Here is a 68,904-nt window from a genome sequence, read left to right on the forward strand (position 1 = left end):
TCCCCACAGCCGGGTCGGCCCAGCCCGGCCGCTCTCTGCCCGGCCCCAAGGCAGGTGACTGACCAATGGACGGCGTTGGGTGCGCCGGTCCCTGCGGCTCTGGGACTTGCTGGGCAGAGCTCACAGGGAGCCACAGGCCCGGGGGCCGGTCTCAGGAGGCGGGGGGGCTGTGTGGCTCACCCTGGAGGAAGAGTGGGACCCACAGATGGGGCCTCCCAGAGACCGTTCCAGAGCTGGGGGTGCAGCCCTGATCCTGTGGGTCGGTGACACTCAGCGACCCTTTTCCCCACGCAGCCGCCGGCAGGCAGGAGCTGCCAGTCGGGTCAGTCGATCAGCCGGCCCCTGGGGCCCGGATCTGTCATGTCCCTGTGCCAGACGGGCTGGCTACAGCGCTGGCATCCGAGCCAGGCCCAGGCCAGCTGGGTTCATGACGCTGCCAGGTCTGGCTGGGACACACAGCGCCTCCCCGTGGCCGAACCGAGAAATGCAGTTTAGCATCCCTGTCCACTCCTGCCCGTTCCCAGACGTACAGGATCTCGCTGGCCGGGAAGCTCAGGGCGGATCGGCCGTTTCGTACCTGAACCGAACCCGTAAGAAGCTGGGCCTCCGGCCGCGCTTGGTTACGAATCCTCGACGCCGTCTTCTGCCGCAACCACCATGTGTCGTTTGCTCCGGGATGGAACAAGCGGCCTGGGGATGGTTTCTCCCTCCCCACTGACGGGCCGGCCCGCGGGTGGCACTTGGTCCATCCGTGGCGTCCTTTGGGGACGAGCTTTAGGATTTCTCCTCCCGTTTGGTTTGGAATTACAATGCAATTGTGAGTCCGTTTCACTCGCTTACTTGTCCACGCGCTGCACAGTTCTCTCCGGGTGCTTCCTTCCTGGCGTCTAGCTATTTGGGCCAGCCGCCCTAGTGAACGGAGAACCTCCGGACGTCACCTGGCTGTCCAGCCGGCCTGGCCTCTTTTCCGGCACTGGGCGGGCTGGCCGCAGCCCCCACGTCCACTCACGGGGATGGGAGGGCGACGCTGGGCTCGGGACACTTTCTGCTACTCCCAGATTTTTCCCAGGAACATATTTAGCAATTGAGTTAAATCGCATTGACCTGAGCAATGGACGTGGGCACTGGAGGGTGACGAGGGAAGAGACGGGGAAGTTCTCACGTGCCCACACGTTTGCCAGGCCCCTCTTGGCATCTGCTTCTGTGAGTGCGAGAGAAAAAGGCACCTGCCCCCCCCACACACACACACGTTGCTGCAACAACACCCCTCCCACGCCCAGCGCCGGGGCCTCGGCACACCCAAGCAGGGAGGATTTGATGTTTTCTAGCAGGACATTAATAAAAATGTAAAAACAGCGCAGGGCCCAGACCCACTCCCCGCAGGCCCCCACCGCTCAGTGAGATCTATCAGTTAGCCAGTTTTTATATCGGCCACGGTCATTTGATATCTTTTTAGGTTTTTTTAATCACAGTGGCATGTGGCAGCAAGTCAAATGCCTGACAGAAATCTAAGTACATTACATCACCAGAACCGTCATCTCATCCAGAGAAGATCTCCAGATAGCCCTGCCAGCAGTTAGTTTCCATACACCCAGGCTGACTTGCGTTAGAGCAATATAAGTCTCAGGGGGTAGCCAGGTTAGTCTGGATCTACAAAAACAACAAGGAGTCTGGTGGCACCTTAAAGACTAACAGATTTATTTGGGCATAAGCTTTCGTGAATAAAAACCTCACTTCTTCGGATGCAGAGTGAAAGTTACAGATGCAGGCATTATATACTGACACATGGAGAGCAGGGAGTTACTTCACAAGTGGAGAACCAGTGTTGACAGGCCCAATTCGATCAGGGTGGATGTAGTCCACTCCCAGTAATAGATGAGGAGGTGTCAATTCCAGGAGAGGAAAAGCTGCTTCTGTAATGAGCCAGCCACTCCCAGTCCCTATTCAAGCCCAGATTAATGGTGTTGAATTTGCAAATGAATTTTAGTTCTGCTGTTTCTCTTTGAAGTCTGTTTCTGAAGTTTTTTTGTTCAATGATAGTGACTTTTAAATCTGTAATAGAATGACCAGGGAGATTGAAGTGTTCACTTACTGGCTTTTGTATGTTACCATTCCTGATATCCGATTTGTGTCCATTTATTCTTTTGCGGAGGGACTGTCCGGTTTGGCCAATGTACATGGCAGAGGGGCATTGCTGGCACGTGATGGCATATATGACATTAGTGGATGTGCAGGTGAATGAGCCCTTGATGGTGTGGCTGATGTGGTTGGGTCCTCTGATGCTGTTGCCAGAGTAGATATGGGGACAGAGTAGGCAACGATGTTTGCTACAGGGATTGGTTCCTGAGTTGGTGTTTCTGTGGTGTGGTGTGTAGTTGCTGGTGAGTATTTGCTTCAGGTTGGGGGGTTGTCTGTAAGCGAGGACTGGCCTGCCTCCCAAGGTCTGTGAGAGTGAGGGATCATTTTCCAGGATAGGTTGTAGATCGTGGATAATGCGCTGGAGAGGTTTTAGCTGGGGGCTGTATGTGATGGCCAGTGGTGTTCTGTTATTGTCCTTGTTGGGCCTGTCCTGTCGTAGGTGATTTCTGGGTACCCATCTTGCTCTGTCAATCTGTTTCCTCACTTCCCCAGGTGGGTATTGTAGTTTTACGAATGCTTGATAAAGACCTTGTAGGTGTTTGTTTCTGTCTGAGGGGTTGGAGCAAATTCGGTTGTATCTTAGGGCTTGGCTGTAGACAATGGATCGTGTGATGTGTCTTGGATGGAAGCCGGAGGCATGTAGGTATGTATAGCGGTCAGTAGGTTTCCGGTATAGGGCGGTGTTTATGTGACCATCACTTATTTGCACTGCAGTGTCCAGGAAGTGGATCTCTTGTGTGGACTGGTCCAGGCTGAGGTTGATGGTGGGGTGGAAATTGTTGAAGTCCAGGTGGAATTCTTCAAGGGCCTCCTTTCCGTGGGTCCATATGATGAAGATGTCGTCAATGTAGCGCAAGTAGAGGAGGGGCACTAGGGGACAAGAGCTGAGGAAGCGTTGTTCTAAGTCAGCCATAAAAATGTTGGCATACTGTGGGGCCATGCGAGTACCCATAGCAGTGCCACTGACTTGAAGGTATAAGTTGTCCCCAAATCTGAAGTGGTTGTGGGAGAGGACAAAGTCACAAAGCTCAGCCACCAGGCGTGCTGTGGCCTCATCAGGGATACTGTTCCTGACAGCTTGTAGTCCATCCTCATGTGGAATATTGGTATAAAGTGCTTCTACATCCATGGTGGCCAGGATGGTGTTTTCAGGAAGAACACCAATGCATTGTAGTTTCCTCAGGAAGTCGGTGGTGTCTCGAAGATAGCTGGGAGTGCTGGTAGCATAGGGCCTGAGGAGAAAGTCCAAATAGCCAGATAATCCTGCTGTAAGAGTGCCAGTGCCTGAGATGATGGGGCGTCCAGGGTTTCCGGGTTTATGGATCTTGGGTAACAGATAGAATACCCCTGGTCGGGGTTCTGGGGGTGTGTCCATGTAGATTTGTTCCCGTACTGTAGCTGGGAATCTCTTGAGCAGATGGTGTAGTTTCTTTTGGTATTCCTCAGTGGGATCAGAGGATAGTGGCCTGTAGAATGTGGTCTTGGAGAGTTGCCTGGCAGCCTCCTGTTCATAATCTGACCTGTTCATTATGACTACAGCACCTCCTTTGTCAGCCCCTTTGATGGTAATGTCAGAGTTGTTTCTGAGGCTGTGGATGGCATTGCGTTCTGTACGGCTGAGGTTATGGGACAAGTGATGTTGTTTGTTCACAATTTCAGCCTGTGCACGTCTGCGGAAGCACTCTATGTAGAGGTCCAGTCTGTCATTTCGACCGTCAGGAGGAGTCCACGCAGAGTTCTTCTTCTTGTAGTGTTGGTAGGAGGGTTCCTGTGGGTCAGTGCACTGTTCAGTGGTGCGTTGAAAATATTCCTTGAGTCGGAGACGACGAAAGTAGGCTTCCAGCTCACCGCAGAACTGTATCATGTTCGTGGGGACGGTGGGACAGAAAGAGAGTCCCCGAGATAGGACAGACTCTTCTGCTGGGCTAAGCGTGTGGTTGGAAAGATTGACAATGTTGTTAGATGAGTTGAGGGTACCACTGTTGTAGCCCCCTGTGGCAGGCAGGAGTTTAGATAGCTTACTGTCCTTTTTCCTCTGTAGAGAAGTGAAGTGTGCGTTTGTGACGTTATTGACATAAACTGGGACCATGTAGATCATTGTTGCAACCAAGGTCCTGTAGTGGCACCCAAATCTTGTATAAAGGGGTCAAATGGGGTGCCTAAGACAAGGTTATGGTTTACTGGTTATGATTATGCTGTCTATATGTTTCAGAGTAGCAGCCGTGTTAGTCTGTATCCGCAAAAAGAACAGGAGAACTTGTGGCACCTTAGAGACTAACAAATTTATTAGAGCATAAGCTTTCGTGGACGATGCATCTGAAGAAGTGGGCTGTAGTCCACGAAAGCTTATGCTCTAATAAATTTGTTAGTCTCTAAGGTGCCACAAGTACTCCTGTTCTTTTTGCTGTCTATATGTGTGTATCAGTTTTGTAGTTGAAGTTATGAATATTGGCTCTATACTGTCTGTATGGCAAATTTATGCTATGCTGCTGGGTGACATCCCAGACAAACTGGTGTTAGCTCTGCCTAGCCTGCTTGATGGCCCATTAAGGACCATCAGCTATACAATGGACCCATCGAGAGAAGGCAGATACGCCTTGTACCTCAGCAAAGTATGCAGGGACTGGCCCATGTGACTCCAGACTCCATTTTGCTGTAATTTTCCACAGTAAGAACAAAGAGGTGTTCGTACACCTGGAAAAGACTATATAAGGCTAATGCCTCATCTCCATCTTGTCTTCAATCCTGCTTCTTACCTCTGGAGGAACTTTGCTACAACTGAAGCTCTGAACAAAGGACTGAATGACCCATCCCAGCTGGGGATGTTCCAGAGACTTAATTTGAACCTGCAGTTTATTCTATCGCGGCTACAAGCCTGAACCAAGAACTTTGCCATTACTGTATGTAATTGATTCCATTTAACCAATTCTAAATCTCATCTCGATCTTTTTCCTTTTATGAATAAACCTTTAGATTTTAGATTCTAAAGGATTGGCAGCAGCGTGATTTGTGGGTAAGGTCTGACTTGTACATTGACCTGGGTCTGGGGCTTGGTCCTTTGGGATCGAGAGAACCTTTTTTCTGTTACTGGGGTATTGGTTTTCATAACCATTTGTCCCCATAACGAGTGGCGCTAGTGGTGATACTGGGAAACTGGAGTGTCTAAGGAAATGGCTTGTGAGACTTGCGGTTAGCCAGGGGGTGAGACCGAAGTCCTCTTAGTCTGGCTGGTTTGGTTTGCCTTAGAGGTGGAGAAACCCCAGCCTTGGGCTGTAACTGCCCTGTTTGAGCAATTTGTCCTGAGTTGGCACTCTCAGTTGGGTCCCGCCAGAGCCGCATCGTCACAGCGTTGTAAATGGCTTGTCTCGTTTTTGTAAAGTCTAGCCACGTGGAAGTTTGTGTGGAAGGTTGGTTTTGTATGAGAGTCTCCAGTTCTGAGAGCTCATTCTTGATCTTCTCCTGTCTGCTGTACAGGATGCTGATCAGGTGGTTCCTCAGTTTCGTTGAGAGTGTGTGGCACAGTCTCTCCCCATAGTCAGTGTAGTATGTTGATTGCAATGGATTTTTTACCTTCAGTCCATTTGGTATGATGTCCATCTGTTTGCATTTGGAGAGGAAGATGATGTCTGTCTGTATCTGTGCAAGTTTTTATTGAGGTTGATGGATTTCCACTTCATACGGCTAAATTTAGTGCCTTGCATGGTGTCAAGTATCAGGGGGTAGCCGTGTTAGTCTGTATCCACAAAAACAACAAGGAGTCCGGTGGCACCTTAAAGACTAACAGATTTATTTGGGCCTAAGCTTTCGTGAATAAAAACCTCACTTCTTCGGATGCAGAGTGAAAGTTACAGATGCAGGCGTTATATACTGACACATGGAGAGCAGGGAGTTACTTCGCAAGTGGAGAACCAGTGTTGACAGGGCCAATTCAATCAGGGTGGACAACCAGGAACCTACTGACCGCTATACGTACCTACATGCCTCCAGCTTCCATCCAAGACACATCACACGATCCATTGTCTACAGCCAAGCCCTAAGATACAACCGAATTTGCTCCAACCCCTCAGACAGAGACAAACACCTACAAGATCTTTATCAAGCATTCGTAAAACTACAATACCCACCTGGGGAAGTGAGGAAACAGATTGACAGAGCAAGACAGGTACCCAGAAATCACCTACTACAGGACAGGCCCAACAAGGACAATAACAGAACATCACTGGCCATCACATACAGCCCCCAGCTAAAACCTCTCCAGCGCATTATCCACGATCTACAACCTATCCTGGAAAATGATCCCTCACTCTCACAGACCTTGGGAGGCAGGCCAGTCCTCGCTTACAGACAACCCCCCAACCTGAAGCAAATACTCACCAGCAACTACACACCACACCACAGAAACACCAACTCAGGAACCAATCCCTGTAGCAAACATCGTTGCCTACTCTGTCCCCATATCTACTCTGGCGACACCATCAGAGGACCCAACCACATCAGCCACACCATCAAGGGCTCATTCACCTGCACATCCACTATATGCCATCATGTGCCAGCAATGCCCCTCTGCCATGTACATTGGCCAAACCGGACAGTCCCTCCGCAAAAGAATAAATGGACACAAATCGGACATCAGGAATGGTAACATACATAAGCCAGTAAGTGAACACTTCAATCTCCCTGGTCATTCTATTACAGATTTAAAAGTCACTATCATTGAACAAAAAAACTTCAGAAACAGACTTCAAAGAGAAACAGCAGAACTAAAATTCATTTGCAAATTCAACACCATTAATCTGGGTTTGAATAGGGGCTGGGAGTGGCTGGCTCATTACAGAAGCAGCTTTTCCTCTCCTGGAATTGACACCTCCTCATCTATTATTGGGAGTGGACTACATCCACCCTGATTGAATTGGCCCTGTCAACACTGGTTCTCCACCTGCGAAGTAACTCCCTGCTCTCCATGGGTCAGTATATAATGCCTGCATCTGTAACTTTCACTCTATGCATCCGAAGAAGTGAGGGTTTTACTCACGAAAGCTTATGCCCAAATAAATCTGTTAGGGCAATACAAGACATTCCCAGGATGTTTCCGTCCTGGGAGCCGAGATCACGCAGCTGGCAGGCTCCGGGATCACAGACTTTTCCTGCAGCTTGTAGGTAGGTGCATGGGGTGGCCCATCCTGGTCCGACTGGGACTGGAGGGTCTGTGGCAGTTGACAAGGTAGGACCTGTCGACTATCTGCTCTGACAACCAGGAAGCAAGAAGGAACAACAGATTTATCAGGTTTCAGAGTAACAGCCGTGTTAGTCTGTATCCGCAAAAAGAAGAACAGGAGTACTTGTGGCACCTTAGAGACTAACAAATTTATTAGAGCATAAGCTTTCGTGCATATATGCATCCGAAGAAGTGGGCTGTAGTCCACGAAAGCTTATGCTCTAATAAATTTGTTAGTCTCTAAGGTGCCACAAGTACTCCTGTTCTTCTTTTTGCAGATTTATCAGGCCAATTTGCTGAAGTCTGGAAAGGCCTTTTCATGCCCCCCTTGCCCCGAGGGCCTGAGCTTGGGCCCCAAATGGGACCCATAAGCTAAGTTGCAGAGAGTCACACCCTCACACCCTTCTGGCAGCATCTGTCTGGCTAGAAACCGTGTCTCTGCCGTATGAGTGTGAAATCTCCGCTTCTCTGTTACACTCCCCACCTCCCTACGGCGTCTGTACGGGCCTGGCGCATTCTGTCACATCATTCCCGTCACAAGCTTTGAATGGCGGAGGGGAGGGGTCTGACGGCTCGGGAACGGGCTGGGAATATTCACATCAATAGGCAGGACTCGAGTTTCGCTATAAAACGGGGCTCCGGGGAGAAATGCGAGTGGAGCTCCCTCAGTGCCAGGACACAGCTCGGCTGAGTCGCGAAGCCGCCAGAATTCCCTGCACGTCGGTGCCGAGCAGCAACCCACGTGCCGGGTGCCCTGACCCTGGCCGCCTACGTACGCGGGGGCAGCGTGTACCTGTCTGGTCCCTGGCAGTAAATCCAGGGGACGGATATCACTGTGTGAGGCTCCTTCTGCGGGAAAAGGCCCCGCAGCCACCCGGGGCCCACAGGGGAGGGGCATTGACCCGGGGCCCACGGGGGAGGGGACGTTGGCCCGGGCCCACGGGGAGGGGCGATAGCCTGGGGCCCACGGGGGAGGGGACATTGGCCCGGAGCCCACGGGGAAGGGGCGATGGCCAAGAGCCCACGGGGGAGGGGCGTTGGCCCAGGGCCCACGGGGGAGGGGACGTTGGCCCGGAGCCCACGGGGAAGGGGCGTTGGCCCAGGGCCCACGGAGGAGGGGCGATAGCCCGGGGCCCATGGGGAGGGGCAATAGCTTGGGGCCACGGGGGAGGGGCGTTGGCCCAGGGCCCACGGGGGAGGGGACGTTGGCCCGGAGCCCACGGGGAAGGGGCGTTGGCCCAGGGCCCACGGAGGAGGGGCGATAGCCCGGGGCCCATGGGGAGGGGCAATAGCTTGGGCCCACGGGGGAGGGGCGTTGGCCCGGGGCCCAGGGGGGAGGGGCATTAGCTCAGGACCCACGGGGAGGGGCATTGGCCCGGGGCCCACGGGGGAGGGGCGTTGGCCCGGGGCCCACGGGGGAGGGGCGATACAGGCAGAGAAACAGGGACTCACGCTCAGCACGCTGAGAGAGGCCGGGCTAGTGGCCAACCACAGCCCCGGGGTCCCCGGCAGAGGCCGGGCTAGTGGCCAGTGCCAGCCAGAGGCCTGGCACTGGAGACAGCTTCGGCCCCCAGGGACAAGGGTCCCCCCAGGGGCTGCCCAGCTCCGTGGCGCAGAGCAGCTGGGCCACCTGCCCCACGACAGGCACACGGGCCCCAGGGCGCGGGAGCCTCCCGAGAGGCCCTGGAGCCCAGTACTGGGACAGGCAGGGGCAGCTCCGCCCGAGCCGCAGGGACCCCCGCCCAAACCTCGCCGTGGCTCCGGGGCCCACGCCTGGCGGGCGAACATCCCACAGGGTTCCCAGGTGGCACTGGGCCCTTCGGCCACGTCCCAGGCAGACGAGAGCGGGGAGCCGGACCACACTGGGGTGCCATTGGGCTCCGCTTTGTTCCCGGGCTCCTATTTTGGAGATTACCCATGTGGGCAAAGCTGGAGTGTGGGGCCCCACGGCCAGCGGGAGAGGCGGAGGCGGCGCTTGGGGCGGGGACACGCACAGAGCCCACGTGGCCGCCCCTGCATCTGGGAGCCAGAGGGACATGTCACAACTGCGGGAGCTGCGGGGAGCCGGGCCAGCCAGGGAGCTGGCCTCACCCGCAGGCCGCCAACCGGACTCCGACCAGCCCAGTCAGCGGGACTGACCAGAGAACCAGGGCCCCTTCGGACCGGGCGCCTGCAACCCTCGGTGCCCCTGTGAGACTCCAGCCCCCACAATGCCCTGTGGTGCCCCCGTGAGACCCCCACAACGCCCTGCAGTGCCCCCCCGTAACACCATAGCTCCCACAATGCCCTGCGGTGCCCCCCCCGTGACACCACAGCCCCCACAACGCCCTGTGGTGCCCCCCCGTAACACCATAGCTCCCACAATGCCCCGGGGCGCCCCCCGTGACACCACAGCTCCCACAATGCCCTGCAGTGCCCCCCCGTAACACCACAGCCCCCACAATGGCCTGCACTGCCCCCCCCCAATAACACCACAGCCCCCACAACGCCCTGCGGTGCCCCCATGAGACCCCCCACAGTGCCTTGGGGTGCCCCCCCATGACACCATAGCTCCCACAATGCCCTGCGCTGCCCCCCCCCAGTAACATCACAGCCCCCACAACGCACTGCAGTGCCCCTGTGAGACCCCCACAATGTAGGGTTACCATATTTTGTGCCTCCTAATGGAGGACACTCCCGGGGGCCCCGGCCCCGCCCCCAGCCCCGCCCACGCCCCCCCGCCCCAACTCCGCCCCCTCCCAAAGTCTCCGCCCCCTCCCCTGCTTCCCGCGAACATTTAATTCGCGGGAAGCCTGAAGCAGGTAAGGGGGGGGTGTGGGGGGGAGGAGGCGCGGCCCAGGCTGGCCCCCCCGGCGGCTCCAGCCTGGGTTGGCTCGGGCCCTGGGGTGCCGGCCCCGGCTGACCACCCCCGGCGGCCCGGCGCGGCTCCCGGCTCCCAGCCCCGCGGGCCGGGCCCGGCTCCCCGACCCCGGCCCGGCTCCCAGCCCCGCGGGCCCGGCCCGGCTCCCCGACCCCGGCCCGGCTCCCCGGCCCCACGGGCCTGGCCCGGCTCCCCGACCCGGCTCCCTGGCCCCGCGGGCCCGGCCCCGCGGGCCCGGCCCGGCTCCCCGGCCCTGCGGGCCCGGCCCGGCCCCGCGCCCCCGACCTCGCGGGACCGGCCCGGCACTGCGACCCTGGCCCGGCATGGCCCCCGGCCCGGCACCGCGCGCCCGGCCCGGCTCCCGGCGCGGCACCATGCCCCCGGCACCGCGACCCCGGCCCCGCACAAAGAGGCCCCGGCCGAGCCTCCCGATTTTCCCGGACATGCCCAGCTTTTGGGGATTTCCCCCCGGACGGGGATTTGAGCCCCCAAAAGCCGGACATGTCCGGGAAAATCCGGACGTATGGTAACCCTACCACAATGCCCTGCAGTGCCCCCCCCCCCCCCGTGACACCATAGCTCCCACAATGCCCTGCAGTGCCCCCCCCGTGACACCATAGCTCCCACAATGCCCTGCACCGTAGGGTGACCAGATGTCCCGATTTTATAGGGACAGTCCCGATTTTTGGGTCTTTTTCTTATATAGGCTCCTATTACCGCCCCCCCATCCCGATTTTTCACATTTGCCGTCTGGTCACACTATGCAGTGCCCCCCCCCCGACACCACAGCCCCCACAATGCCCTGCGCTGCCCCCCGTGACACCATAGCTCCCACAATGCCCTGCAGGGGTGGAGGGTGCTGGGTGCGGGGCGGGGGGGAGGTGGTGGGAGGTGCGGGGGGGGGGTCAGGGAGCTGTGGGGGCGGGGCGGGGGGAGGTGGTGGGAGGTGCCGCGGGCTGGGGGGGGTCAGGGAGCTGTGGGGGCGGGGCGGGGGAGCTGTGGGGGCGGGGCGGGAGGCGCCGCGGGGGGGCGGGGAGCTGTGGGGGCGGGAGGTGCTGTGGGGGCGGGGGGGAGGTGCCGCGGGGTGGGGGGAGCTGTGGGGGCGGGGCGGGAGGTGCTGCGGGGGGGTCAGGGAGCTGTGGGGGCGGGGCGGGGAGCTGTGGAGGCGGGGCGGGAGGCGCCGCGGGGTGGGGGGGCGGGGCGGGAGGTGCCGCGGGGGGGCGGGGAGCTGTGGGGGCGGGAGGTGCTGTGGGGGCGGGGGGGAGGTGCTGCGGGGGGGTCAGGGAACTGTGGGGGCGGGGCGGGAGGTGCCGCGGGGGGGCAGGGAGCTGTGGGGGCGGGGCGGGGGGGAGGTGCCGCGGGGGGGCGGGGAGCTGTGGGGGCGGGGCGGGGGGAGGTGCCGCGGGGGGGCGGGGAGCTGTGGGGGCGGGGCGGGAGGTGCCGGGGGGGGCGGGGAGCTGGGGGGGCGGGGCGGGAGGTGCCGCGGGGGGGCGGGGAGCTGTGGGGGCGGGGCGGGGGGGAGGTGCCGCGGGGGGGTCAGGGAGCTGTGGGGGCGGGGGGGGAGGTGCCGCGGGGGGGGCGGGGAGCTGTGGGGGCGGGGGGGGAGGTGCCGCGGGGGGGCGAGGCGCTCCTGGGGGCGGGGGCCGGGCCGGGCGCTTCCTGGGCGGGCGCTACGGGCTCCTGCCGGACTCGCCATGGCCGGGGCCCGGCTGCTGCTGGCGCTGGCCTTGGCCTGGCTGGTGCCGCTGGCCCGGCTCGGCTCGGCCCGGCTCGGCGCGGGGGGCTCGGTCCCGGGCCCGGCCCCGCTGGGGGAGCAGCTGGCGGCCGCGGGGGCGCGGTTCGGCTGGAGGAACCTGAGCTGCTCCGCCTGCCGCGTCCTCTTCTCCGCCATCGACCTGGGCGTGCAGGTAGCGCCCCGGCCCCTCACCGCCGCCTCGGGCCTGGCAGCGTCTTCCCCGCCCCGCCCCCGCCGGACGCCTGGGTTCCTCTTTGCTCTGGGAAGGGAGGGGGGCTGGGGGGGTTAGAGCAGGGGGGCTGGAGCCAGGACGCCTGGGTTCTCTCCCCGGCTCGCGTGACCCGGGGCTGGGAGCCAGGACGCCTGGGTTCTCTCCCCGGCTCGCGTGACCTGGGGCTGGGAGCCAGGACGCCTGGGTTCTCTCCCCGGCTCTGGCGCTAGCGTCCTGCGCGGTGTGAGGTGCCCGTCTCCGCTGGGGCACGAGATACTCACAATCGCCCCCCAGGCTTGGCAGCCTGCTGCATTTGGGCCCTGGGATCAGGACCCCCTGCCCGCCTCACTGGCCCCCGCCGGCCCCCCAGTGTCTGCTGGGAACGGGCTGCTGCACGGGACAGGGCCGGGCACCTCAGGGCCTGTGGGTCTGTGGCCGAGCCATGAACTGAACCCAGCGGTCCCCCCCCCCCCCCCAGCTGCCCCCCTGGAGCTGAGGCTGGCAGGCTGGTGGGAGAGCAGGGCAGAGTTAAGGGTGTCTACCTGCCTGGTCCCCCACAGCAGGGTTGTATCCCAGCACACCGGCCCTGGCACAGGGTGGGCAGCATGGCCCTCACGGGTCCTGGGTCCTGCCCCAGCAGCAGAGAAATTCTGGGCCCAGCTGCCAGGACAGTTGCCCAGAGCCCTTCGTGCCCTGAGTGTATCGACCCCCATCCTGCAGCTGCCAGACCCCCGAGCCCCTCGGGGGGTCCCCTGCCCCCCCTAGCTGGTCCAGCCCCAGTGCGGTGTCTGCAGGATGGGGCAGGACCCTTGGCTCGGCCTCCTCGCTTGTCATGATGGTGCGCCCCCCCCGCGCCTGCGGGTGGCTGGCCCCATTGGTGCTGGGCTGACCTCTGTGGTCCTTGTCAAGGGCAGAGATACTCACAATCGTCTGATACTCACTGACCCGCTCAGCCCCACCCACTCCTGTGCCCCCCGCTCTCAGCACGGCCCCAGGGCTGATGTCTGGGGTGCCTTGAGCAGAGATGCCAGGGCTGCGGGCACGTCCGGCGAGGAGCCAGCCCTGGGTCGGTGTGTGGGGGCGGGACTGGGTCACAGCGCCTGGGCTGCGGGCAGAGTCCAAGTGCAGAGGGAGCCTAGTGGGGGTTAAAGGAGGCTTGGCATGACCCCCCCCCCGGCTTGGCACATGCGCCCCCCAGCCTGGCGCTGCCCCGCCCCCCCCCCCCCCCCGGTGCTGCCCCTGACGCCGTGGCATGTTGCAGATGCAGACGAACGAGGCGCGCATCGAGCGCCTGGCGGTGAGTGTGTGCACGGAGCTGAGGCTGGCGCGGCGGGAGATCTGCCAGGACGCCGTCCGGCTCTTCGAGAAGGACGTGGTGTCGGCCTGGGTGCGCTCGGTGCTGCGCCCGGCCGAGATCTGCGGGCTGCTGGTGGGCGCCCGCTGTGGGCACTGGGACATCCTCTCCGACTGGAACGTGACGCTGCCCAGCACGCCCAAGCCGCCGGTCGTGCCGCCCGCGCCCCCCCCACCCGGCGCCCCCACCGCCCGCCTGCTCTTCCTCACCGACCTGCACTGGGACCAGGCCTACACGCCGGGCAGCGACCCGGCCTGCAAGGACCCGCTGTGCTGCCGGGGGGGGCGGGCGCAGGGCCCCTCCCACGCGGGCGCCGGCTACTGGGGCGAGTACAGCAAGTGCGACCTACCACTGCACACCATTGAGAACCTGCTGCAGCACCTGGCGCGCGGCCCCCCCTTCCAGCTGGCCTACTGGACGGGCGACCTGCCCGCCCACGACGTCTGGCAACAGAGCCGCGCCGACCAGCTCCGGACCCTGCGCACCCTCAGCACCCTGCTGCGGAAGTACCTGGCGCCCCTGCCCGTCTACCCCGCCGTGGGCAACCACGAGGCCTCGCCGGTCAACGGCTTCCCCCCGCCCTACGTCCACGGCAACCAGTCCTCGGCCTGGCTCTACGGCGCCATGGCCGAGGCTTGGGAGGGCTGGCTGCCCCCCGAGGCGCTGGAGACCCTCAGGTGGGGTTGGGGCACGGGGTGGGTGAGCCGGGGTGTGGGGCAATGGAGGGCATGGAGAGGCAGGGACCTGGCTAGGGTAGGGGAGGTGGGGGGCTGACAGCACTGGTCTGGGGGGCTTGGTGAGGCGGGTGGGGGGGCTGGTGAGGGAAGGGGGCCAGGCAGGCAGGGCCCCGGGGGCTGGAGGAGGTGGGGGGGGCTATTCCCAGAGGTGGGGGACTGGGGAAGGCTGGTACCCAGGTGGGCAGGGCCCCGGGGGCTGGGGGAGGCGGTGGGGGGCTGGCACCCAGGCGGGCAGGGCCCTGGAGATGGGGAGGGGCTGTTCCCAGAGGTGGGGGACTGGGGGAGGCTGGCCCCCAGGTGGGCAGGGCCCCGGAGGCTGGGGGGGCTGGCGAGGGAAGGGGGTAGGCGGGCAGGAGGAGGCTGTGGGGGGCTGCTGAGGGAAGGGGCGGGAGGAGGCTGTGGGGGTCTAACTGGCGAGGGAAGGGGGCAGGAGGAGGCTGTGAGGGGCTGCCGACCGAAGGCGGGGGAGGAGGCGGGGGCTGGCGAGGGAAGGGGCAGGAGGCTGTGAGGGACTGGCTGGCGAGGGAAGGGGGCAGGAGGAGGCTGTGGGGGGCTGGCTGGCGGGGGAAGGGGGGCAGGAGGAGGTGGGGCTGGCGAGGGAGGGGAGGGGGCAGGAGGCTGTGGGGGACTGGCTGGTGAGGGAAGGGGGCAGGAGGAGGCTGTGGGGGGCTGGCTGGCGGGGGAAGGGGGCAGGAGGAGGTGGGGGCTGGCTGGCGGGGGAAGGGGGCTGGCGGGGGAAGGGGGCAGGAGGCTGTGGGGGGCTGGCGAGGGAGGGAAGGGGGCAGGAGGAGTTGGGGGGCAGGCCCCCCGCCCAGGGTCTCATGGCTCCCCCCCCCCAGGCTCGGCGGGTTCTACACCCTGCGGCTCCGGCCCGGCCTGCGGCTCGTCTCCCTCAACATGAACTTCTGCTCCGAGGCCAATTTCTGGCTCCTGATCAACGCCACCGACCCGGCCGGGCAGCTGCAGTGGCTGGTGGGCGTCCTGCAGGCGGCCGAGGGGCAGCAGGAGAAGGTGAGGGGCTGGGCCCGGGGCTGCCCCCTTTCTGCCCCACGGCTGGGGCAGGCGATGGGGGGCCACTCTCCCTCCCCCCCCCCCCAGTGCTGCCAGAGTCACTGCCGGGCCCCCCTCCCTCAGCCCACACACCCCCCCTCCCGGAGGGGCCAACCGGGGCTGGGGTCTGGCAGGGCCCTTTGCTGTTCGGCACCAGCCGCCTCCCCCCCCCATGGGGTGGGGGTCACTGTTCCCCGGGGGTGGGGGGGCACTGTGGAGGGGTCCCTGTCTGTGCTCCCGGGACTGGGGGGTTTCTGGGGGGGTCCCTGTTCCAAGGGGGGCACTGTTGGAGGGTCCCTGGGGTTTCTGGGGGGGGTCCCTGTTCCAAGGGGGGCACTGTTGGGGGGTTTCTGGGGGGGTCCCTGTTCCAAGGGGGGCACTGTTGGGGGGGGTCCCTGTTCCAGGGGGGCGCTGTGGGGGGGTCCCTGTCTGTGCTCCCGGGGGTGGAGGGGGGGTTCCTGTTCCAGGGGGCACTGTGGGGGGGTCCCTGTCTGTGCTCCCGGGAGTGGAGGGGGGTTCCTGTTCCAGGGGGCACTGTGGGGGGCCCTGTCTGCTCCCGAGGGTGGAGGGGGGTCCCTGTCTGCGCCGTTCCCGCTCACGCTTGTTGCCGCCCCAGGTGCACATCATTGGGCACATCCCCCCCGCCCACTGCCTGAGGAGCTGGAGCTGGAACTATTACCGCATTGTCAACAGGTGAGCCCCGCCTGGACGCCTGGGTTCATGCATGCCCCCTCCAGGGCTCAGAACCTCCTGACCAGCCCCTCCCAGAGCCACCAGACCAGCCCCGTGTCCCATGGCATGGGCCAGACCTGGGGTCCCGTCTCCTGGGCCGGCCATGCGGCCTCTGGCCCCAGCTGCCTGGGTCCCCCCCGAGCTCTGCCCAGCGCGTCCAGCTGAGAGACCCTGGGGAGCCGTGGGGACCCCCAACAGCGGGTTTACCAGTCGCCTGGCCCCCAGCCACGCTGCCTCGGCTCCGTCTCTGCCCGCGTGCCCCAGGGCGACGTCGCTCGTAACCCTCCCAATCCAACCCCAACCCCGCCGGGGCCTTCGCTCTGCTCCCTGGGGGTGTCTCCAGACCCTTCCCCCGCCCGGGGGGCCTGGCCGCCCCCACAGGGACTGTGGCTCCGAGGGCAGGGGTGGGTGCCCGCAGCTCCAGTGCCAGCCAAGGGTGCTGGGCTCGGGCCTAGGCGCTGGGAGGTGCTGGCGGCCCAGGGTTGGGGTGCACAGAGCTCCTGGAGCCGCTGGACACAGCAGGGCTGGGCTCAGCCCCCCACGGGCACGGCGGCGCCAGTTCCTGCCCGTGCCAGCTGCGGGGCCCCGCGGTGAGCCGCCCGGCCCCCTGACGCCCGTCTCCGCCCATGGCAGGTTCGAGGGCACCATTGCTGCGCAGTTCTTCGGGCACACGCACGTGGACGAGTTCGAGATGTTCTACGACGAGGAGACGCTCTCGCGCCCCGTCTCCGTGGCTTTCGTGGCCCCCCAGCGTCACCACCTACATCAACCTCAACCCCGGTGAGTCCAGCCCCGGCGTTGCGGCCGGCCCCAGCCAGGCCCCCGCTGTGCCGCAGGGGGTGACGCTCTGCCCTCCCCCCCCCCCCCAGGCTATCGCGTCTACCAGCTGGACGGCGACTACCCCGGCAGCTCCCACATGGTCCTGGATCACGAGACCTTCATCCTGAACCTGACGGAGGCCAACGCGCTGGGGGGCCGAGCCGCGCTGGCAGCGCCTGTACCGGGGCCCGCCAGGCGTACGGGCTGCCCAGCGTCTTCCCGGCCGACTGGGACGGGCTCCTGCGGCGCTTCCAGGCTGACGAGCGGCTCTTCCAGCACTTCTGGTTCCTCTTCCACAAGGGCCACCCGCCCCGGGAGCCCTGCCGCGAGGCCTGCAAGGCGGCTCTGCTCTGCGCCCTGCGCTCCGGCCGCTCCGCCGACCCCAGCCTCTGCCGTGCTCTGCGCCCCCGACTGCCCTTCGCCCACATCCAGGCCCTATGGCGCCAGCGGCGGCTGTGCTGAGCCGGGACTCGGGCAGGCGGGGGCTGAGCCAGGCTGTGGGGGGGGGCTGAGCCGGGACTCGGGCAGGCGGGGGCTGAGCTGGGCTGTGGGGGGGCTGGGCCGGGACTCAGGGAATGGGGCTGGGCAGGGGCTGGGACTTGGCCGGGTGGGGGCTAAGCCAGGCTGGGGGGGGTGGTGAGCTGGGCGGGGCTGGGGCTGGGCTGGGATTCGGGGAGGGGCTGTGCCGAGCCAGGACTCGGGCAGGCGGGGGCTGCAGAGGCTTCGCCGCCTGGATGGGGTGGGGCTGGTGCCTCCAGCCCCTCAATAAAAGGAGACGAAGAAGGATGTGTTGTTGGTGCTGGGGGGTGGTGAGCTGGGCTGGGACTCGGCGAGGTGTTGTGTCGAGCCGGGACTCGGGTGGTTGGGGGCTGAGCCAGGATGGGGGGGGTGACCTGGGGGTGCGGGGGGTTGGGCTGGACTCGGGGAGGGGGGCTGGGCTGGGACTCGGGGAGGGGGGCTGGGCAGGGGCTGGGACGGGGACGGGGGACTGGGCTGGGACTCGGCGAGGTGCTGTGTCGAGCGGGACTCGGGCGGGGCGGGGGCTAAGCCAGGCTGGGGGGGGGGGTGAGCTGGCTGGGGCTGGGCTGGGACTCGGGGTGGGGCTGTGCCGAGCCGGGACTCGGGCGGGCGGGGGCTAAGCCAGGCTTGGGGGGGGGGGTGAGCTGGGCGGGGCTGGGGCTGGGCTGGGACTCGGGGTGGGGCTGTGCCGAGCCGGGACTCGGGCGGGCGGGGGCTAAGCCAGGCTGGGGGGGGGGGTGAGCTGGCTGGGGCTGGGGCTGGGCTGGGACTCGGGGAGGGGCTGTGCCGAGCCGGGACTCAGGACAGGGGGGCTGCAGAGGCTTCGCGGCCTGGGCAGGGTGGGGCTGGTGGCTCCGGCCCCTCAATAAAAGGAGACGAAGACGGACGTGGTGTTGGTGCTGGGGGGGCAGAGCCGGGGCTGCTGCTGCCCAGACTTCCTGGCGTTCTCGGCCACGGCGTCCGTCCAGCTGGGCACAGCCTGGCCCCAGGGCGCCCCGTCCCCTGGGCCCCTCTGCAGGATCGGGCCCCTCCCCTGCCCAGCCAGTGATGGGGGCGGGCAGTGGGGGCCATGTCTGGCCAGATTCAGCCCAGGAGTTGCTGCACACCCCCCCCCCCCCCGGGCGGCGCACAGAGCGAGCTGGGGCGGGCGGGCAGGACGGTTTATTAACGAGTTTGTACAACACCCACCTCGTGACAGCGGCTCCCCGGGCCACGCCCCTGGCCCCCAGCACTAACCAGCGGGTCCCAGGCCGGGGGAGGGGCTGAGCCAGGGTCCCCACCAGGGCCCAGCCCAGGCGCCGTGGGCAGAGGCCGGGGCACCGCGTGCAGGGGGGGTCTCACGGCGTCTGCGCCCCGAGGCGTTGGGGGTTTCAGGCTGCCTAGCAGGGTGCGGACACCCCTGCGGACGGTGGAGCCCACGCGCTGGGCCATGGAGTCTGCGGGCGGCGCCGGCAGGCAGGAGCTGGGGGCCTGGGGCCGGGCGTCGAGGCACTTCTGATACCGCAGCTGTGGGGAGACGGGGTTACCAGCGGGGGAGAGTGGGGAGCAGCCCCCCCAGAAACACCCCACCCACAGCCCTCCCCCTGCCACCCAGAGGGAGGGGGGCATGACCCCTGCAGCCCGTGGGTCCCAGGGTGAGAAGGGCAGGGATGGGGCAGACCCCACGTGCACGGTCCTGGGGGGGGGGGAGGGCAGGGCCCAGGTACAGTGCCCCATGAGTCGGGGGCAGGGCCAGGGTGATGGGGAGCAGGACCTCGTGGGTGGGGGGCAGGGATGGGTTAATTGGGGGCAGAGGGAGGGGGGGCAGGGCCCCAGGGGGCAGGGACAGGAGGGCCGGACCCCAGGGGTTCGGGGGCTCACCATGCAGGCGGCCTGCAGGGCCTCGCTGAGCCCGGCAGCGTTGGGCTGGCACCAGAGCATGTGGCAGTGGAAGGCGCCCGGGGGGCAGGGACAGGGCCCTGGGGGGCAGGGATGGGACAATGGTGGGCAGGGGGTCGGGGGGCTCACCATGCAGGCGGCCTGCAGGGCCTCGCTGAGCCCAGCGGCGTTGGGCTGGCACCAGAGCATGTGGCAGCGGAAGGCGCCCGGGGCGCTGGCCGTGATGAAGGCGAAGGAGCGAACGTCCCGGCCCACGCCCATGAAGGAGAGAAACCGCACCCGGCACTCGCACAGCACAGCCTCCGTCTGGGGGGAGAGCGGGGATCAGGAGCCGGAACCCCCCACGGCTCCAGGAACACCCCCCCCCCCCCACGGCAGGGCTCCCGGAAACCGCCTCCCCCCAGGACTCCTGGGACCCCCCCACACACACGGCTCCCAGGAAACCCCCCCCCGTGGCATCTGTCTCATAACCCCCCCCCCACGGCATGGCTCCTGGAAACCCCCCCCGGCTCCTGGAAACCCCTCCCACCTGCACGGCACATGTCCTGGAACCTGCCCCCCCCACACGGCTCCCAGGAAACCCCCCCCCCATGGCATCTGTCTCATAACCCCCCCCCAACGGCACGGCTCCCGGGAAACCCCCCCCCCCATGGCATCTGACTCATAAACCACCCCACCCCACGGCACGGCTCCTGGAAACCCCCCCGGCTCCTGGAAACCCCTCCCACCCGCACGGCACATGTCCCGGAACCTGCCCCCCCCCCCCACAGCTCCCAGGAAACCCCCCCCCATGGCATCTGTCTCATAAACCCCCCCCCAACGGCACGGCTCCTGGAAACCCCCCCGGCTCCTGGAAACCCCTCCCAACCGCACGGCGCATGTCCTGGAACCTGCCCCCCGCCCACGGCTCCCAGAGGCCCCCCCCCCCGGCACGTGTCCGGGGGAACCCTTCCCCCATGGCCTGGCTCCTGGGAGGGGAGCAGGGGGTGGGAAACCCCCCACGGCACGGCTCCTGGGGCCAGCAGTGGCACAGCACCAGGGGGTGAGCCGGGAGGCCTGTGCCTGTGAGCCTGGAGCTGGGGCATCTGCACCAGGAGACGGACCCTGCCCCAAACAAGGGGGCCCTGACCCCAGGTTGTGGGGGGTAGGAGTGGCTGAGCGAGACTTCAGGCCCGAGGGAGCAAATGGGTCTGGCATTTGCAAGGGGAGATAAGGGCTGCATGTGCCATGGTGCCCACCCCGCGGTGGGGGGCCTGAGGAGATGGACTCTGGTGGGAACAGTATGTGCCTCAGTTTCCCCACGTGTTAGTCAAGTACTGAGGCGGTGGGACCAGGGGGTGTGATTGTCGCAGAGACCCTAGAGGGCAGGTGGGACTGCTGACGGGCTGCAGAGAACGGCCGACACTCGTAGCCTGGCAGCTGCTGGCTGGGCCCCCCCTCTGCAAGGAGCAGGGGGCGGGTTGGTGCAGCCCAGGAGACCGGCTGGACCCGGAAAGGGACAAAGGACGAGGAGGGCAACGGGCGTGATGGAGGCCGGGCAGCTGGAAGTGAGTCAGTCCCCTGGTTGGGGACTCAGGTGGAGGGCCCAGGGCCCTGCCCCCCCCCCCCCCCCCGCCCCCGATGGACTTTGCCGAAGGTCCCTGATCTCGGTGTTACCAAGCTCTGTTCTACACTGGGTAAAGAGCTTGCACCGTACAGTCCCCTGGGACTCATGGCTCACACCCCGTAGGGGGCAAGGCTGGGGGGCTGGGACACTGGCTGGGGCCTCTGTTGTTGGTCGATGTGGCTCCGGTAAAGCACTCAGGTGGATGTGTGGCGCCACCTGCTGTTGTGTTGGGCGATAACAGGGCCCAGAGGGGCTCGCTGTGGGTCACCAGCAGAGCTGGGGGAGGGGGCAACCCAGCTGAACGGTTTGGGGGCACAGCGGTTCCAAGGGGTCTCACCAGCATGTGGATGATGCTGAGCGGGGGAGGGGTGGGAGGTCTCACCTGCGCGTGGGTCACGCTGAGCGTGGCAGGGGCCACGTGGACGTGGCTTGGGGTCCAGTGGTCCCGGCTGGGGGCTGCCAGCGCCGAGTCCAGGGCCGCGTTGATCACGTCCATGCCTGGGAACAGGCCAAGCACAGCGGCCGTCAGGCCCTGCCCTGACTCCCAGGAGCCATGGGGTGACCCCTGCCCCACTCCCCCACCCGGGCCAGCCCCCAGCCATTAACCCTTGTGGATAGGAGCCCCCCAGTCTCCCGCGGGCCGTACCCACAGGCCGGGCAACAGGCGCGCTGCCCAGGTAGGACACCTGGAACTTCTGCACCAGCTCCGTCTTGGGGGCCGGGAACTCCACTGCAAAGAGAGACGGGGGTCAGTCTGGGCTGGCAAAGCCGCATGGCCCCCCCCCCAGCCCCCCTAGCACCCCAGCCCCCTACCCAGCCTGGCCCCACCCTGCCCCCTACTGCCCTGCCCCCTCGCCCAGCCTGGCCCCACCCTGTCCAGCGCAGTTCTTGTCCGCCTGTCCAGTGTCCCCCCCCACAGCCCAACGGGCAGGTTTTTTGCCTTCACTCCAGAGAGAGATGCCCCCCCTTTAACCCCTCCCCCCTGTGCCCCATGACCCTGCCCCGAACCCCACCCTATGACCCCCCAGTTCCCCATGACCCCGCCTGGCCCAGCACCTGTGTCCCCACCCAGCCGTGAGGCCCCCAGTGCCCCCCGCTACCTTGGAAGGGAATTTCCACCATCTTGGCGGGCTCCAGCGCCAGGCCGGTCACCAGGGCCCGGGTGTTCTGCCGCTGCACCAGCATCTAGGGGAGCCGGGGGTCACAGCATGGCCGGCTGTAGGGGCCCGCCTCCGACCCCCCCCCCGGGCACCGTGTCCGCCCCCCCCCAGCACCGCGACCCCCCTGGCACCGTGTCCGGCCCCCCCCCAGCACCGTGACCCCCCCCGGCACCGTGTCCAGCCCCCGCGGCAGCACGACCCCCCTGGCACCGTGTCCGCCCCCCCCAAACACCGCGACCCCCCTGGCACTGTGTCCGGCCCCCCCCCAGCACCGTGACCCCCCTGGCACCGTGTCCGCCCCCCCAACACCGCGACCCCCCCGGCACCGTGTCCGCCCCCCCCAGCACCGTGACCCCCCGGCACCGTGTCCAGCCCCCCCGGCAGCACGACCCCCCTGGCACCGTGTCCGCCCCCCCCAACACCGCGACCCCCCTGGCACTGTGTCCACCCCCCCCCAGCACCGTGACCCCCCTGGCACCGTGTCCGCCCCCCCCAACACCGCGACCCCCCTGGCACTGTGTCCGGCCCCTCCCCAGCACCGTGACCCCCCTGGCAACGTGTCCGGCCCCCCCCGGCAGCGCGACCCCTCCGGCACCATGTCCGGCCCCCCCCAACACCGCGACCCCCCCGGCACCGTGTCCGCCCCCCCCCCCAACACCGCAACCCCCCCGGCACTGTGTCCAGCCCCCCTGGCACCGCGACCTCCCCCCGGCACCGTGTCCGGCCCTCCAAGCACCATGTCCACACCCCCCCTAGCACTACACCGCGCCTGGCCCCTCCGCCCCGGCTGGGCGATGGGGGGGAGGTTCAGGGGAGGTTCGGGGGGGCCCGGGGGGGGTATCACCTGGGAGCAGACGGCCTGCAGGCTGGTGGCAATGGGGGGCAGGTTCCGGGGGGTTTCAGGGGGCCCGGAGAGGTCGGGGGGGTCTCACCTGGGAGCAGACTGCCTGCAGGCTGGTGGCAATGGGGGGCAGGTTCCGGGGGGTTTCAGGGGGCCCGGGGAGGTCGGGGGGGTCTCACCTGGGAGCAGACGGCCTGCAGGCTGGTGGTGATGGGGTGGAGGTTCACGGGAGGTTCAGGGGAGCCCGGGGGGGTCTCACTTGGGAGCAGACGGCCTGCAGGCTGGTGGCGATGGGGGGAGGTTCGGGGGGTCTCACCTGGGAGTAGACGGCCTGCAGGCTGGTAGCGATGGGGGGGAAGTTCAGGGGAGGTTCGGCGGAGCACGGGGAGGTCTCACCTGGGAGCAGACGGCCTGCAGGCTGGTGGCAATGGGGGGGAGGTTCGGGGGGGTCTCACCTGGAAACAGATGGCCTGCAGGCTGGTGGCAATGGTGGGGAGGTTCGGGAGGGCCCGGGGGGGTCTCACCTGGGAGCAAATGGCCTGCAGGCTGGTGGCGATGGGGGGGAGGTTAAGGGGAGGTTCGGGGAGGTCCGGGGGGGGTTCTCACCTGGGAGAAGACGGCCTGCAGGCTGGTGGCGATGGGGGGAGGTTCAGGGGAGGTTCGGGGGGGCCCGGGGGGATCTCACCTGGGAGCAGACGGCCTGCAGGCTGGTGGCGATGCCCTTGGCTGGCGTCTCGCACCGGAACACGTGGCATTTCAGCATCTGCGTCAGCGGGTCCCGGGCAACGTAGGCAAAGTCCCTGTGGGTGAGACCCCAAGGGTCAGAGCCCCCTGCTGAGCCCTCAGTCTGAGCAGGGGGTCACGTTCTGGAGGTCATGATCTCTGACCCTGCCTGCCAAACTGAGCCCTGCAGCATCTTCCTACCAACCCATCCAGGGAGGCGGGGGGGGGATCCAGGGACCCCCCAGCCCTGGGCTCCACGCCGGCCAGATCCCATCCACCCAGGGGCCAGATGAGACAGAGGTGTTGGCTGAGATGTGCAATGAGTCTGGAGCCAGTTTTCCCTGACCAAAGGGGGCCCCCCATGGGGATGTCAGTGGGGTGCAGAGCCCAGCGTCCCCTGGCAGTGGGGTTGACATAGTGGGGATTTTCCCTTGTTATGTTGTATGTGAGTGTGATGCTCTGTACCTCGGGGGAACCCTCTGCACTCCCATGTTCATCCTTGTAAAATGACTGTGTGGTGTCCAATGCAAAGTTTGTCATGTCGGGTGTCTGTGGAAGGCTCATGATGTACTGAGCATTGTTGTTATAGTGATGTTATAGGTTATAATTTCATGTCTATAGTTATGAGGTTGAAAATGTGTCCTCGTGGCTTAAAACAAGCCAGGCAAAACTCTCCAAGAGCAGAGGGGCAGTTCACACCTCATCAGGGCATGTATGGGACAAACCCAGCCCAGCCTCACAGGAACAAAGGACAGTGGCCTAGGCAGCAACAAAGGGTCTATTGGACTCTCCAGGGAGTCACCCCCTTCTCTTGGTCAGTTCTGTTGTCCTTCCCTTACCACCTCCATCTACCAACACCAAGTGACTGAAGCGCTGATCAAAGGGGAGAGCCTGGATGAAGGGCAACCAGCCAGCCTGTGGTGAGAAGCATCGACGTTTGTGAAGGCACTGAAAGTGTTAAGATCAGTTTAGAATGTGTTTTGCTTTTATTTCATTTGACCAAATCTGACTTGTTGCGCTTTGACTTATAATCACTTAAAATCTGTCTTTGTAGTTAATAAATGTGTTTGTTTGTTCTACCTGAAGCAGTGCGTTTGGTTTGAAGCATCTCAGAGACTCCCCTTGGGAGAACAAGCCTGGTACATATCAATTTCTTTGTTAAATTGACAAACTCCTATAAGCTTGTAGTGTCCAGGGGGCATAATTGGACACTACAAGATGGAGGTTACTAGGGCTGTGTCTGGGACCGGAGATACTGGCTAGTGTCGTTCGGTTGCACAATTCAGGCAGTAGCTTACACGCCAGAGGCTGTGCGTGAACAGCCCAGGAGTGGGGGTTCTCACAGCAGAGCAGGGTCAGGCTGGCTCCCAGAGCCGAGGACTGGAGTGACCTAGTGTGACAAACTGGGGATTTTCTCTGTTATGATGTATATGAGCCTATGGGAGTCTTACTGTTTTGCATGAATGCTGTGTGTGCCTCAGTTTCCCTGTGTGCTGCACCAATGTCTAGGTGGTGGGAATAAGCAGGTGTGACTTTTGTGGGGGTCGCTCCAGTGGCCTGCACGGATGCTATGGCCACCCCTTCATAACCTGAGACCCCGGAGGCGGATGCGACCAGGTGACTCTTGGCCCGGAAGCGAGACAAAGGCCGGAGGAGCAACGGGCAGGGCAGCCAGGCAGCTGGAAGCGAGTCAGTCTCGGCTGGCTTGGGGCGCAGGGGGAGGCAGAGCCCTGGCTCTGGGCTCCCCTCCGCACAAGCTGGACTTGGCTGAAAGTCACTGATTTCTGTACCTACAAGCTCTGCCCTACGCTACGTTCCCGTCAACGAATAAACCTTCTGTTTTCCCGGCTGGCCGAGAGTCATGTCTGACTGTGGAGCTGGGGTGCAGGGTCCTCTGGCTCCCCCAGGACCCCACCTGTGAGGACTCGCTGTGGGAAGCGCACGGAGGGGCAGGGGAGGCTGAATGCTCCGGGGTCAGACCCAGGGAGGTCAAAGCTGTGGAAGCTTCTTGCCCTGGCGACAGTCTGCTCCCAGAGAGGAGGCTCCCCCAGAGTCCTGCCTGGCTTCGTAGGGAGCAGTTCCAGAGCATCGCCCGGGGACCCCGTGACAGGGAGGGTGGCATGCGCTGAGCGAGGGAGGGTAGGGCGTGCGGCACAGCAAGTAAACTGCAACTTGAGCATGAACAGAGACTGGCAGAAATTCTATGGCAGGAACTAGACGCTGAGGCAGAAGTGGAAAGACTTCAGCTCCAACTCAAGAGAATAGAGGAACTGGAGGAACTGTATCATCCTGGAAAGCCAGAGCCTCTCAACAGCAAAGATAGGCACAGAATCTGCCCAGTTTGTAACAATGTTGGTATGTTGTGTAACTCTGAGCAGTTGTCTGGGTGTAACCAAATGTACCCCAACACTGCCACCTTTTATGTTACTGTGAGTTCAGTAGAGGGTGACCCCATAACTTGTTCCAGTGCTATGTATGGGAGTGGTAATGGAAAATTCACAGAGAGTGTAAAAGTCAATGGTAAAAGCTGTTTAGGGCAAATGATGGCTTCTAACATCGCTCTTGTTAAAGCAGATCTTGTCAAAGAGGAAGATTATTTACCAAATCAGAGTGTGAATGTTGTAGTCCTCTGTGAGTTTACTGTCCGTGTGCCTTTAGCCAGAATCCACCTTGAATGGAATGGGGCTCCGCATGAAGTTATAGCTGGGGTAAGCGTAAGCAGAGTCGGGATAAGCTCTACCCTGACATCTGGTGGTGAATTGTGGCGAGTGTGGAAAAGAACTCCAGAGGCTGATCTTGTTTGCATAGACACACCCACCCGCCTGGCATGAGCCCATGGCAGCCCAAAATGGTCACTTTGGCTGCTGTGGGATCCCCAGTTTCTCTGTTATTGGGGCAGGAAGAATAAAGTGTTGTTACCCTGATTCTGTGAATCAAGGCCAGTGGAACTGTTTTATGACAGAGGGTCTCACCATCAACTAAGTAGCACTCACTAGACAAAGGACATGGGTTACAAAACCCAGTGAATTGAGAGAGGTTGGGTATAGATAGTTGTATGGGCTTATTGGGTGGGAGGCCTGGAGCACCAATTGCTCCTTTTTTCCTCCACTGTTGAATGTCAGAGCTAATTTTGATTCTATTAGGAGTCTAGTTTTTAGTTACAGGCTGTTGAGCTGAATTCACTTTGGGCCAATGGTGCACTGGGGCTCCCCTACTACAAGCTGAAATCACTGAGTGCTGTGTTAACTAGTTGGGGAGCCTGAAGATTTGTTGCTAAGTGGCTGGGAGAATGGAGCAGTTTGGAGGATGGTTAGTGTGGCCCACGGGATGAGGAGTGGAGGGGCTAGTGTTGAAGGCTGCAGCAGAACCCCATGGAGAGGTGAGGCAGTTGGCCTCGGACCATGTAAGGTGCCCCTTAATACCCTGTGTGCCCCTTTCTTCTCCCCCCCATTTCCACCCAGGCTGGGGTGGGGGGGTAAGACTCTGTAGATAAACTTTTGAACTCTGGGGCTGCACTGATCAGAGACAGAGACTTTTGGGTGATTCTTGGGTTGCTGGACTCAAGAGACTTTTGGGGTGTTGGACTTTTGGGACTTTGGGGGTGGGTCTTTTGCTCATGGTTTGTGTTATGAATCCTGTTTGGTGGTTTCCCAATTTAATGCTGATGTCGTTTACCTCATGTTATTAAACATTTTCTGCTACACTCAGACTCCATGCTTGCGAGAGGGGAAGTATTGCCTCCTAGAGGCGCCCGGGGGGGGGGGAGGGGTATGAAATTGTCCCAGGTGACTGGGTGGGGGCTCGAGCCGGTTTTGCATTGCGTTATGGAAATGGAACCCCTAGATACTGAACCCGGCCCTTGTTGCTGCCAACTCAGATGGGCAGAAAGGTTACACAAGGAAGTTATTGCCTAAAGAACTTTTGATTGGGGAAGACGTTAAAGCTTTGTTCAGTCCAGGTAGCCAGAGCCAGTCACAGGACAGGAATGATCTTGAACCTGTGTCTGTTATGGGCAATGATTTGCCTGGGGAGGGTTGGTCTGTGAATGAAGTGTCTGAATGTCGGTCTAACGTCTCAGAAGTGAATCTGGAGTTAGATCAAGAGCAGAAAGGTCTCATTGGTCAGGACAATGTTTCTCGGGAGCAGATTAAAGTGGATGGTCAGGTTGAAGCCCTAGCTGAGGAAGGAAAGGGGAGATGTTTGATGGGTGATGGATTGTTGGCTAGTACAGTTCGTAAAATTGAACCTGAAAAGGGTAACTGTGATTTGCTGGCAGTAGCTCAGTGTCGTGAGAAGAGCAGCAGTGTATTTGTTGGGAGTGGCAATGGGCCTGGTAAGGAAAGGTTGGATAAGCCGAGGCAGCCTTGTGAGCTGATGGCTTTATCTAGTCAGCAGTTTGGGAAGGCCAGGAGAGGGGAAGATGGGTGTCCCTATACCTTATCTGTTACCTGTGTGGAGAATTGTGACAGTGAAGGAAATGTGCCTGTATCTGTCAGGGGTATTGACTTGCCTATGGAGGAAGCTACCTCGGTCTCCAAGCAGTTGTCTGTGAACAGCCCTGTGTGCTGGGACAAGGGAAATGAAATCCCAAGCTGTGTTTCTGGTAAAGGAGAATGTGTCTCCAGTTCTTTGTCTGTGGAGCAGACAGAAGGTGCCTTTCGGCCTGTGATGGTTGAGAGTAATTCAGTTGTCTCAGAGTTGGTTCTGGATTCAACTAAAGCCCAGGAAGGAAATGGTCCTAAGTTTGCATCTGCTGGGGAGAATGGCACTGTAACTAGGTTGCATCCAGTTAGTGTCTTAGCAAAATCCCAGAGATGAGACAATTCTGGTGCTTGTATTTTGTCTGTTGCTAATGTGTGGTTGGAAAAGGGTGTAGCAACTCTGTCTGATCTGGGTGATACCCTAGCCAGGGCACAGGGAGAGCAGAAAGGTGATTTAATTGTGTTACCTATTGACAGTTTCACAACTTGTAGCAAGAAGGAAAAAATTTCTGGAACTTGTGTGTGGCAAAGGAAAGGAGAATGCTTCTGACCTTTCATCTAGTGAGTCTATGCGTTTGCCTGAAAGGAGATTGTGTAGAAATCTGCCTGATGGGCCAAAGGTGATCCTGGATGTAAGTAAGACCCAGAAAAAGTCTGTTGTTGCTCAGGAAAGTGTTCCTTTAGAGCAAGCCCTGGGTGAAGAGGGTAAGGGCAGAATTTCTGTGAGGGGTGATTTGTTGCTTAGAATCCTCATGGTAATCCGTGCAAGCCGTTTACTGCAACTAAAGGGTGTAAAAGTGATTTAATCAGGGAAGTTTCAGTTCCTAACAGCCAGAAATGTTCTGTTGTGAATGGATCCACTGACTTTCCTTTTGAAAGATCCAGTGTGGGTAGCTTTGAGAAGGTCTCAGATGGAGTAAAAGCTGTTAAGGAATTTAAACAGCCCTATAACCAAGTGGCTGTGCTTGACCAGCTTGTTGGGAAGACAATGGTGTTGGGACAGGACTGTCTCCATGCTAATTCTTTAAGTGAGCAGTCTGTGCTTCAGGGTCTGAGGACAGATTTGGTTACTGGTGTGTCAGAGCAGAGCAGTTTTATGGCTGAATGCTTGAGGATGCAGGGGAGAGCAAGCAAACTCTCCCTCTAAGGCCTTGGCTACACTTGGCAATTCGGTGTAGTGTGAGTGTAGTCGCGCCGCCAGCGTTCTCTCGCAGCGCTGTGAGAGCTCCACCGCTCTGAGGGGAGTAGCTTGCAGCGCTGCAGACGCTGATTACACTGGCGCTGTACAGCGCTGCGCTCGGGGGGGGGGCGTTTTCACACCCCTGAGCGCAGCAAGTTGCAGCGTTGTACAGAGCCAGTGTAGCCAAGACTCTCTGGATTTGTGTGGTATCTCTGTAAGACAGAGTCCAGCCTTGGAATTGGTAGCAGCTGAGAATTTAAAAGCTAGTGTTTGTGTTGATGCAAATTACCTGACTGACTGGGGAAAGAAAGACTTGCTAATAGCTGTTAGCACAGAGAACCCACCCCATCAGCCAGAGAAATCAGGGTTTGATCCTTCAGGACAAGGAGGGAAGAGAGAACGTAATTTTGCAAAGGGAAGCACAGGGTGACCCTAAAAGGCCCAAACCCCAATGGTATTGAGCCAAAGGTGTGGCATGACAACCATGATTGTAAATGGACACTTGCAATGAATTTGTTGTTATTGCTAATGGTGATTTTTGTAACAAATGTGTTGCTATTGCCACAAACTGTAAAAATGTACAATGTGCCTGATCTTTTGGAGAATCCCTTGAACATGTTAAAGGGAATACATGAGAACACACGTTATGTTAAAGGGCCTTGTTATACTGATGTTTCACAGTTAGTGCCTGTAAATAGTATTGGACCTTTTCACAGGGGAAAAGACATTCCAGACCTAATGTGCTGTATGAAAAGGGAAACTGAGGCACACTACCATATTGCTTTCATGGCTAAATGCCAAGATTCCTGTACTATGAACAACACTAATATCTACGTTAACTTAATGTTAATTGGGTTCCAAACATTTGCCAGAGCTTGTGTGGATAAAGTAGCTGTTTTCTTTAGCTCTTGGCAAGATCACATGAGACATAAGAGCAGATCCAATCCACTATTGTTCTAATTAAGTTTTACCTTGAGTTTGGAAAGAGGTTCAATCATGTTATTGAACATGACTTTGACAAACAATTTCTGTTATACACTGGTACGGCTTCTAACCCAACACTAGCTGTAGTGAGACAGAACCCAGGATGGGGAGCTCTTGGGATGCAGTCAGTGATGTTTGTGTCATCCCTTCCTGCATCAATTTTGCGTTGGGGGTGTGACGTTACTGACATGAACTGGGACCATACAGATTATTGTTGCAACCACTGTTGTATATTTGCAGCAAATATTGTACAAATGTTGTTGTGTAAGGTGTCTATGGAAAGGTTATGATTATGCTGTGAGCGTGTATCATGTTTGTAGTTGAAGTTATGAATATTGGCTCTGTACTTGTATCTCAATGTGTTTGATTCTAAGTAGCCTCAAGGAAGCATTTGGTCAGCTTCTGGAGAAGGAGTACTTGTGGCACCTTAGAGACTAACAAATTTATTAGAGCATAAGCTTTCGTGGGCTACAGCCCACTTCTTCGGATGCATAGCCTTCTTGAGAAGGGGCTATTCTCAGTAAGTGCCCAGTCAAGAAACACTGAACTGACAATGGACTTTGGGAGACTCCAATCCACATCTGAGCTTTCCTGGGAACCTTCAAACTAACATGTGAACAATGGCGTCGGCCTGTAAAGAACTGAGTCATGCCTGGACATGTGACTTGCCCATGTGACGCCAGACTCCATCTTGCTGCTGTGATTTTCTGCAGTAAGAACAAAGGGTCCTTCCATGGGCAGAGACTATAAAAAGGCAGCTGCCTCATCTCCATCTTCTCTTCAATCCTGCTTCTGACCTCTGGAGGGACTTTGCTACAAACTGAAGCTCTGAACAAAGGACTGAGGACCCATCCCAGCTGGGGATGTTCCAGAGACTTGATTTGAACCTGCAGTTTATTCCATCGCTGCTGCAAGCCTGAACCAAGAACTTTGCCATTCCTGTATGTCATTGATTCCATTTAACCAATTCTAACTCTCATCTCGATCTTTTTCCTTTTATGAATAAACCTTTAGATTTTAGATTCTAAGGGATTGGCAACAGCGTGATTTGTGGGTAAGATCTGACTTGTATATTGACCTGGGTCTGGGGCTTGGTCCTTTGGGATCGGGAGGACCCTTTACTTTTACTGGGGTATTGGTTTTCATAACCATTTGTCCCCATAACGAGTGGCGCTGGTGGTAATACTGGAGTGTCTGAGGGAATTGCTTGTGTGACGTGTGGTTCGCCAGTGGGGTGAGACCGAAGTCCTCTTAGTCTGGCTGGTTTGGTGCCTGGGTGTGCAAAGGAACCCCAGCCTGGGGTTGTGAGTGCCCTGCTCTGAGCGATTGGTCCTGCATTGGCACTCTCAGAAGTGTCCCACCAAAGGCAGCGTTGTTGCACACGAGGGGTGACAGGGGCCAGGGCACACGGGGGATGGTACCGTACAACTCCGTGTCCCGGAGCGTTAGGGCGGCCGGGCAAGGGGGCCCCCAAGCTGGACCCTGCCCTGCCTGCAGCCCCAGGGCCCCCCAGCACTCCCTTGTGGTGGTCCCTGCACTGCGCCCTGTGGGGCTCATCCAGCTCCCCAGAGCCCCCTACCTGCCGTCGTCCCGGCCGACACCCCACACACGGATGCTGGCCACGGGCTGGGCGTGCAGCAGCGTCCGCTCGATCGGCTCCACCAGCCGCAGCGTCTCGCGGTCCAGGAGCAGCAGCATGGCCCGGCCCTGGGGGGAGAGCGGGGTCAGCGGGGGGCAGGGTGGGGGAGGGGCTCAGAGCGTGGTGTGAGAGGTCAGGCCTGGGGCAGGGCAGCAGTGGGGGATTGTGAGGGGGGGCTGGCTGGGGATTAGTTCTGTGGGGACCCCGTTCCCTGCAGCTCACAGCCCAGCCCGCAGCCCCAGGGACCGGCCCAGCCCCACCCCCACCCCACCCCCGGCTGCCCCGCTCACCTGGCCTCAGCCCCCCGGCTGCCCCGCCCCTCCCCCCGGCTGCCCCGCCCCTCCCCCCAGCTGCCCCGCTCACCTGGCCCCAGCCCCCGGCTGCCCCGCCCCTCCCCCCGGCTGCCCCGCTCACCTGGCCTCAGCCCCCCGGCTGCCCCGCCCCTCCCCCCAGCTGCCCCGCTCACTTGGCCTCAGTCCCCCAGCTGCCCCGTCCCCCCCCACCGGCTGCCCCGCTCACCTGGCCCCAGCCCCCGGCTGCCCCGCCCCTCCCCCCGGCTACCCCGCTCACCTGGCCCCAGCCCCCGGCTGCCCCGCCCCCCCCCCCGCCGGCTGCCCCGCTTACCTGGCCCCAGCCCCCGGCTGCCCCGTCCCTCCCCCCGCCGGCTACCCCGCTCACCTGGCCCCAGCCCCCGGCTGCCCCGTCCCTCCCCCCGCCGGCTACCCCGCTCACCTGGCCCCAGCCCCCGGCTGCCCCGCCCCTCCCCCCGGCTGCCCCGCTCACCTGGCCCCAGCCCCCGGCTGCCCCGCCCCTCCCCCCGGCTGCCCCGCTCACCTGGCCTCAGCCCCCCGGCTGCCCCGCCCCTCCCCCCAGCTGCCCCGCTCACTTGGCCTCAGTCCCCCAGCTGCCCCGTCCCTCCCCCTGGCTGCCCCGCTCACCTGGCCCCAGCCCCCGGCTGCCCCATCCCCCACCAACGGCTGCCCCGCTCACCTGGCCCCAGCCCCCGGCTGCCCCGCCCCTCCCCCCGGCTGCCCCGCTCACCTGGCCCCAGCCCCCCGGTGGGGGGGCCCCGCGGCCGGCCAGCTGGCGGATGCAGGAGTTCACGGCCGCGCTGCTCTTGCCTGGCGCCAGCTCCTCCTCACTCATCTCCACCCAGCCCAGCGACTGCCCCGGGAAGCTCTGGGGAAGGGGGCACACCATGGGGCTGCTGCCAGCTCCCCCCGAAAAGCCCCTCCAGGCACAGCCCCCCCCAGTCCCCCTGCCAGCCCCACTGCCTGGCACAGCTCCCCCCTCCCGCCTGGCACAATCCCCCCCAGGCACAGCCCCCCCACCAGTCCCCCCACCAGCCCCACTGCCTGGCACAGCCCCCCCCCTGCCTGACACAATCCCCCCCAGGCACAGCCCCCCCACCATCACCCCGCTAGCCCCACCTCTTGGCAGAGCCCCACCACCTGTCCATCCCCATCTCCCCCCCTCTCCCCCCAGCAGAGTCACCACTGCCAGCCACTGCAGGGCCCAGGGTCTGACCGGGGGTGAATGATACCCGCCTAAATGGGCGCACTTGCTGTACTTAGCTGGCAGCTCTTCCCAGCGCCATGACGACAGTGACCCGGCAGCCCCCGCTGCCCCGGCGCCGTGACGACAGTGACCCGGCAGGCCCCGCTGCCCCGGCGCCGTGACGACAGTGACCCGACAGCCCCCGCTGCCCCGGCGCCGTGACGACAGTGACCCGGCAGGCCCCGCTGCCCCGGCGCCGTGACGACAGTGACCCGGCAGGCCCTGCTGTCCCGGCGCCATGACGACAGTGACCCTGCTGTCCCGGCGCCATGACAACAGTGACCCGGCAGCCCCCGCTGCCCCGGCGCCATGACGACAGTGACCCGGCAGCCCCTGCTGCCCCGGCGCCATGACGACAGTAACCCGGCAGCCCCCGCAGCCCTAGCGCCATGACGACATTGACCCGGCAGCCCCTGCTGCCCCGGCGCCATGACAACAGTGACCCGGCAGGCCCTGCTGCCCCGGCGCCATGACGACAGTGACCCTGCTGTCCCGGCGCCATGACAACAGTGACCCAGCAGGCCCTGCTGCCCCGTCGCCATGACGACAGTGACCCTGCTGTCCCGGCGCCATGACGACAGTGACCCGGCAGCTCCTGCTGCCCCGGCGCCATGACGACAGTAACCCTGCTGTCCCAGCGCCATGACGACAGTAACCCTGCTGTCCCGGCGCCATGACGACAGTAACCCGGCAGCCGTACCTTGGAGCCCAGGGGCGAGCCCAGATGCAGCATCTGTTCCTCGGCTTTCGGCGCACTGAGGAAGAGCAAGAGAGGCTGGTGACGCCCTGGGCACTGCCTGGCGCCTGGCCCCCCACACCCTATGGGAAGGGCCCCTGGGCTGATCCCTGTCACCCCCCGCCCGGGGTCCTGCCCCACTGTCACAGGGCAAAGCCTCACAAAGGGGATCCTGTAGGGCTGCCCCACGTGGAGTCCTGGCTGCCAGCCCCACTGGCTCCGTGCCCAGCATGGCAGGTTGGGCCCCGGCCCCACGCCCGAGCCTGGCCCCGGCAGCCCTGCCCTACTCACCTGAGGTTCAGCAATCCCAGGGGGAGGGTGGGCTGGTCCAAGTCCTGCTGCCCCGGCTCCGGGGTCCCCTCCTCCGACGGGACGTCCTGGGCGAGGGACAGAGAGTCACAGCATGGCGGGCTGGTGTGACGTTATTGACACAAACTGGGACCGTATAGATCACTGTTGCAACCAAGGTCCTGTAGTGGCCCCAAATCTTGTCCAAAGGAGATCAAGTAAGGTGCCTATGAGGAGGTTCTGGTTTGCTGGTTATGATTATGTGATCTGTGGGCGTGTATCATTTTTGTATTCAAAGTTATAAGTATTGGCTCTAGACTGTCTGTAGTTCAAACTTGTGCTGTGCTTCTGGGAGACACCCCAGACAAGTTGGTGTCAGCTCTGCCTAGTCTGCTGGATGGCCCATTAAGGACCTCAGCTATTGTGAGGTAGGGAGTGGGGAGTGTTGGCCTGGGGATGTTGGTGGGAGTTGCACTAGTTTACTGTCTGCATTAATACTGATGGGGATGGGATATCAGGGGTGACCTCGCATGTAACCTGAGCCCAGGAGGGGTTTGGGGCCAGGTGACACCTTCTGCCCAGGAAACTGGACAAAAGCTGGAGAAGGAGTGGGGGGGGGTGGCTGGGGGAGATGGCTGGAGGGAGTTTCAGTTTGGAGCTGGCTGGGGAGACAGGGGAAGGCCCAGCACTGGGGTCTGGGCTCCCTGCCCCCCAAGATGGACCTGACTAAGGGGTCCTGTTCTCTATACCTACAAGCTCTGTCTTGGACTGTGTTCCTGTCATCTAAATAAACCTTCTGTGTTACTGGCTAGCTGAGAGTCCCGGTGAATCGCAGGAAGAGGGGTGCAGGGCCTGACTCCCCCACACTCCGTGACAGGGGGTGACTCCTGTACTGGGCCGGGCCCCCGGGCCCTGCAGCTCACAGGGGAAGCCCACAGCCTCCGAGGCTGGGCCTTTGGCACCAGCGACCCATCTCTGTCCAGGGCTCCCTGCCGCAAATCCGGCCTGGCCAGGCCCCGGCATGGGGCTGGTCCGTCCCCGTCAGGGCGCGATGCTCCCCGGGGCGCTAGCAGGTCCCCACTGAGCAGTCACCTGGCTACTGGCGGCCAGGCCATGGCTGGCTGGGGGGGGCAGGGCTAAGCCATGAGACGTCAGACCAAGCCAGCAACAGGAGCTGGCCCAAGCTCTGCTCTCCTTTCCCCTCGCTCCCCGGCCCCACTTCCCGCCCTGCCAGGGCACCCTGCTGTTACGGGGATTGTTCGGGGCTTTGTCTTTCTGATCCTCTGCCAATCTGAACTGGTTTTGCTCTTGTTCTTCCACCCAGACGGGGGACCCCCCCCATGCCGCTCACTGGGTGCCGGGAAACAAGCCATTTACAACACACACTTTGCTTCTCTACAGAGGAAAAAGGACAGTAAACTAACTAAACTCCTACATACCACAGGGGCCACAACAGCGGTTCCCTTAACCCACCCAACAACACCAAATTCTACAGGCCGCTACCCTCCGATCCCACTGAGGAATACCAAAAGAAACTGCACCATCTGCTCAAGAAACTCCCGGCTACAGCACGGGAACAAATCTACACGGACACCCCGCCAAAGCCCTGACCAGGGGTATTCTATCTGCTACCCAAGATCCATAAACCGGGAAACCCTGGATGCCCCATCATCTCAGGCATTGGCACCCTGACAACAGGATTGTCTAGCTATGTGGACTCTCTCCTCAGGCCCTACGCTACCAGCACTCCCAGCTATCTTCGAGACACCACTGACTTCCTGAGGAAACTACAATCCATCGGTGATCTTCCAGAAAACACCATCCTGGGCACTATGGCCGTAGAAGCCCTCTACACCAATATTCCACACAAAGATGGACTACAAGCCGTCAGGAATAGTATCCCCGATACCATCATGGCAAATCTGGTGGCTGAACTTTGTGACTTTGTTCTCACCCACAACTATTTCATATTTGGGGATAATTTATACCTTCAAGTCAGCAGGACTGCTATGGGTACCTGCATGGTTCCACGGTATGCCAACATTTTTATGGCTGACTTAGAACAACGCTTCCTTAGCTCTCGTCCCCTAATGCCCCTACTCTACTTGCACTACATTGATGACATCTTCATCATCTGGACCCATGGGAAGCAGGCCCTTGAGGAATTCCACCAGGATTTCAACAATTTCCACCCCACCATCAACCTCAGCCTGGACCAGTCCACACAAGAGATCCACTTCCTGGACACTACAGTGCTAATAAGTGATAGGCATATGAACACCACCCTATAAATCTGACAAATCTGACATCAGGAATTATAACATTCAAAAACCAGTAGAATACTTCAATCTCCCTGGCCACTCAATAACAGACTTAAAAGTGGCAATTCTTCAAGAAAAAAACTTCAAAAACAGACTCCAGTGAGAAACTGCAGAACTGGAATTAATTTGCAAACTGGACACCATCAAATTAGGCCTGAATAAAGACTGGGAGTGGATGGGTCATTACACAAACTAAAAACTATTTCCCCATGCTAATTTTCCCCCTACTGTTACTCACACCTTCTTGTTAATGGTTGGAAATGGGCCATCCTAATCATTACTACAAAAGCTTTTCTTTTTCCTGCTGATAAAAGCCCACCTTAATTGATTACTCTCCGTTACAGTTGCTATGGCAACCCCCATTTTTTCATGTTCTCTGTGTATATATCTCTTCCTACTGTATTTTCCATTCCATGCATCCGATGAAGTGGGTTCTAGCCCACGAAAGCTTATGCCCAAATAAATTTGTTAGTCTCTAAGGTGCCACAAGGACTCCTCGTTGTTTATGCTGATACAGACTAACACGGCTACCCCGCTGAAACCTGTATTACAGAACGTCCCCCCAGACACAGGCCTGGCCTCTGTGCCCCAGACAGGACGTGGTGCCCAGCACACCCCACAGCGACCCCGCCTGAGCTTTGCGCCATTCCCCAGCCGCTGGCTGGGTGGGGAGTGCCCCCATTCCTGCACGGCCTGGGGGTGCCCCCTTCTGCCTCCTCCACCTGCACTGCCCGACCTGGACACCCCCTGGTACCGGCCCCCACCACGCAGCACCGCACTCACCTTCCAGCCCTCGGCATCTGCCAAGCGCTCGGCCTCCACAAAGCCCGTCCAGGTGAGCTGCAGAGAGCGGGACAGAAACCAGCCAGTGGGGGTCAGTGGCCTTCTGACGAAGTGGGACTGTTCTTAATGTTTTTTCTGAATACTGTGTGGGTGCCTCAGTTTCCCCTATTCAGTTCTCAAGTATCTAGGTGGTGGGATAAGGGGGTGTGATTGTTGCACAGCCCTAGGAGACCAGTGTGATGCTGTCTGCACAGAGAAGGGCCGACACCCTGTCTTCTGGCAACTGATGGCCTGGGCCCCTCCCCTGCAAAGGTGCCAACTGAACGTGTTGGAGAACAAAGAGATCAGGTGACCTCCTGGCCTGGGAAAGAGACAAAGGCCACAGCAGGGGCTGGAGAGTTTCAGTTTGGAGCTGGCTGGGGAAAGAAAGGGAGGCCCAGACCCGGGGTCTGGCCACCCTGGCCCCAAGATGGACCTGACTTAGGGGTCCGGTTTCTGTACCTACGAACTCTGTTTTGGACCATGTTCCTGTCGTCTAATAAACCTTCTGTTTTCCCGGCTGGCCGAGAGTCCCGGTGAATCGCAGGAAGTGGGGGGTGCAGGGCCCTGACTCCCCCACACTCTGTGACAGGCCTCCCCCAGGGTTAGGGGGTGTCTGTCTGCCCCCCAAGGGGTATCGCCCTCTGCCTCATGGGGGGGGATCCCGGGGCCGCCTGGAGATAGGGAGACACTAGGGCAGCATCTGTTTGTCCACCAAGCGGTCGAGGTTCCCCAGGGCACTTGTGGCATCGCCCTCTGGATCCCAGGGGTGGGGCAAACCTGGGGCACCGGCAGCGTCTCCCCAGGGTTTGGAGGGGTCCCTGGGGCACGGGCAGCATGTCCCCAGGGTGGAGGGTCCCTGGGGCACCGGCAGCGTCTCCCCAGGGTGGGGGGTCCGTGAGGCTCTCACCTGCTGCTCCTCGGTGGGCGTATTCCCCTGGGAGTCACGGTCGGGGCCGCGGCCCCCCTCGCCCTGGCCCAGGTCTGCGGGCGGCTCCCACTGCGTGGTGCCCGTGGGGATGTGCCAGTAGTAGGTGCCCGAGGCATCCTGCACCCTCACCCACCCGGCAGGCAGGTCCGAGTCCGTCTCAAAGGCGTTGCGGGCCCAGGAGGCGTCTGTGGAGGGAGGGGGTGTGAGCAGGGCCGGGCAGCTCCGGGGAGTCAGGACGGTCCAGAGCCGGGGCAGGACAAGGCCCCAACAGTGGCCCAGGCCCCAGCACAGCCACAACCCCACCGCCCTGCACCTCACTATGCCCGCTCATCCCCCCTGGGCCAGCCCTCAGCTGAGCTCCTCCTGCCCCCCAGACCTTTCCAGGGGGGCTGCTTCCTGGGGCCAGCCCCAGCCGGGCCTGGGGCTCTGGCTGGATTGACTTGCACGGTGCTACGGGATGCCTGGCGCCCGCTTGCTCGGGGCCCAGCCAGGCCCTACCCCTTACCCCCCATTTCCCGGCAGTGACGGAGTCATCGCCTGCAGCCCAGGCAGCGCGTGACAGGCACCGGGCTGGGAACAGCCCCTGTGGGGGGGCCCTGGGAACAGCCAGGAACCCGGGGCCCCCGTTACAATGATGGGCAGTGCCCGGTCGGTGCCTCGTCCGGACGGCACCAAGTCAGACGCCTCTGAGCTTCTGCCTATGACACAGTCCCTTCATCGTCGTCCCGCAGCCAGACCCAGCCAAGCTCCGGCCAGGCCCTGCTGAGCCAGGCACCAGACCCAGCCGAGCCGGGCACCAGACCCAGCCGAACCGGGCACCAGACCCAGCCGAGCTCCGGCCAGGCCCTGCTGAGCCAGGCACCAGACCCAGCCGAACTGGGCACCAGACCCAGCCGAACTCCGGCCAGACCCAGCCGAGCCAGGCACCAGACCCAGCCGAACTGGGCACCAGACCCAGCCGAGCCGGGCACCAGACCCAGCCGAGCCGGGCACCAGACCCAGCTGAACTGGGCACCAGACCCAGCCGAACTCCGGCCAGACCCAGCCGAGCCAGGCACCAGACCCAGCCGAACTGGGCACCAGACCCAGCCGAGCCGGGCACCGTGAGCGTGGGGGATGCAGCTGCCTGCTCCTTCCCTGGCACGGCCCAGCACTGACTAGGCGCTCTGGCTGCCAGCTGCCCCACCCAGTCTACATACAGGGACAGACCGACAAACCCAGATGGGTGCCACAGGCCCCACACCCAGCCGGGAGCCGCAGCCCCCCTCCCCCCACACCCAGCCAGGAGCCGCAGCACCCCCCCTGCCCCCCGGGAGTCACAGCGCCACCTGGAAGCATCTTGTACCGAGTGGGGGGTGTTGGCCGGTGGGCACGGCCCAGGAGCCCTGCGGTGAGCCCAGAGACGGGGGGGCAGCGTCTGCCCAGAGCCCGGCCACTGCTCAGGCTCCGTCTGACCCGAGGCCATGGCTGCCGTGACAGCCCTGGTCTTCGTCAGCTTCCAGCCTCCTCCCGAAGCCAGCGCGCCCGCCCCCCCGCCCCGCCAGCCTTTGTCCTCTGCGCCCCCATGGGGGGCACTTGTTGATTTTGGTCAGTTTCTCAGTCCTCCCAGACAAGCAGGTGACCCCCCCCTCCCCCTGTGCTCCTCACTCAGTCCCTTCCCCTCGCTGGGAAACAATGTGGCGCACTGGGGAAACTGAGGCATGCCTAGGCATCATACAAATATTACCAACAAAGGCCCATATTGCCCCCCTGCCCTGAGCCCAGAGACTCAGGCTTGGCTGCAGCCTCTTCCCAGAAGGCCTCTGTGATGAAGTGGGACTGTTCTTGGTGTTTTCTCTGAATACCGTGTGGGTGCCTCAGTTTCCCCTATGCATGTTTTAAGTCTCTAGGTGGTGGGATAAGAGGGTGTGATTGTTGCAGAGCCCTAGGAGACCAATGCGATGCTGTCTGCACAGAGAAGGGCCGACACCCTGTCTTCTGGCAACTGATGGCCTGGGCCCCTCCCCTGCAAAGGTGCCAACTGAAAGAGATCAGGTGACCTCCTGGCCTGGGAAAGAGACAAAGGCCAGAGGAGGGGCTGGAGAGTTTCAGTTTGGAGCTGGCTGGGGAAAGAAAGGGGTCTGGCCTCCCTGGCCCCAAGATGGACCTGACTTAGGGGTCCAGTTTCTGTACCTACAAGCTCTATTTTGGACTGTGTTCCTGTCGTCTAATAAACCTTCTGTTTTCCCGGCTGGCCGAGAGTCACGTCTGACTGTGGAGCTGGGGTGCAGGGCCCTCTGGCTTCCGCAGGAGCCCCACCTGTGAGGACTCGCTGTGGGAAGCGCACGGAGGGGCAGGGGAGGCTGAATGCTCCGGGGTCAGACCCAGGGAGGTCAAAGCTGTGGAAGCTTCTTGCCCTGGCGACAGTCTGCTCCCAGAGAGGAGGCTCCCCCAGAGTCCTGACTGGCTTCGTAGGGAGCAGTTCCAGAGCATCGCCCGGGGACCCCATGACAGCCTCCAGCCCGGCTTGAGGGCACCAGGGGCCAGCAACTCCAGCAGTGCCCGGGCAGAAGCTGCGACGAGGGGGAATTTCCATAATATCTGCACTGGGTGGGGAAAGGTGCCTCAGTTTCCCCTGGGTTGGGCGTGGCTCACTAGGTGGGGAAAGGTGGCTGGCAGAGACCCAGGGGTCGGCTGTGACTGCACCTGGCTGTCTGGGGCCCACGGCCATGGGGAGCCCCACAAGACAACAGCCCCTCCAACTGCCCGGACATCTGGCACCTAGCAACTAACGCCCAGGGATGGGCCCCGTGCTGCAGGGAGCCAGCCGGTGCGACCAGCTGGAGAGCAAAGGGCGGAGGAGGGGCCGGGGGGGCTGTGAAATGGGGGGCCGCCAGGCTGCCATCCCCGCTGGCGGAGTCACTGCAGTCAGGCCGGGGGGTGCCTGGCTCCCTTTGGGTATCATAGAATCTCAGGGTTGGAAGGGAGCTCAGGAGGTATCTAGTCCAACCCCCTGCTCAAAGCAGGACCAACCCCAACTACATCATCCCAGCCAGGGCTTCGGTCCCGGGGAGGGGAGCCGGGGGGGCTGACCCCAGTGAGTGTGACCTGGAGGGGGCTGATGCCCTGCAGTGGGGGCCTGTTCTGGAGCCAGGCGGGGACACGGAGCTGGTGGAGCTGTGACAGATGGTTCCACTGATCAGGCACGTCCCTGTCTTCAGCTTCCAGACCTTCCTGCCGGCCTGTCCCCCCCACAGCACAGAGGCCCCCCCCCCCCGGCCTGTTCCCCAGAGCACAGAGTCCCCCCCGGCCTGCCCCCCACAGCACAAAGCCCCTAGGCTGGCCTGTCCCCCCAGATCACAGAGCCCCCCCCCCAGGCTGGCCTGTCCCCCACAGCACGGAGCCCCCCCCCCCCCCCAGGCCAGCCTGTCCCCCCACAGCACAGAGCCCCCAGGCCGGCCTGTCCCCCCACAGCATGGATTCCCCGGGCCGTCCCCCACAGCACAGAGCCCCTAGGCTGGCCTGTCCCCCCAGATCACAGAGCCCCCCCCCAGGCTGGCCTGTACCCCACAGCACAGAGCCCCCAGGCCGGCCTGTCCCCCCACAGCATGGATTCCCCGGGCCGTCCCCCACAGCACAGAGCCCCCAGCGCAAACCAGCCAATGCTCCATTGTTTTTAGGCACCACAGCCCCCCGCCTGCCAGTGAGCTCAGGGCCCCGACATGCCAGGCACCCCACAGACCCCCCCAGCCGAGGCCCTGGGTACATCTGCGTGGACGGTCCCTGCACACCCAGACAGAGGTGGGGGGCAGAGGGCCGGATCCCCTCCCCTCTGCGCAGGGCAAGCCCAGCCCGAGAGCCCAGCCCTGCCCGAGCCCTGGGCCTTGGCCCCAAAGCAGCAGCAAACAAACCCTACGCAGGCTGCGCTCTGAGCTCTGCCGGCGGCTGCCAGGCCCCGTGACGCACCCCGAGAGCTCACCCTGCCTGAGGCTCCTCCGGGGCTGGGGCAGGCAGGCAGCGTCCGTGGGCACGCCCAGAGCCCGGCTCCCGGCTCCCTCGCGGGCGAGCAGCCAGCCAGCGACGGCCAGGCAGGAATCCGAGCTGTACGTGGGGCTGGCAGCCGGTGCCACCCGCCCCCGTGGGCACAGCTGGCCAGGAGCAGCGTAACCAGCCTCGTGCCTGGCTCTGCCGCCGTGCTGTGCCCTCCCCAGCGCCCTCCGGCTGCCTCCCCCAGGGCAGGGGCCCTGCTGCAGCCGGGCTCCACATCCACCCCGCCCCCCTCGAACCGAGCTCCCTAGGGGGGTCTGGGTCGCCTTCGGGGCAATGGAGCATCAGCTGGTTTGCGCTGGGGGCTCTGTGCTGTGGGGGGACAGGCCGGGGGGGGGCTCTGTGCTCTGAGGGGACAGGCCGGGGGCGGGGGCTCTGTGCTCTGGGGGACAGGCCGGCCTGGGGGCTCTGTGCTGTGGGGGGACAGGCCAGGGGGGGCTCTGTGCTCTGGGGGACAGGCTGGCCCGGGGGCTCCGTGCTGTGGGGAGACAGGCCCGGGGAGGGTGGCTCTGTGCTGTGGGGGGCAGGCCGGGGGGGGTCTCTGTGCTCTGGGGGACAGGCTGGCCCGGGGGCTCTGTGCTGTGGGGAGACAGGCCCGGGGAGGGTGGCTCTGTGCTGTGGGGGGCAGGCCGGGGGGGACTCTGTGCTTTGGGGGGACAGGCCAGCCTGGGGGCTCTGTGCTGTGCAGGGGAAAGGCTGGCCCAGGGGCTCTGTGCTGTGGGGGGACAGGCCGTCCCAGCGCCTGGGGGTATCCCTAGTCTCTGGTTACCTGTTCTGTTCATTCCCTCTGGGGCACCCAGCGCTGGGCTCCCCCCAGCCCTGTCGGTGCCCCTCACTCCCAACCCACAGCCCCTGCTAGCCGAGCCCTGGGCTCCCCCCATGTGACGTTACTGACATAATCTGTGACTGTATAGATCATTGTTGCAACCACTGTTGTATATTTGAAGCAAATATTGTACAAAGGATGTCGAGTGAGGTGTCTATGGAAAGGTTGTGGTTTGCTGGTTATGATGATGCTATCTGTGAGTGTGTATCATGTTTGTGGTTGAAGTTATGAATATTGGTTCTGTACTTGTATCTCAATGTGTTTGATTCTAAGGAGCCTCAGGGAAGCATTTGGTCAGCTTCTGGAGAAGGGGCTATTCTCAGTAAGTGCCCAGTCAAGAAACACTGAACTGACAATGGACTTTGGGAGACTCCAATCCCCATCTGAGCTTTCCTGGGAACCTTCAAACTAACATGTGAACAATGGCGTCGGCCTGTAAAGAACTGAGTCATGCCTGGACATGTGACTTGCCCATGTGACGCCAGACTCCATCTTGCTGCTGTGATTTTCCGCAGTAAGAACAAAGGGGTCCTTCCATGGGCAGAGACTATAAAAAGGCAGCTGCCTCATCTCCATCTTGTCTTCAATCCTGCTTCTGACCTCTGGAGGGACTTTGCTACAAACTGAAGCTCTGAACAAAGGACTGAGGACCCATCCCAGCGGGGGATGTTCCAGAGACTTGATTTGAACCTGCAGTTTATTCTATCGCTGCTGCAAGCCTGAGCCAAGAACTTTGCCATTCCTGTATGTAATTGATTCCATTTAACCAATTCTAACTCTCATCTCGATCTTTTTCCTTCTATGAATAAACCTTTAGATTCTAAGGGATTGGCAACAGCGTGATTTGTGGGTAAGATCTGATTTGTATATTGACCTGGGTCTGGGGCTTGGTCCTTTGGGATCAGGAGAACCTTTTTCTGTTACTGGGTATTGGTTTTCATAACCATTTGTCCCCATAACAAGTGGCACTGGTGGTGATACTGGGAAACTGGAGTGTCTGAGGGAATTGCTTGTGTGACGTGTGGTTCGCCAGTGGGGTGAGACCGAAGTCCCCTTAGTCTGGCTGGTTTGGGGCCTGGGTGTGCCAAGGGACCCCAGCCTGGGGCTGTGATTGCCCTGCTCTGAGCGATTTGTCTTGCATTGGCACTCTCAGTTGGGACCCGCCAGAGGCAGCGTCGTTACGGGGGGTAAGGTCCATGGCTCCTGTCTGACCTGGAAGGGACCCAGGAGTCCTGACACAACTTAGCGAGGCGACTGCCGGGGCCCCAGCTCGTCCTGTGGGTGCTGCGGCCCCAGGCCCCCTCTCCAGGCCAGGCCCAGCACCCCCCTGGCACTGACTGGGCAGTGGGAGCTATGGGGAAGGGCGTCCATATTGGGGGGCAGCAGGATGTGGGGTCTGTGCAGGAGAGGCAGGATGCAGGAGGCAGAAGTGGGGGGCCTGCCCAGGAGGGGCTGTGGGGCAGCGGGGAGGCGCTGTTTCCAGCAGAGACAGTCGCTAACAGGCTGGTGCTGGCTCTGTGCTTTCACGTGGGGTTACCAGTGCCCACCCCAGATGCATTGTGGGAGGGTTGGGGGGGCCCTGGGGAAGGGCCCAGCCCCACAAGGTCACAGACTGCAGCAGGGCTGCCTGCTGCCCTCACCCTGCACCCCGCCTGTACCACACCACACCCCTGCCTGTCTCCCCATCCCTTCATGCCCCACACCCTGCACTGTGCCCCCTGCACCAGTGTCCAGCCCCCAACGGCTAGCGGGGGCTGGTTTCCATGCAGTGGACGGGGCACCCCCCCCCCCGCGCCCCGGACAGAGGGAACCCAGGGACCATGGCTCTCTGCAGTGGGGCCTAGCTGGACAGATGCGGTGGGGCTGGGAGCCAGGACTCCTGGGTTCCCCTCCCCGGCTCTGGGAGGGGAATGGGGGTTGGTGGGTTAGAGCAGGGGGGCTGGGAGCCTGGACTCCTGGGTTCTTTCCCGGCTCTGGGAGGGGACTGGGAGCCAGGACTCCTGGGTTCTCTCCCTGGCTCTGGGAGGGGTGTGGTGTCTGGTGGTTAGAGCAGGGGGGCTGGGAGCCAGGACTCCTGAGTTCTCTCCCCGGCTCTGGGAGGGGAGTGGGGGCTAGTGGTTAGAGCGGGGAGGGCTGGGAGCCAGGACTCCTGGGTTCTCCCCCTGGCTCTGGGAGGGGAGTGGGGGCTGGTGGTTATAACAGATGGAAGCGGGGTGGGAGCTCTGTCCCTCCCCTGTGCACCCAGAGCTCTGCCCCCTGGGATGAAATGGGAATTTTGGTAACATCTTTCTGAGTGCCTCAGTTTCCCTCTGTGCTTTGCATTGCTATGCAGGGAGCATAAAAGCTTAAAAGCTGCTCTGGGGGGGAGGTGGTGTCACTGTGACAAAGTGAGACTGTTTTGTCTGAACACTGTGTGTGCCTCAGTTTCCCCATGTGTTACTCCAGGGGGTGTGATTGTCACAGAGACCCTAGAGGGCAGGTGGGACTGCTGACGGGCTGCAGAGAACGGCCGACACTCGTAGCCTGGCAGCTGCTGGCTGGGCCCCCCCCCTGCAAGGAAGGGGGGGGTTGGTGCAGCCCAGGTGACCGGCTGGACCCGGAAAGGGACAAAGGACGGAGGAGGGCAACGGGCGTGATGGAGGCCGGGCAGCTGGAAGCGAGTCAGTCTCCTGGTTGGGGACTTGGGTCGAGGGCCCAGGGCCCTGTTTCCCCCCCTGCCCCCCGATGGACTTTGCAGAAGGTCCCTGATCTCAGTGCTACCAAGCTCTGTTCTACACTGGGTTCCTGACGATAATAACCCGTCTGTGTCACACGCGGGCAGGGAGTCACGGCTGGCTGCGGCGTGGGGGGCAGGGCCCTTTGGGGGTTAGGCTCCCCCAGGGGTCCCGCCCAGGGAGACTCGCTGCGGGGAGCTCCCGGGGTGACCAGGGGGCTGAACGCTCCGAGGTCAGACCCAGGAGGTGCCAAAGCGGAGCAGGGTCCTTGCCCTGGGACTGGTGCCCTGGGAGATGTCACTGCAGAGGGTCCTGTCTGACTCCTTCCTGAGCGGTGCCAGAGCCCAGCCCGGGCGCCAGGGACACACATGCACTTGGCAGGGGCCCGGCTGGCGCTGCTCAAACTCAGCCGCTCCCAGGACGTGCCTGGCTCGGGGAATTCAGGTAAACACATTCCAGCAGGGAGCCCAGCGCACCCGAGAGTTAGGGGAGAAACACCGGCCTGGAGCCGGCCCAGGGACACGCCGACCCCGGCCAGAGTCACGGACGGGCAGGACGAGGGACGGGTGAACCCAGCAGGGCTGCGGTGACGGGGCAGGAGGGGAACGCGGAGCGGAGCCGGCTCAGCAGCTGGGTTTGGTGCCAAAGGTGCTCGGCCGGGTTTCTTGCCGGCGAGCCTGGTCGCCGTGCCCCGGCTCTGTGGTTACAGGGATGCTGTAGTGGGCTGGTCACCCGCTCCGGCCCTGAGGGGCTTAAAACAGCGCGGGGAGGGGGCTGGGGCTGGAGCAAGCGGCTCCCAGGCTGATGGGGAAGCAGCCTCAGCTGTGGCCATGCCCCACTCAGGGCCCGGCTGGACCCTATAAGAGGGCTGTGGGTCAGGAGACTCTCGCTCTCCCTCTAGCCTTTGGAGAGGGAGGGCCCAGGCTGAGGGGAGCTGAGGAAGGGACCGAGGGCGGAGCAGGGCCGGGGAAGGGCCGGGGCGCTGGGGAGCTCCCCCCTAGCGGAGCTCCAGGCTGTTGGGAGCTGAGAAAGGGACGGAGGGCGGAGCAGGGCCGGGGTGCTGGGGAGCTCCCCCCTAGCGGAGCCCCAGGCCGCTGGGAGCTGAGGAAGGGACCGAGGGGGGAGCAGGGCCGGGGAAGGGCCAGGGCGCTGGGGAGCTCCCCCCTAGCCGAGCCCCAGGCTGTTGGGAGCTGAGGAAGGGACCGAGGGGGGAGCAAGGCCGGGGAAGGGCCGGGGTGCTGGGGAGCTCCCCCCTAGCCGAGCCCCAGGCTGCAGGCCGAAGGAAGGGCCCCCTTGAGGGTACGAGGGCTGCAGGGGGGCAGCCCCGCTATAGGCAGAGGAAGGCAGCAGGTCCAACCCCCCTTGCCCGTGATGAGGGGCTGCCCCTGCAGTCTGCCCCAAGGCGCGGGGGCGCGCTGGTGCCTGGCAGTAGCCTATGACTGAGGCGAGGTGGGGTAGGGGGTGGGGGTTTCCCTGGGTGGGGAGACCCAGAGACTGTGGGGTTACTGCCAGGGGGCAGCACCCCGGCGTGCAAGGGGCACCAGGTCCGGGAGGGACACGGGGGCCAGGAAAGGCGGGACACCGGGCTGCAGAGGGCGCTCCGACGGCTGGAGCGCTAATTCCCAGAAGGTACCAGCAGGAGGCACCGCAGGGGGGGGGGTCCCACACGGTTACAGACACCAACACACGTGTGCCCGTCCCAATGGGACCAGCTCAGTCAGTAGGTGCCTTCCCGCCGCCCCCGCCAGGCCACGTCCTGGGACTTCTCTGCCTGACACACACAAGCGCCGCGCTCCCCTCCCGACGTGAGGCCGCTGGGGCTGCCAGGTGCACGGTCGAAAAGGGACCTGGCCGCTCCGGTCGGCATCACGGGTCGGGCCGTGACAAGGCCGCTCGGCGGCACAGCGGGGCAGAGGCGGGCTCCTTGCCCAGCTCCACGCGGATCCTGGAAGCGGCCGGCATGTCCGGATCCTGGGCGCAGGGGCTTGAAGGCAGCACCACGCGCTGCCCCAGCACTGGCTCCGCAGCTCCCATTGGCTGGGAACTACGGCCAGTGATGTGACGAACTGGGCCTGTTCTCACTGTGGTCTGTGAATGCTGACAGGGGGGTGTGGCTGGGATAGTCTGCATTGGAGGATGGGATCTGCCCGAGGGCGCATACCTGAGTGTGTAACACGAGAACCCAGGAAGGGGTTGGCGGCCAGGTGACTCCTGAGCCCGGGAAACTGAACAAAGGCTGTGGGAGGGGTCGCTGAGGGGAGAGTGCTGGAAGCGAGCTGGAGAGATGGCTGGGAGACAGAGATGGCTCTGACCCCCCCGAAGGGGGGTGGGCTGGAATGCCCTGGGACCCCAAGCTGGACTTAACTGAGGGGGTCCTGTTGTCTGTGCCTGCAAGACCTGTCTTGGACTGTATTCCTGTCATCCAAATAAACCTTCTGCTTTACTGGCTGGCTGAGAGTCATGGTGAATCGCAGGAAGCCGGGGGTGCAGGGTCCTGAGTCCCCCAATACTCCGTGACACCGCGCGCTGCCCCAGCACTGGCTCCGCAGCTCCCATTGGCTGGGAACTACGGCCAGTGGGAGCTGTGGGGGCGATGCCTGTGGACACGGGCAGCACGCAGGGCTGCCTGGCTGCACCTGTGCATAGGGGCCGCCCATGCCAGCTGCTTCCGGGAACTGCGCGGGGCTGGGGCAGGCAGGGAACCTGCCTTAGCCCCACTGCGCTGCCGACCAGGCCCCACACCCCCTCCTGCGCCCTGAACTCCCTCCCAGACCCCGCACCCCGCACCCTGGGTCGGGAACCCCATCCCAGAATCTGAACCCCCTCCCAGGCCCCACACCCCCTCCTGCACCCTGAACTCCCTCCCAGACCATGAACCCCAAACCCCCCGCCCTGGGTCGGGAACCCCATCCCAGAATCTGAACCCCCTCCCAGGCCCTGTACCCTGAATCCCCCACCCCGGGTCAGAGCCCCCTCCTGAACCCCTCATTTCTTGCCCCACCCCAGAGCCCACACCCGCAGCTGGAGCCCTCACCCCCTCCCTCTGCCCCAGCCTGGGGAAAGTGAGTGAGGGTGGGGGAGAGCAAGCGATGGAGGGAGAGGGGATGGAGTGAGTGGAGGTGGGGCCTCAGAAAAGTGCCCCACACGTCACTAACCCTCCACCGCAGCCCTGCTGGGTCCGCCACCCAGCCCGTCCCTCATCCTGCCCATCCGCGACTCTGCCCGGGGTCGGTGTGTCCCCACTCCCTGCTCTGTCACACAGACCCAGGAGGTGCCGAAGCGGAGCAGGGTCCTTGCCCTGGGACAGGTGCCCTGAGAGGAGATGCTGCCCCAGAGTCCTGCCTGGCGTCACTCCAAGCAGGGCCGGGGCCTCTGCCAGAGCCAGGCATGCTGGAGGCAGGGGCCCAGAGGGCCGAACCCCAGAGAGAGAGAGCCCCCCTCGGTATCGCGGTGCCCTGGCCCTATTCACCCCTCCCCCAATTTCCCAGTCACCTGCAGGCAGGTGAGAAAGGTGTTACTGGCACAGGGCCAAGGGAACCGACCCCCCGGTGACGTCTCCATTCGGGGACCAACCAGCCAGTGTTTCCCCCTCCCCGCCCCCCTTCAGCGGGGCCATGTTCGTTTTACAGCGAAATCCCCGACACGCCCGAAGCTGTCACCCCGACGTGCACCAGCCCTGCCCCCCCCGATCGCCAGGCAGTCGGGCTGTTCCCTGACCCCTGCCAGACCCCGTTCCTTCGCTGGCCTGCGACTACAACAGGGACAAAGGCTTTGACAGCAGCCTGCTCCCGGACCCCCGGCCTGGCTCCGGCTTAGCCCCCCAGTAGCCAGGTGACTGCTCAGTGGGGCCTGCCGGCGGCCCAGGGAGATTCAGAGGCTGCGGGCTGGCCCCTATGAGCTGAGGGTGCCTGGGGCCCGGCCCAGTACAGAGGTCACCCCCAAAGGGCCTGGCCAGGACACCCCCATTGATCCATCATACCCCTTCCATCCGTCAGTGCAGAGCTCCGCCCCCCACCCATCCATCCCTCCGTGCAGAGCTCCGCCCCCCATCCATCCGTCGGTGCAGAGCTCCGCCTCTAGCCATCCAATCGTCAGTGTAGAGCTCCGCCCCCACCCATCCATCCGTCAGTGCAGAGCTCCACCCCACCCATCCGTCCGTGCAGAGCTCCGCCCCATCCATCCGTCCGTCAGTGCAGAGCTCCGCCCCACCCATCTGTCCGTCAGTGCAGAGCTCCGCCCCACCCATCTGTCCGTCAGTGCAGAGCTCCTCCCCACCCATCTGTCCGTCAGTGCAGAGCTCCGCCCCATCCATCCGTCCGTCAGTGCAGAGCTCCGCCCCCAGCCATCCAATCGGCAGTGCAGAGCTCCGCCCCCAGCCATCCAATCGGCAGTGCAGAGCTCCGCCCCATCCATCCATCCGTCTGTCAGTGCAGCGCTCCACCGCACCTATCCGTCTGTGAGTGCAGAGTTCCGCCCCATCCATCCATCTGTCAGAGCAGAGCTCCGCCCCCACCCATCCGTCCGTCAGTGCAGAGCTCCGCCCTCACCCATCCGTCAGTGCAGAGCTCCGCCCTCACCCATCCGTCCGTCCATCAGTGCAGAGCTCCTCCCCCACCCATCCGTCAGTGCAGAGCTCCACCCCATCCATCCGTCTGTCAGAGCAGAGCTCCGCCCCCACCCATCCGTCCGTGCAGAGCTCCGCCTCCGCCCCTGCCCCCGCCCCCCCAGCAGCATCTGGCGGTTCTGCCCCCAGGGCTGGGCCAGCAGAGAAGCTGAGCGAGCCGGTGGCCCCGCCCGTACCTGTGTCGTCGGGGGAGCTGCCGGCCGGGCTGCCCTGGCTCAGTGTGGCCCAGCTGGAGTCCTCGTCGCTGGCAGCGCTGGCCCGCGGGCCGAAGAGCAGGCTGGCGCTCTTGCCGTGTTCGCGGGGGCCGGGCTCCGAGCTCTGCTCCGACTCGGCCGTGACGGGGTCACTCTGTACCGGGGTGGAGTCGCCGTCCTCCTCCTCCTCCTCCGGCCCCCCCCGCGGCAGGTCACTGAGCAGCGCCGTGGCGAGGGGACCAAGCTCATTGCGGTTCTGGTCCTGCTCGGCCGCCTGGCGCAGCTGGTTCTGCCCGTCCTTCGCCCACTTGGCATTGGCAGGCTCCTCGCCGGGCGGGGGTCCGGGCCCCAGGGCACTGTGTTGAGCGGGGCAGGCGCAAAGGCAGTGCCCCGGGGGCGAGGCCTGGCACGGCAGCGTGCCGTTCAGCAGCTCGCTGTGGGGCGCCCGCAGCGCCAAACTCAGCCCCGGGCAGCTGTTGTCATTGGCCAGGTCGCTCCTCTGGCTCAGCGACATGGCCCCAGGCACCCTGAGAAGGGAGAGACACTGGCGTGAAGGCTGGCCCGGCACGGAGCACACGCCTCGGCCTGGCCCCGGGGTGCAGCCAGCCAGGGGACATCCACAACAACACAAGAACGGCCAGACTGGGTCAGACCAAGGGTCCATCTAGCCCAGTCTCCTGTCTTCCGACGGTGGCCAATGCCAGGTGCCCCAGAGGGAATGAACAGAACAGGGAATCATCCAGTGATCCATCCCCTGTCGCCCATTCCCAGCTTCTGGCAAACAGAGGCTACGAACCCCATCCCTGACCATCCCGGCTAATAGCCATTGATGGACCTATCCTCCATGAACTTCTCTACTTCTTTTAACCTTGTTATAGTCTTGGCCTTCAAAACTTCCTCTGGCGAGGAGTTCCACAGGTTGACAGTGCGTTGTATGAAGAAATACTTCCTTTTGTTTATTTTAAACCTGCTGCCTATTAATTCATTGGGTGACCCCTAGTTCTTGTGTTATTAGAAGGAGTAAATAACACTTCCTTATTGACTTTCTCCACACCGGTCATGATTTTATAGACCTCTATCATATCCCACCTTAGTTGTCTCTTTTCCAAGCTGAAAAGTCCCAGTCTTATTAATCTCTCCTCATACGGAAGCCGTTCCATACCCCTCATCATTTTTGTTGCCCTTCTCTGTATCTTTTCCAATTCCAATATATCTTTTTTGAGATGGGGCGACCACATCTGCACACAGTATTCAAGATGTGGGCGTACCATGGATTTATATAGCAGCAATATGATAGTTTCTGTCTTATTATTTATCCCTTTCCTAATAAAAAGAACAGGAGGACTTGTGGCACCTTAGAGACTAACAAATTTATTAGAGCATAAGCTTTTGTGGACTACAGCCCACTTCTTCGGATGCTATATGCTATATGCATCCGAAGAAGTGGGCTGTAGTCCACGAAAGCTTATGCTCTAATAAATTTGTTAGTCTCTACGGTGCCACAAGTACTCCTGTTCTTTTTGCGGATACAGACTAACACGGCTGCTACTCTGAACCCTTTCCTAATGATTCCCAGCATTCTGTTTGCTTTTTTGACCCCCACTGCACATTGAGTGAATGTTTTCAGAGAACTATCCACAGTGACTCCAAGATCTTTCTTGAGGGGTAATAGCTAATTCAGACCCCATCATTTTATATGTATAGTTGGGATTATATTTTCCAATGTGCATCACTTTGCATTTATCAACATTGAATTTCATCTGCCATTTTGTTGCCCAGTCACCCAGTTTTGTGAGATCCTTTTGTAACTCTTCACAGTCTGTCTGGGACTTAACTATCTTGAGCAGTTTTGTATCAGCTGCAAATTTTTGCACCTCACTGTTTACCCCTTTTCCCAGATCATTTATGAATATGTTGAATAGGACTGGGCCCAGAACAGACCCCTGGGAACACCACTATTTACCTCTTTCCATTCTGAAAACTGACCATTTATTCCTACCCTCTGTTTCCTGTCTTTTAACCAGTTACTGATCCATGAGAGAACCTTCCCTCTTATCTCATGGCACTTTACTTTGCGTAAGAGCCTTTGGTGAGGGATCTGGTCAAAGGCTTTCTGAAAATCTAAGTACACTATATCCACTGGATCCCCCTCGTCCACATGCTTGTTGACCCCCTCAAAGGATTCTAGTAGATTGGTGAGGCATGATTTCCCTTTACAAAAGCCAGGTTAAACTTTTCCCCAACAAGTTATGTTCATCTCTGTGTCTGACAATTCCGTTATTTACTATAGTTTCAAACCAGTTTGCCCGGCACTGAAGTCAGACTTACTGGCCTGTAATTCCCAGGGTCACCTCTGGAGCCCTTTTTAAAAATGGGTGTCACATTAGCTATCCTCCGGTCATCTGGTACAGAAGCTGATTTAAATGATAGGTAACAGACTATAGTTAGGAATTGTACAATTTCACATTTGAGTTCCTTCAGAACTCTTGGGTGAATCCCACCTGGTCCTGGTGACTTACTGCTGTTTAATTTATCAATTTGTTCCAAAACCTCCTCTAATGACACCTCAATCTGGGACAGTTCCTCAGATTTGTCACCTAAAAAGGACAGCTCAGCTTTGGGAATCTCCCTCACATCCTCAGCCGTGAATACCGATGAAAATAATTCATTTAGTTTCTCCACAATGGCCTTAACGTCCTTGAGTTCCCCCTTCAGCACCTCAATCGTGCAATGGCCCCACTGGTTGTTTAGCAGCTTCCTGCTTCTGATGTACTTAAAAAAAATTTTGCTGTTACTTTTTGAGTCTTTGGCTAATTGTTCCTCAAATTCTTTTTTGGCCGTCCTAATTATATTTTTACACTTCATTTGCCAGAGTTTATGCTTCTTTCTATTTTCCTCACTAGGATTTAACTTCCACTATTTAAAGGATGCCTTTTGTCTCTCACTGCTTCTTTTACTTTGTTGTTTAGCCACGGTGGCACTTTTTGGGTTCTTTTACTGTGTTTTTTAATTTGGGGATACATTTAAGCTGAGCCTCTATTATGGTGTCTTTAAAAAGTTTCCATGCAGCTTGCAGGGATTTCACTTTTTTTCGCTGTACCTTTTAATTTCTGTTTAATTAACCTCCTCATTTTTGTGTAGTTCCCCTTTCTGAAATTAAATGCTACAGTGTTGAGCTGCTGTGGTGTTTTACCTGCCACAGGGATGTTACATTTCATTATATTATGGTCACTATTACCAAGCAGTCCAGCTATATTCACCTCATGGACCAGATCCTGTGCTCCACATAGGACTAAATCGAGAATTCCCCCTCCTCTGGTGGGTTCCAGGACTGCTCCAAGAAGCAGTCATTTAAGGTGGCAAGAAACTTTATCTCTGCATCCCGTGCTGAGGTGACATGTACCCAGTCAGTATGGGGATAGTTGACATCCCCCATTATTATTATTGAGTTTTTTATTTTAATAGCCTCTCTAATCTCCCTGAGCATTTCACAGTCACTATTGCCATCCTGGTCAGCTGGATGGTAATATATCCCTACTGCGTTATTCTTATTATTAGAGCAAGGAATTACTATCCATAGAGATTCTATGGTACAGTTTGGTTCATTTAAGATTTTTACTTCATTTGATTCTACACTTCCTTTCACATATAGAGCCACTCCCCCCCTGCATGGCCTGTTCTGTCCTTCCGATATATTTTGTACCCTGGTATTACTGTGTCCCATTGATTATCCTCATTCCACCAAGTTTCTGTGATGCCTTTTATATCAATATCCTCATTTAATACGAGGCACTCTAGTTCACCCATTTTATAATTTAGACTTCTAGCATTGGTATATAAGCACTTTAAACTGGTCTCCTTTTAGCGGTCTGCGATTACGTGATGTAATTGAATGGGACTCTTTTTTGTTTTTCATCAGACCCTGCCTGTATTTTATCATTTTCTGTCCTCTCCTCCTTACTAGGACATAGAGAATGAACCACGTGCTCCTCTGCACCTGTTGGCTTTCCCCAGCCCCTAGTTTAAAAACTGCTTTACAACCTTGTTCATTTGACATGCCAGCAGTCTGGTTCCATTCTGGTTAAGGTGGAGCCCATCTCTACTGTATAGGCTCCCCCCATCCCAAAAGTTTCCCCAGTTCCTAATGAATCTAAACCCCTCCTCTCTACACCATCGTCTCATCCACGCATTGAGACTCTGAAGCTCTGCCTGCCTACCAGTCCCTGCACGTGGAACTGGGAGCATTTCTGAGAATGCCACCATAGAGGTCCTGGATTTCAGTCTCTTTCCTAGCAGCCTAAATTTGGCCTCCAGGACATCTCTCCTACCCTTCCCTATGTCATTGGTACCTACATGTACCATGACCCCGGCTCCTCCCCAGAACCACACATAAGTCTGTCTAGATGCCTCGAGAGATCCGCAACCTTCGCACCAGGCAGGCAAGTCACCATACGGTTCTCCCGGTCATCACAAACCCAGCTCTCTATGTTTCTCCAGTGCGAGAGGTTACCATAACATCATCTGGAAGGAGGGTTCCTCTGCTCCAGTTGGATGTTCTCTTTCCCTCAGACTTTCATCCTCTTCAACAGCACAGAGGCTGTCAGACCAGAGATGGGACCGTTCTACTGCATCCCAGAAAGTCTCATCGATGTCCCTCTCTGTCTCCCTCAGCTCCTCCAGTTCCGCCACCCTGGTCCCCAAAGCCCGTACGCGGTCTCCGAGGGCCAGGAGCTCCTTGCACCGAAGGCACACATACGTCACCCGCCCACAGGGCGGGTAATCACACATGCTGCCAGGGGTGCAATAAACTGGGATATAGATTTATCCATGAACCGCATGCCCAGCTCCCGGCCGCAGGCCAAGCCTGGCTCCCTCGGCGAGGGTGAGGGCACCACGACAGAGCTGGGAGAGCCGGGGGCCAGGTGACGCTCAGCCCCGGGGGGACGAGGGAGGCTGCTAAATGCAACGCACCCTGGCCAGGCACCCCAGGGCAAGCACCCTGGGCATCTCCGCGACAGGCACCCTCTGCCTCTGCTCACACTGGGGGCCCCTGTGCACTACGGCACCTCTGCGATCCGAGCCTGCCAGAGGCAGCCAGGGACCCTAGCTTGGGCAACCCGGCATCCCGTCCTAGCTAGAAGGGACCGCAGGGCTCTGCTAGTCTGGCCCTGCTGAGATGCAGGATTGGTTGGGTCTGACCCATCCCAGACAGACCCAGCCTCCTTTGGACACCTCCAGTGACGGAGGTTCCCCGACCTCCCATTGTCCTACTGATCTTCGTTAGAAAGCTCTTCCAGAGATTTCATCTCAATCTGCTGGGCTGGAGTTTGACCCCTCGCCTCTTGTCCTGCCCTCTGTAGCCAGAGAGAACAACTTTTCTCCATCTTTTCGATGGCAGCCTTTCCAGTGCCTGAAGACCGGTGTCCTGTCCCCTCTCAATCTCTCTTTTCCAAACTAAACACACCCAGTTCCTTCGGCCTTTGCTCGGATGGTTTGTGTTCCATCCCTTAGATCCTCTTTGTCGCTCGCCTCTGGATCCTTTCCAGTTTCTCTACATTCTTCCTATGCATTGGTGACCCAAACTGGACACCGTTCTCCAGCTGAGGCCTAAACAGCGCCGAGTAGAGCAGTTCTATCACCTCCCGTGACTCACTTGCTCTGCCTCTGTTCATGCAACCTAACATTGCATTTGCTTTTAACAGCATCGCATTGGTGACTCCACTGCTCCCAGATCCTTCTCAGCAGTGCTGCTGCCAAACCAGTTCTCCCCCAGTCTGTCTTTGTGCATTCGTTTTTCCTTCCCTCAGTGTAGCACCTCACATTCGTCTTTGTTGAATTTCATTTTGTTGTCTACAGCCCAGTTCTCCAATTTATCCAGATCCCTCTGAATTTTAGTTCTGTCCTCCACCGTGTCGGTGCCTCTCCCCCCCCGCCCCCCCAGCTTTGTGTCATCTGCAGATTGGCTCAGTCTGTTCTCTAGTCCGACAGCCTGGTCAGTCACACAGATGTTGAATAACCCCGGCCCCCAAACAGACCCCTGTGGAACCTCAGTCCAGCCAGAGTCCATCTTTCCTGGCTCAGACCCCCGCCTCCCCAGCTCCCTGGGCACCGCTCGGCAGCCCGATGGCGCCCTTACCCTGTGGCTGCAGCCGAGGCAGATCCTACGTGCCCCTGGGGACCAGGACATCCGTGTCCGGGGGGGACCAACTCCCAGAACCTGGAGACAGAGGAACAGGAGAGGGGTCACTCGGGGGCACAGCGGGGTCAGATTCAGACCCCAAGGGCAGGCGAGCACAGGCCACAGAACGCCCTGAATCCCCCCGGTCAAACTAGAGCCGTTCTAGGCCAACGTCCCGACGGGACTCAAAGCCAGTCCAGGCCAAGCCTGGGAAACACCCCAGCAGCGAATTCACCCCACCCCACCCCAGGGAAACTGGGTCCAGCCTCAGCGCCCGGCCACTGGCGTGGGTCAGACCTTCGTCGCCCAGGCTCGGGAGCCCAGTCCGGACTGTGATCCCCAGACGCCAACTTCCTCCACCCCCACGTCCCTCCCTCGCATGCAGAGCTCGTCTCTTCCCGTCCCGTCCTCAGCGGCCCCCGCGCCGCGCCCCGAGGGGTCCCCAGATCCTCATCCCAGAGCCAGCTGCATCTGCGCCAGGCCCGGACCAGTCCCTGCAGACAGGGCATTGGAGGGGGCAGGCGACTTCCCCTCTCGACACCCCGGCCGGGGCTGGGAACCCTCCTGCCCCGCGGGGCGCGGCGGCCTCAGGATTTCGGGGCTCCTGGACCTGCCCCTGCTTTGCTGGGGGTTGTGGGGCCTCGGCTGGGCTCGATCCCAACCTCCGGCGTGTGGGTATCGACAGCCAGCGACTCCAGACACCGCTCAGCCCAGCCCCACGCCGGGGGCAACTAACCGCAGAGCTGAGCTGCGCCCGCCACTGCTCACCCTCATGTCTGCCCCACGCCTGGCACGGCCTGACCCACGGCCCCACAGACACGTAACTCCACACCCTGGGCTCCTCCCGGCCTCGCAGCCCCCGTTCCCCCCAGCCCCGCCAGTGCCCCTCACTCCCGACCCGCAGCCCCCCTGGCTCCCCCCGGTGCCCCTCACTCCCGACCCGCAGCCCCCCGCTCCCCCCCCAGTGCCCCTCACTCCCACCTGCAGCCCCCCCAGTGCCCCTCACTCCCACCTGCAGCCCCCCCAGTGCCCCTCACTCCCGACTCGCAGCTCCCCTACCCCCCCCCCAGTGCCCCTCACTCCCACCTGCAGCCCCCCCAGTGCCCCTCACTCCCACCTGCAGCCCCCCCAGTGCCCCTCACTCCCGACCCGCAGCTCCCCTACCCCCCCCCCAGTGCCCCTCACTCCCGACCCGCAGCCCCCCGCTCCCCCCGCCCCCCGGTGCCCCTCACTCCCGACCCGCAGCCCCCCCCAGACCCGGCCCCCCCGGTACCTGCTGCGGCTCCGCTCGGCGCTGGGGGAGGAGCCGCCGCTTCCGCTTCCGAGAGACTCGGCCCCGCCCGGGGGCAGGTGGGGGCCGGGGGGGGGCGGGTCACTCTCAGGACGGGCCGGGGCGGGGGGCGCTGGGGGCGCGGGGGGGCTGGGGGGAGCAGGTGGGGCGCGGGGGGGGGCTGGGGCGGGTCACTCTCAGGACGTGCCGGGGGGGCCGGGGCGGGGGGCGCTGCGCCGGGGCCCGTAGCTCAGCGCCCGGGGGTGCCCCATGGCCGGGCACCAGCCCCCATCGCTGCCCCACAGGGGACCCTGGGCATGGGGCCCTTCCTCGGGGAGCTGCCGCCAGCGGCCCTGGTCCGGCCCCCCCGCGCCCCCCTCATCTTCCTCGGCCCGATCCTCCCCGGGGGTCGGACCCGCCGGCTTCCCGGGGGCGCAGCGGGGGGCATCCGGGGGCCTGAGTTGCTCGGGGTGCTGGGATCTGCCATTGTCTGCACGGACCTGCACTGCCTGGTCCCCAAACCCGGGAGCCGGGCTCCCACCCGCCTTCTCCCTCCCCCACTTCACCGGCAGCACGCAGGGGAAACTGAGGCACAAATTGTCTTTGTACAAAATATTACAGACATTTCCCCCTCCATCCCCACCCGAGAAACATGTCCCCCTCCCACTGCTGGGACTCTCGGCCAGCCGGGAAAACAGACGGTTTATTAGACGACAGGACACAGTCCAACATAGAGCTTGTAGGTACAACCAGGACCCCTCAGTCAAGTCCTTCTGGGGGGTTTAGGGAGCTTAGACCCCAGCTTGGGGTTCCCTGCCTCTTCCCAGCCAGCCCGAAACTAAAACCCCTCCAGCCGTCTCACCCAGCCTCCCCCCGGCTCCTCCTCCAGCCTTTGTCCAGTTTCCCCTGGCAAAAGGTGTCACTTGGCCCCAACCCCCTCCTGGGCTCAGGTTACCTGCTCAGGTATCCCGTCACCAATGCCAACAGTCTCAATAAAATAGGGTTACCATATTTCAACCATCAAAAAAGAGGATGGGAGGAGCCCCGCCCTAGCCCCACCCCTGCCCCTTCCACTCCCTCCCACTTCCCGCCCCCCTCAGAACTCCCAACCCTCCTCCCCACTCCTTGTCCCCTGACTGCCCCCTCCTGAGACCTTCCCCCCATCCTAACTGGCCCCCTATGACCCTACCCCCTACCTGTACCCTGACTGCCCCCTCCTGAGACCTTCCCCCCATCCTAACTGGCCCCCTAGGACCGTACCCCCTACCTGTACCCTGACTGCCCCACCGCTTATCCACACTCCCACACAAACACCAGGGACTCCCACACCCCATCCAACCACTCCCCACCCCCTGACAGACACCCCCCCCGAACTCCCGACCCATCTAAACCCCTCTGCTCGCTGTCCCCTGACTGCTCCGATCCCTCTCCCCACCCCTGCCCCCTGACAGCCCCCCCCAGAACTCCCAAACATCCCCCCCCAGCTCCTTGTCCCCTGACTGCCCCCTCCTGGGACCCCTGCTCCTAACTGCCCTCCAGAACCCCACCCCCTACCTAAGACTCCCTGTTCCTTGTCCCCTAAGTGCCCCCTCCTGAGACCTCCACCCTAACTGCCCCCCCAGGACCCTACCCCCTACCTGTCCACACCCCCAACCCCCAGACAGCCCCCCCCAAACTCCCGACCCATCCAACCCTCCCCCCTGCTCCCTCTCTCTTGTCTGCCCCCTCCAGAACCTCCCTGCCCCTTCTCCGACCCCCTGGCCCCCTTACCGTGCCGCTCAGAACAGAGTGCTGCGGGGCGGCGCGCTGGGCAGCAGGGTCGGAGCTCCAGACGGCCGGAGGCCCGATGCGAACGGCCGGCGATCTGCGAATGCAGGGCGGGGGGGAGGGAGAGAGAGGAGGGGAGTGATTTCAAGTTGCAGGGGAGAGGAGGGGGAAGTGGAGAAAGGGCTCTGGCTGTCAGAGCCCCGTGCGAGTGGCACGATCCGGCCGGCTGCCCTGTAAGCCGTGCGCGCTCTGCCTGGGGGGGAAATCTGGACATTTACAAATTCCTCCCGGACACTATTTTTAACTCAAAAAAGCCGGACATGTCCGGCAGAATCCGGACAAATGGTAACCCTAAATAAAACTCTCACGCAACATCCCCAGGTCAATCCGCCCCACTCCCTGCTCCGTCACTCCTTCCAGACCATGTTTGCTGCCAACCCGGAGACTGGTGCAGGGGAACGCTGATGAAGATGGGGCTATCGCTGGGAACGCCGGCCCCGATCCCACAGCCCCAGGCCACATCACCCAGCCAGGGGCAAAGGGCAAGGGCCAGAGCCACCATCCGGGGCACTTCGGGGGGCTCAGACGCTGCGGGAGTCTGGAGGTGTGACGAAGTGGGAATGTTCCCCCAAGATTGACCTGACTTAGGGGTCCCACAGCCCCCCGCTCCCCTACCGGTGCCCCTCACTCCCAACCCGCAGCCCCCCGCTCCTCCCTGCCCCGCCGGTGCCTCTCACTCCCAACCCGCAGCCCCCCCGCTTCCCCCTGCCCCGCCGGTGCCCCGTGTAGATAAATCTCTGATAATTTTCATATGACTTTACATTGTGCCTCTTCATATAACCTTGTGGTGGGTCTACCCACGTGTGACCTCTGTTTTCATGGGAACTTTCTATCAAAGCCTCATATAGAAACCTTGCATTGCCCTTGGTATAATGTTATAGCTCCTAAGAATAGATTAAGATAAAAGAAAAATGTCTTTTTGCTAGGAGTGGAACAAGATCTCTTCCTCCCCCCCCCCCCCCCCCGCCCAACACACACTCTTAATCAATTGCCCTGTTGAATGGAGGTGTGAATGAGGAAGGCAGCACCTCCAGACAGCTGCAACCCTTGGAGAGGGGAGGGAAGCCAGACCCAAGGGCAATAAAACTTGTCCAGTGGGCTCAGGAGAGAAGAGCAGATATACTGACGGCCTCGGGGGTTAGACGCGAGCACCTTCCTTTGGGAACACCCTCTGAACAGCAGTGGGACACCCCCAGAAGGAAGCAGCACAAAGGACCAAGGCCACAGACACAGATTTTGAAGCTGGTACAGATTGGCATGAGAGGGAAGCTGCTATAAATGGGAGGTGTCTTGCGGAGGACCTGGGTCTCGTCTTGTCAACATGGAGCGTCGATCCGGCTCCACCCCTCCCCCGTCTAACTCACCTGGCCAGTGCAGTTAAGGGGAGCGACTAATTGGTAACACTTAGTGGACAAGAAGCTGGATATGAGTCAACAGTGTGCCCTTGTTGCCAAGAAGGCTAACGGCATTTTGGGCTGTATAAGTAGGGGCATTGCCAGCAGATCGAGGGACGTGATCGTTCCCCTTTATTCGACATTGGTGAGGCCTCATCTGGAGTACTGTGTCCAGTTTTGGGCCCCACACTACAAGAAGGATGTGGAAAAAGTGGAAAGAGTCCAGCGGAGGGCAACAAAAATGATTAGGGGTCTGGAGCACATGACTTAGGAGGAGAGGCTGAGGAAACTGGGATTGTTTAGTCTCCAGAAGAGAAGAGTGAGGGGGGGATTTGGTAGCTACTTTCAACTACCTGAAAGGGGTTCCAAAGAGGATGAATCTAGACTGTTCTCAGTAGTAATGGTCTCAAGTTGCGGTGGGGGAGGTCCAGGTTGGATATTAGGAAACACTATTTCACTAGGATGGTGGTGAAGCGCTGGAATGGGTTCCCTAGGGAGGTGGTGGAATCTCCTTCCTTAGAGGTTTTTAAGGCCCGGCTTGACAAAGCCCTGGCTGGGATGATTTAGTTGGGGATTGGTCCTGCTTTGAGCAGGGGGTTGGACTAGATACCTCCTGAGGTCCCTTCCAACCCTGATATTCTATGATTCTATGAACAACAAAACGGAGTGTGTGTGTGTGTATGTGAGTGCATGAGTGTAATATAGATCATATGCATATGATACAGTGTTGATTGATACATGTATTACTAATAAATGTGGCGTTTTGCCTTACTCCCTGTGACGGTGCTGCCCGTGGGAGCCAGCTCAGGTCGCTCAATTAGGGTGAACTGCAAATAAAACAGGGCAGACAAACCCCAAATGCTGGTGGTAGTTATTCCAATACTTAGATTTACCGACCAGCACGAAACAGCTTGTGTAGAACCTCACTGGTTACTCAGAATCCAAACAACGCAGCTCCCTTAAAGTACCCAGCCTCAGGCCTCCGTCCACACACACCTGTCAGATATGATGATGATAACTGAAAATCTTATCTCATCATATAAAAGAAAAGATTCTTCCAACCCCAAAGGATCAGCAACATACCCAGGTTCAATTACAACTTAAATCTTACCCAAAATACATGCTATAGCCAATTCTTATTAACTAAACTAAAATTTATTAAAAAAGAAAAGAGAGAGAGTGTTGGTTAAAAGATCAATATACAGACAGACTTGAATTCAATTCTTGAGGTTCAGATGCATAGCAGAGGTGAGCTTGTAGCTGTCAAAAGTCCTTTTAGAAATAGTCCAGAGGTTATAGTCCAATGTCCATATTCAGGGTGGCTCCAGTCAATGACTGGGGATCTCAGTCCTTATGGCTTAAGGTTTCCCCCTCTTGAAACCCAAAGCAGATCTGAGATGCAGCAGGATCGTGTCCCAGGGTTTTTATACATTTCCAGCAGCCTTTCTGCCTGAGAAAACAATAGGCTTAACTCTCCTTCCAAACATCCTGGCAATTAGCGCAGAGTAATTTATCCATTAAACAGTTCAGATACAAGTTACCACAACCTTCAAAGAGACATATAGACAACAATACTATTTCACTCAAGTATCATCCTAAATGTTAATATTCCTTTTTTGATCTTTGAATTAAAGCTATAGCAATAGACAAGACTTCTTTGCTTACAGCACAAGCCCTGAGCAAACCTCTACCCTTGAGATCTCTAACAATGCCGGCTGCATTTCAAAGCTCTGTTCATTTCCATATCTTCCTAACCAGTCTCTACAGTTCGCCCATGGGTCAGGTCAGTCTGGGAGTTAATTAACTCTTTCTGGTCCTGTCAGCTTCCAATGAAATATTATATCACATTCAGAACGTCACACTCCCCCTGCAAAGATCCTGTGCAGTATTTTAAGTACAACACCCCTCACTCCTGACCCACAGCCCCCCACTCCCCCGGCCCCTGACTTAGGGGTCCGGTTTCTGTACCTACAAGCTCTATTTTGGACTGTGTTCCTGTCGTCTAATAAACCTTCTGTTTTCCCGGCTGGCCGAGAGTCACGTCTGACTGTGGAGCTGGGGTGCAGGGCCCTCTGGCTCCCCCAGGACCCCACCTGTGAGGACTCGCTGTGGGAAGCGCACGGAGGGGCAGGGGAGGCTGAATGCTCCGGGGTCAGACCCAGGGAGGTGGAAGCCGTGTGAGCTTCTTGCCCTGGCGACAGTCTGCTCCCAGAGAGGAGGCTCCCCCAAAGTCCTGCCTGGCTTCGTAGGGAGCAGCTCCAGAGCATCGCCCGGGGACCCCGTGACAGGGGCTCAGGCGCTGCAGGTATCAGGTGGTGTCACAGACTCCCAGGTCCTGCCCACTCTTGGCCCCTTGCGGTCCGTGGGGAGAATCATAGAATCATAGAATCATAGAATATCAGAGTTGGAAGGGACCTCAAGAGGTCATCTAGTCCAACCCCCTGCTCAAAGCAGGACCAATTCCCAGCTAAATCATCCCAGCCAGGGCTTTGTCAAGCCGGGCCTTAAAAACCTCCAAGGAAGGAGACTCCACCACCTCCCTAGGTAACGCATTCCAGTGTTTCACCACCCTCCTAGTGAAATAGTTTTTCCTTCAGTGCAACAGCCCTTCTCGGGGGTCCACTCTCTCTCGGGGTCAGGCCCCTCCACCTCCTGGAGCCGCACCTCTCTGAGCCTTAGCACGTCTGTCTCTGCCGTGGGCCCCCTCAGGGAGTCCACTCGCTCTGGGCCCTCCGGGCCTCCACCCCTGAAGGGGATGATGTCCCCCTGCACCCCACCCCTACCCTGTTCTCTAGCCCAGAGCGACTCTCAGCCAGCGTAAAACAGGAGGTTTATTGAGCGTTGAACCCAGCACAGGAAACTCTCCAGACCTCAGGCCTGGCCTCCCTCAGCCCAGCACATCCCAGTCTCCCAGCATCCAGGTGGGCTCTGCCTGCTCCCCCTCTCCAGCCCGGAGCCCCCCTGCTCCCAGCTGGGCATCTGAGATCACTGCCCCAAGCCTCCGCCTCTGTCCATTGTCTTCTCTCCAGGGAAACAGGTCGCCTGGGCCTCCTCTCCCCTCTTCTGTCCTGTGGCCCCTTGGGCTGGAACCGGCAGGTCACCGGGGGTCCTCTCTCCGTAGCCCATTGTCCTCCCACTGGCCAGAACCGGCTGCGACTCCTGAGCTGGGCCTCCCCATCACCAGTCACTGGGATCTCCATTCTCCAGGCCATTGGCTGGGGTCCCAAGTTCCCTCTCCGGTCCTGTGTAACAACAAACTCCCTCTCCCCTCCCCTCGTTAAACCAGCAACACCCAGGGACACTGAGTCCCACCCCCTCTGCATGCAAACCATTGGAAAAAAGAGGAAAAAACCAAGAAACCCCCCCCCGACTTCGTCACACCACCAGCAATGGGAACCCCAGGGACCGCACGGGGCCAAGAGTGGGCACAACCTGTGAGTCCGTGTCAGGCAGTCGGTGGATCCCCGGGGTTGTGGGGGGTGTGACGAAGTGGGACTGTTCTTAATGTTTCTTCTGAATACTGTGTAGGTGCCTCAGTTTCCTCTATGCATTTCTTAAGTCTCCAGGGTGCATAAATGGCCAACACTGCATCCTGGCAACAAATGGCTGGGGCCCTTCCCCCCTGCAAGGGAATAGCTAAAGGTGTGGGAGAACAAAGAGGTCAGGTGACCTCCTGGCCCGGGAAAGGAACTCAGCAGAGAAGGAGGGGCTGGAGGGGGTGTCAGTTTGGAGCTGGCTGGGGACGGGGAGTGAGGGCAGACGGGGGTGTCTGGCTCGCGGGGCCCCAGAATGGACCCGGCTGAGGGATCCGGTTCTCTGGACCTACAAGCTCTGTTTTAGACCGTGTTCCTGTCATCTAATAAACCTCTGTTTTACTGGCTGGCTGAGAGTCACGTCTGACTGCAAAGTGGGGGTGCAGGACTCTCTGGCTTCCCCAGGACCCCGCCTGGGTGGACTCACTGGGGGAAGCGCACGGAGGGGCAGGGGATGCTGAATGCTCCAAGGTCAGACCCAGGAGGTGAAGCCGTGTGAGCGTCTTGCCCTGAAAATAGTCTGCCCCAAGGGAGAGGAGGCTCCCCAGAGTCCTGCCTGGCTTTGTGGGGAGCAGCTCCAGAGCATCGCCCGGGGACTCCGGGACAGGGGGTTCCCCTCGCTGGGGCTCGGTGGATCCCCAGGGGTCTGCTCTGGCTCTGCCGAGGGGGCTGACGCCGGCGTGGCTGGGGGTCAGTAAATCCCCTGGAGGCGGTGCTCAGCCAGGGATCACAGTGGCTCCAGAAGGACCCAGGACTCGGGGGGCAGGGACGCTGGGCCAGGAGCCACCGCACCAAGCTGTGCCCTTGGCAGTCCTGCCCCCACCCACCACGTGGCTCACAGCGCAGATAAGGAGGATATCAGCGGGGAAGGTGCCCGCTGCTCAGTCCCGGCGCTCGAGCCAGAGGCAGCATCACCCCTGGGCACCCGGATCAGGTAGGGGCCACTGACTCGCTGCCTGGGGACCCTGGCTCTGCCCAGCCTGGCCCCTTGCTCCCGGGGCCGCAGGGCGGTGGGACCAGGCTGCTCCAGGCCTGAGGTCCCCCCATGCGGCCCCAGAGGCAGAGAGCCCTCCTGGCAAGGGGGTGTTGGCCGGGGGTCCCGCGGGTGCAGGTCTTTCTGGTCCCGGCAGGTGGCTGGGGGCCTTGGCAGAACAGGGGAGAAGGGGAGCTCCAGGCCCTGTGGGGCCCCAGCGAGGGGCCCCTGCCTGTCCCAGCTGGGCCACTCCCTGGGGCTGTTTGCACCCCGGTCCCAGCATCTGCCCTTGGAGCCGGCAACGCGTCTGGTGAGGTCACCTTCAGCGGGTGGCTCCCTGCCTGGCCCCCTGCGCCCGCCCCTGGAGCCAGCCCAGCTCCCTGCACCCGCCCCCAGGACCCAGCCCGGTCCCCTGCGCCCGCCCCCAGGAGCCAGCCAGGCTGTGCTGCCTACCCCCTGCCCGAGCTCTGACTCCCCCTGAACTCCCCCTGCCCTGCACCTCCCACCGCACCCACTTTTCTGATAAAAGGGCGTTTGTCCCATTCACTCTTGGTCAGCAGCAAGCGGGACAAATACCCACTTCTGCCAAACGTGGGGGGCTGGCAGAGAGCGCGGCTGAGTCCGGGCTCGCTGGGGGGGCAGGCGGCTGGGGCCCTATAGCACCGGGGGCAAGTGAGTTGGGGGCCCAGGCACTGTGTAGACCTGAGTGAGACCCCCACACACCCAGCCCGCCTGTGCACCCAGCCCCTACCGTGCACACACCCAGCCCCCCCAACATGGACCCAGCCCCCCTGTGCACCCAGCCCCGCACCGTGCACACACCCAGCCCCCCCCACATGGACCCAGCCCCCCGTGCACCCAGCCCCCCCACATGGACCCAGCCCCCCTGTGCACCCAGCCCCGCACCGTGCACACATCCAGCCCCCCCACATGGACCCAGCCCCCCTGTGCACCCAGCCCCGCACCGTGCACACATCCAGCCCCCCCACATGGACCCAGCCCCCCTGTGCACCCAGCCCCCCACTGTGCACACATCCAGTCCCCCCAACATGGACCCAGCCCCCCGTGCAGCCAGCCCCACACCGTGCACACACACAGCTCCCCCAGTTGGACCCAGTCCCCCTGTGCACCCAGCCCCCCACCGTGCACACATCCAGCCCCCCCCCACATGGACCCAGCCCCCCGTGCACCCAGCCCCACACCGTGCACACACACAGCTCCCCCAGTTGGACCCAGTCCCCCTGTGCACCCAGCCCCCCACCGTGCACACACCCAGCCCCCCCCACATGGACCCAGCCCCCCGTGCACCCAGCCCCGCACCGTGCACACATCCAGCCCCCCCACATGGACCCAGCCCCCCGTGCACCCAGCCCCACACCGTGCACACACCCAGCTCCCCCAGTTGGACCCAGTCCCCATGCTTACACCCATCCCCCTACCATGCACGCAGACCCCCTGTGCACCCAGCCCCCCCACACACGCACCCAGCCCCCCCACATGGACCCATCCTCCCCGTGTGCACCCAGCCCCCCACTGTGCACGCACACAGCCCCCCCTCATGCACACAGCCCCCCACACATATGCACACAGCCCCCCTCACATGGACCCAGCCCCCTACCCAGGGCCGGCTCCAGGGTAGGGGGGAAAAAAAAAAAAGCCTTGATCACGATCTACGGCGGCAATTCGGCGGGAGGTCCTTCGCTCCGAGCAGGAGTGAGGGACCGTCCGCTGAATTGCCGCCGAACAGCTGGACGTGCCGCCCCAAGCACCTGCTTGGAAAGCTGGTGCCTGGAGCCAGCCCTGCCCCTACCGTGCGCACACCCAGCCCCACAGCTGGCAGAGGGACGCGCTGTCCCTGGTGGATGTGAACACGGGGTTGGCGGGAGGTTGTGGTGATGACAAGTGGGGCAGCTTGCCCCCCTCCCCCCCGAGTTGCTCACACCCGGTGAGAGCAGCTCGGCCAGCAGGCCCCAGCCTCTGTGAGATCCCCCCCTGCCCCCCATGTGGGGGCCCTGCTCCTCTCTCCTCCCACCCCCAGGGGCCCTGCTGCAGCCTGCCTCCTCCCCCCATGCTCCCTGGGCACTGCCAGGATTCCCCCCTGCACCCCTCCCCCACCTCCACCCCCACCCACCCACGTCACCCCCTCAGCACCCCCGTGTGTCCGCAAACGCGGGGCCCTGGCTGCTCCCCACTGCCGCACCCCCGGGCCCCTGCCTAACTCTAACCCTGCACCCCACTGCCGCACCCCCGGGCCCCTGCCGTGTGTCCCCCAACCCCGGGACCCCTGCTGCACCCCACCATCACACCCCCGGGGCCCCTGCTGTGTCCTCCCAAACCCTGGGGACTCTGCCGCACCCCGTGGCTGAGTGTGACGCCCCCTCTCCCGCAGGCCCGGCATGGCGCTCTTTGGGCAGCTCCTGGAGCCCCACGGCTACCTGCAGTCTCTGCGCTCGCTGGTGCTGGGCGTGGTGGCGCAGCTGCAGGGCACGGCCACGCCCGAGGAGCTGGAGTTCGTGCGGCGGGAGCTGGAGCTGCTGGACCGGGAGCTGGCGGGGGGCCCGGGGCTGCTGGATGACGCGGAGGTGGGGCGCTACGAGGACTGCGTGGCTGCCGTGTACGGGCAGCTGGGGGCGGCCGTGCGGGCGGGCACGGCCCACGCCCCGCGCGAGAAGGAGCTCTTCCTGCAGAGCTGCGCCCAGTACGAGCTGGAGCGGCAGCTGCTGGGGCTGTGCCGGCGGGCGCAGGGCGTCTCCGTGCTGACTGGGCGGCCAGCGCTACTGGAGCAAGCGGTCCAGGCCCACCGGCCCCGCCGCTGGCAGATGGCTCA

At 61.5% G+C, this 68,904-nt stretch overlaps 3 protein-coding genes across 3 annotated transcripts in view; 2 read left to right on the forward strand and 1 right to left on the reverse strand.

Moving 5' to 3' along the window:
• Positions 1-11,847: 11,847 nt before the first annotated feature.
• Positions 11,848-17,383, forward strand: SMPD1 (sphingomyelin phosphodiesterase 1). The gene is given in 9 exon segments (XM_065581926.1): positions 11,848-12,121; positions 13,422-14,191; positions 15,091-15,262; positions 15,918-15,994; positions 16,667-16,778; positions 16,780-16,813; positions 16,903-17,003; positions 17,005-17,037; positions 17,039-17,383. Coding segments are annotated over 9 exon segments (1,788 nt in total). The 5' UTR covers positions 11,848-11,908; the 3' UTR covers positions 17,315-17,383.
• A 1,134-nt stretch (positions 17,384-18,517) lies between these two features.
• On the reverse strand, positions 18,518-58,474 carry APBB1 (amyloid beta precursor protein binding family B member 1). The gene is given in 16 exon segments (XM_065581928.1): positions 18,518-18,738; positions 18,740-18,877; positions 19,379-19,555; positions 21,238-21,353; positions 21,502-21,585; positions 21,956-22,040; positions 23,542-23,656; positions 31,804-31,931; positions 32,905-33,042; positions 34,121-34,175; positions 34,448-34,533; positions 37,549-37,605; positions 38,498-38,703; positions 50,885-51,429; positions 57,039-57,119; positions 58,354-58,474. Coding segments are annotated over 14 exon segments (1,947 nt in total). The 5' UTR covers positions 51,417-51,429; positions 57,039-57,119; positions 58,354-58,474; the 3' UTR covers positions 18,518-18,708.
• Positions 58,475-65,564: 7,090 nt separating this feature from the next.
• LOC122173381 (uncharacterized) overlaps positions 65,565-68,904 on the forward strand; it is a 4,156-nt gene continuing 816 nt past the window's right edge. The window contains exons 1-2 of the mRNA XM_042847825.2: positions 65,565-66,038; positions 68,467-68,904. The exon at positions 68,467-68,904 is cut by the window's right edge and continues 816 nt beyond it. Coding sequence (XP_042703759.1) covers positions 68,474-68,904 — 431 coding nt within the window. The 5' untranslated portion in view covers positions 65,565-66,038; positions 68,467-68,473. The remainder of the gene's footprint in view (positions 66,039-68,466) is intronic.

Source organism: Chrysemys picta, chromosome 1 (genome assembly GCF_011386835.1).
Source record: "Chrysemys picta bellii isolate R12L10 chromosome 1, ASM1138683v2, whole genome shotgun sequence".
Taxonomy (NCBI): Eukaryota; Metazoa; Chordata; order Testudines; family Emydidae; genus Chrysemys; species Chrysemys picta.